The sequence below is a fragment of the Mercenaria mercenaria genome, chromosome 5, assembly GCF_021730395.1.
Source record: "Mercenaria mercenaria strain notata chromosome 5, MADL_Memer_1, whole genome shotgun sequence".
Lineage (NCBI taxonomy): Eukaryota > Metazoa > Mollusca > Bivalvia > Venerida > Veneridae > Mercenaria > Mercenaria mercenaria.
The window spans coordinates 35,292,029-35,364,117 of NC_069365.1; the positions used below are offsets into that span (position 1 = coordinate 35,292,029).

At 34.7% G+C, this 72,089-nt stretch overlaps 3 protein-coding genes across 5 annotated transcripts in view; all 3 read left to right on the forward strand.

Annotated features, from left to right (window-relative positions):
* The window catches only part of LOC123556786 (uncharacterized), a 9,496-nt gene extending 9,101 nt beyond the window's left edge, over positions 1-395 (forward strand). Inside the window, exon 3 of the mRNA XM_045347761.2 lies at positions 1-395. This exon is cut by the window's left edge and continues 2,500 nt beyond it. The gene's annotated coding sequence lies outside the window, so the exon portion shown is untranslated.
* A 5,286-nt stretch (positions 396-5,681) lies between these two features.
* LOC123556785 (uncharacterized) lies at positions 5,682-13,403 on the forward strand. The gene is made up of 3 exons (XM_045347760.2): positions 5,682-6,108; positions 8,756-8,875; positions 11,066-13,403. Exons 2-3 carry the CDS (start codon positions 8,850-8,852, stop codon positions 13,101-13,103), a joined length of 2,064 nt encoding a protein of 687 aa, XP_045203695.2. The 5' UTR covers positions 5,682-6,108; positions 8,756-8,849; the 3' UTR covers positions 13,104-13,403.
* A 49,425-nt stretch (positions 13,404-62,828) lies between these two features.
* The window catches only part of LOC123556784 (uncharacterized), a 19,652-nt gene continuing 10,391 nt past the window's right edge, over positions 62,829-72,089 (forward strand). The window contains exons 1-3 of one of the 3 annotated variants that reach the window (XM_045347759.2): positions 62,829-63,143; positions 70,318-70,515; positions 71,062-71,254. In XM_045347759.2, coding sequence (XP_045203694.2) covers positions 70,445-70,515; positions 71,062-71,254 — 264 coding nt within the window. In that variant the 5' untranslated portion in view covers positions 62,829-63,143; positions 70,318-70,444. Of the gene's footprint in view, positions 63,144-69,144; positions 69,266-70,317; positions 71,255-72,089 lie in introns of all 3 variants that reach the window. The other 2 variants (XM_053543171.1, XM_045347758.2) reach the window with 2 other exon arrangements.

The window sequence follows — 72,089 nt, forward strand, 5'->3', positions numbered from 1 at the left end:
TCCCATCTGCACCTACAACCAGTGAAAGAATCTTATATTATTTACGCCATCTGAATTGCATTTAATGTCTTTTGTTACTTCATTTCCATTACTTTTTCCAGCTGTGACACGTTTTTCTTTTCAATTACATTCCGTCGCAGAAATATGCCGCTTGTAGCCTTTATCAAAACTACATATTTTCTGCCGAAGCATCTGTGAAAAGAAGTTAAAAATATGCAGAAATAAAACAATTGCCTCCTGATATTAAACATGTGACCACGATAACTTTGATATTATCCATTGCATACATTTAGCTTAAATATCTATACTAATAGTGATATATAGTTAACATTATATGTGCACGATCATTGTAAATACATTCATTATAGTGAAATAAAACATATATATTCTCTGTCGATGATGTTATATATTTATGAGGTTAGTCATTGAATTTAATTGAATGGTTTAATTACATCACAGCCTTGTTGTTTGCGAACGGGGAGTCGAATATTCGAGCCCCAATGGGATCCGTTAAAATTGCCCCCACACCCCGCCTGGTGTTAGAGGTAAATGTGTACAAAACAAACGTATCTTATAAGTCAAATGGTTTGCCAAAAAGTGGTAACATTGTAACAAGAAATACTGAGCCCACCTGTAAAGTTTTTGCATCGTAAACTTCCAGTTTAGCTTGTGAGTTGTTGTACGTTTCCTCACCCATCAGAAACCCAGTCAAACCGAGTCTGCTATTACTTTGCTTTGAGGCGTTCTTTGATTCCAGAGGATCATCATAGCACAATTGTAGTCTTGCGCCCTAACAGTTTTAGCTGTTTTATGACTATATGCGTTGTTATAACTTCTTGTCTTGTGGGTTCATGATCTTTGTTCAGTATATTGTTGGAGTTTCGCTTTAACTGGCGCTAGACGGCGTGAGAAGTATAGTACTTTTCATTATCTGTTATGAACAGATTCGGTCAAACAGAGTATTCTAATTGTTTTTGGTTGCTTTCAAGAGATCGTCTTATAGAGTGTATTTATCAACAACCGCAAAAAAAAACAGCATTTTAGTATCATGTGGCGATCGTTAAATGTCCATAGTTACTTGAATTCCGTATGTTAATAATATATGTCATGTGTCTACGAATCGGATAGAAATATCCGTCCCGAGGGCACCTGCGCATTGGGCGGTAATGAGGCTTGCCGAATTACCGCCCATGCGCAGGTTGCCGAGGGACGGATATTTCCATCCGGTTCGTAAACACATGACTGATATTTTTCTTGCATATCGTCTACATGTTAGCATTTTATTCTGGCAGATTATTTTTCTTGCATACCGTATTTTACAAATAACAGGTAGAAATATTTTCTTTGTAGCACTCTTTCTTATAGTAGAGCGCGGGAAATTAACGTCCGTAAGCAGAAGTGACGTCATGATGTTTTGCGTTACGCACAATAACAAAGTTCCACTTAAGTTTTATCGTTTGTAGTGTAACGTTATGTTCTTATGGTAAACTAATGTATTTTGAATCGAGAAATACACTATAACAGTGTGTACATACCACGTGATTTGTGACGTCATTTTCGGGTATTACGGCAAGAAAATTTTAAAATAAACAAATCCGTCGATTCAAAACTTAAAAACACCGTAAGTATTTCATTTTTTCACCGATTTGAATAATTCTTTTACGAGGCTCAAGCCAAAATAGTGGGCTATAAACACAAGTCAATGTTTTTCTGAAATTCTAAGCAGTTTTTGCAAAGGTCCGTTACAACCCTGAAATTCGGCAAATTCTCGGAGGGTAATACGGCAAGAAAAACCCGTGTTTTACAAAATAATACAGGATTGCTTTCCTTTATATTTTTGTGTCTTTCATCGCTGTTTATTTCGGTTCCAAGAAGGCCAGCGAATCACTTTACTGGAAATAGAATGATAGGTTTCTCTGTGAAAACATGTCTTCGGAAAATGCTAATACGGCAAGAATAATATGACGGCAAGCAGATTCATGAATACACCTACTGTTCCGAACAGCAGCTGAGACTTGGTTCTTTAAAACTACTTACTTCTGTCAGCAGGTAAGTAAATAGGGCCTACATACTTAGTGCATGGTATGCTAAACTAGACGGAACCGTTTATAAACAGTTAAACCCTGTTTCATTTCTGAAGTGTTGACAAAACATTTTTCCGTATGCCTAAAATTTATTAGAAAGAATAATTCTGTGGTCTGTTTAATTATTGTTACCTTTTCATGCACTTTCAGTCCATGGGAAGGATGGGGGTTTTGCTGTACAAGCAGTTGTACTATGTGAGCGATAAAGGACTGTCATAGCTTTTTAAAGTCTCCCTGTTTAACACAACTTGAAAATACTTTTTACTAATAATATTGGCAAGTAAAGTGATTGTATAGGCATAGTCTTACATTCCATTTTACGACCATGATTCTGAAACGATATTTTGAACGATTGTAATATTGTTCATAAAAGATATTTATCGTTTGTCAAAAACAATTTGATACTATGACAATATACGTATAGAGGTCTGAACAATGCATGCAATACTGTACAATTTTGATATTAGATTATGCAAAATCTTAAGAAAATTCAAATTCATAATGTTACGTTTATCGAACAGGATAAACCTTCTTTTCTTTTCCTATTTTTACTTTTATGCACCCTTTTTAGGGCATAAAGTTTTAGCACTTTCTGATTTCATCATTATATGACTGGATATATGATTTTTAAGTTTTATGATAAGCCCAAGTTATCTTCAGTAATGATTCTGCGATCCTTACCATAACCAGGGTCATAATTTAGTAGTAGACAAATGTTTCATTACATGATCTGTATTTGGAAGATGTTACACCGATCCTTGATTCCGTCTGTGTTAAGTATGTTTTATTTACCAACAGATAGGTATGTAATACCGCACTGATGTGTGCTCTTTGGCTAATCACTAACGCTTTATTCAAAGGTCATGCAATAATTCTTTCTCTCACGTTTGGTGTGGTCTTTGTGAGATACACATGTATATTTTTGTTATTTATGAGTTCTGCTCAACCCGGGGCTAGCGGGCGTGGACGGTAGCATGCATTTCCACTACCGTCCATGAACAGGCTCAATCAAACCGAGCCTGCAACATGTTCGTTTTTGTCGTGTTTAGCGACCTGTGAAGTTTCCACTTTTTCTATTTTACTCAAACTCGAATTTATTATATTCTTCTAGTCGTTGGTTTACGCGTTGAAAGTGTCCAGATATTTGAGAAAATATTTTAACACATTACGTTTTGTATACAAATGTATTGTTTTTATTTTTAAAGGTGAATCTGCATTTTACACTCTAGTATGACATACAAGAAATACTGCATACACATGTATATTTTTGTTATTTATATATGGTGTACATTGATTAAACTGTGATTAATGGACGATACAGCAAATGCAAAGTCGAGATGAAAATGCTTTGCTCTTACAATAACTTTATATCATGTACATGTGTCAGTTTGCCCATCGTCAGTACAATTTTTGTTTGAGTAAAAGATAATTTTGAAATACAAATTTATCACAAAAAGATGCTGCACGGTCTTCGTTTATGAACGTTGATTACTAAGTTTCAATGTGTATAATATGTCGTTGCGTATATACAAAGCTAGCTTGGTGACCTTTTATTGATTTTGCATTTGTTGTATTGCCATTGCTTTGTTGGGTCTGACAATAGAACAATTTTAATAGATCTACTAAACGATCTTTAAGAAGCATTGAAAAAAGCCGTTCTTTCGTATCACATCATACCGAAATTAATCTTAAAAGCTGAAGAAATCTGCAAACAGGTATACATGAGGAAACGAATCTCAAACTCAATAATCCGCGAAACTGTTCTTAAAGGAACAGTAGGTGTATTCGTGAATCTGCTTGCCGTGATATCATTCTTGCTCTATTAGCATTTTTGGAAGACACATTTTTTGCAGAGAAACCTACCATTTTATTTCAAGTAAAGTGGTTCGCAGGCCTTCTTGGAACCGAAATAAACAGCGATGAAAGACACAGCAATGTAAAGGAAAGCAATCCTGCATTATTTTGTAAAACACGGGTTTTTCTTGCCGTATTACCCTCCAAGAATTTGCCGAATTTCAGGGTTGGAACGGACCTTTGCAAAAACTGCTTAGAATTTCAGAAAAACATTGACTTGTGTTTATAGCCCACTATTTTGGCTTGAGCCTCATAAAAGAATTATTCAAATCGGTGAAAAAATGAAATACTTACGGTGTTTTTAAGTTTTGAATCGACGGACTTGTTTATTAATTTTCTTGCCGTAATACCCGAAAATGACGTCACAAACCACGTGGTATGTACGAACTGTATAAAGAACGGAGAGAAACTATCGAGGTACCTTCTTTTTTCGTATTTTTACATAAACAAATATATTATCAGTGAAAATGAACAGAATAATATAATAACATCATCTATTCATACATAATATATTGATGAAAATCGGTATGTTATTTCTAACCTGAATATAAAATAAAAAGTTTCAGACTATAAAATTGAAATGAAAAGTGAAGAAAAAACATTTATTTGCGATGTGCAGGCTAGAACTTGAACAATTATAACGAAATAAATGCAAAATCTATGGTTTACTTATGATATTGCACAGTGAATGCACTGAATGCTTGTCCGCAAATCGAGTCCCGTGCTATTTTTAGACAGCAGACTTTATCATCCTTACATACGGGAGAGTGCTATTGTACATTTTTCAAGTCAGAACCTAGGTTCTCTGAAGAACTTGTGATCTTGAGTCATGGGCGTATGGGCGAGTTTAACTTTGGGGGGGGGGGGGGGGGGGCAAACCTTTTCGACCGACGGTTTGTGCGGTGGGGTGTGTGTGTGTGTGTGTGTGTGGGAGGGGGGTAAGCGGCAAGGTATCCTCGGTGCATTATTCGTGACAAAGCCTCAAAGCCTTGTACAGGGATTAATTGGGCCATAGGCCCCTCAAACCTTTATGTTTTAGCAATCATTGAGTAATTCTGATGATACACATACGACTAGGCACTGAACTGTCTTAATCAGTCATATTATGTATTGTTCTAGTTAAGTGTGCCATTTTTTTACATTCTTCTGTTGAAGCCCTGGACATACAATCAATTAGCACTGCATTTGTCTAATTGTGGTATAAAGTTGTGGAAATATCATTTCCCTTGAATGGACAATGAAAAACAAAAAAAAAAATACATAACGTTTACATGCGTAAACAGGCTTAATAGTTAGGCCTACATTGATTGATTGCGCTCAATGATATATTATTTTTATAAAATGTAAACAATTCTTGGCATGGCGCGTACAGATTTCAGTACTCACACTACGGAAAGAGACAAGTCAGAATACAAGGGAAGACCAAATGCAAATCAGAAATCAGGTTGAAAAGAATTATATGATGCTAAGTAAATGTTATATTAGACTGCAAGTTATATCTCTTTTCCACAATATTGGGGGAGTGTGGGGTGGGGGGGGGGGGGGGGGGGGCTAAGTAAATTAAATGTTATATTAGACTGCAAGTTATATCTCTTTTCCAAAATATTCGGGGGGCCAAATTATACTTTGCCCCCCCCCCCCCCCCTCCTAGATTTGCGGGGGCCTGGCCCCCGCTGCCCCCCCCCCCCCCACCTGCCGCCCCTGCTCCTACGCCTATGTGAGTGAGAACCTAGGTTCTCGTCGGCTGAGAACCTAGATTCTCATCTGAGAACATAGGTTCTTGGATTTATTGTGCAATTCGCGTACCATATAGGTTCCCGGCCGAGAACCTAAATTCTTGGATTAGGTTTATCTATTTGTGCAATTCGCGTGCCATATATGCTGGAAGAACACTCCAAGACTGTCTTTCAGCCTCAGCATATTTATAGGCCAGGTCATCGTTTAGAACATGCCTGTATAAGCAAATCATTCTACTCAGCCGAGTCTGGCTACGTCCCTGCATCAACAGCTTTTAACTAGATTTACTGTGTAAATGTATTTGATTTCCTTTTATACGACTGTTATCTCCCATTGTATCGGTTTGCCGAGCGAGTGTGTATTTCGGGAGCATAATAATTATGTTGGCATATGACGGGAAAACCCTGTGTATTGGAATATCCGCTGATACCATGTGAGTTTGTTTTAGTTGATATTTTTATTGATTCTGTCCACAATTTCTACTAATAAATGTCTTAAAGAATACAGTCTCACTTGATAATGTACTGTAAAATTAAGATCTGTAATTTAACGTTTAAAGCCTACAGGCATATTTCATACATTACATTGTATATGATCAGTTGTATTTTATATCAAAACGTGTATTTACATCCGGCGATAGTTACGCTGTACAGAGGCGGATCCAGGACTTTTATGGTGGGTGTGGAGGGGGTGGCGAAAGTGGAGGGGGTTCTAGGGGTATGGGGAATTCTTCTAAAATATCCAGAGCCCAACTGTTAAAGTCGGAAAATTTGAAATACTTAACTTCGTTTTTTATTAGCGTTAAATGCAATCAAGCACTGGAAGCAGACAATGTAGCATGTACTGTACATGTTGTAGGCAATTAGTTGTAGCAGTGTGTTTTTAACCTAATTTTACTACTCCTCACTTTTAACTGTTTTAAATATCACTTTCTCACTTTGAAATCTCAATGTCAATAGCCTACCTGATAAAATCTTTCACTTGCACTGACTGCGCGTGTCCGTCTGTATTACACAGGTGCTAGACACATAACCAAATATTTTACTTAGGCCTAATACATATATAGGTCTATTAAGTAAAATATTACATATCCAAAAGAGGAGTTACACAACATTAAATGGAAGATAGACAGCTTGGGTGTACGTTCTGCACAAGCAACATAACTCTATATCTTTTATTTCATTAAGAAAATCACCTTTGCAAGGTTCACGTGTTTCACAGAAACTAACCGACCAAATTCTATCAAACTTCATGAATGACTTTTAGCATCCTGAGGTGACCTCGCAGTACAAGTTGCAAAAGTCTAGCTTTTATTTTGTTAAAATTATATCGGCTCGGTAGTCTAATGATAGAGCATCCGCTTCGAGTGCTGGAGGTCGAGGGTTCGATCCTCGGTGGCGTCATGCCAAAGACGGGAAAAAGTATACCAAGTAGCTCCCGCCCTAAGCGCTCAGTAGTAAAAGGGAGGATAGCTTCCCTTTACTCATACCCTTACGACGATTGAGTCCGTCAGTAATGAGGTGCCGAGAGTGTTTAATGATATAAGATGTAGAACTTGCTTCACACTCGACCGAAAATGAATTAGTTAAACTAAATTTTTTGGTTGTGCAGAATTCTAAAAAAACTACTAGATCGAATGCTTTAAAACTTCCCATATGATATATTTTCGGCACCCTGACGTGACCTTACAAGACAAGCTCATGAACGAATGCTGTAATACAGTCATGACAGTATATGGTTTAGACTATTAGAAATATATGCTCGCCGGATTTTACTAGAGGTTAGGGGCACGCTGCCCTTTCTCGCTCCAGTGCCAACGTCTGCATCCAGATTCCATGTTTTATAGAAAATCGGTAATAATGACATAAATTACAATTAGCTTCAGATATAATACGAAAAATACTTTGGTAAACATGCATTTATACAATAGCAAAAAGGTAGGTCGATCGATCCTTATATGCTATTAAACATTAAAATCACCTGAAATTCAGATTTGAGCCCCCTAAAAAAATCCAAGATTATTTTGAAAGGATACTGTGTCACGTTACCATCGTGTATATATATTTAATTATATATGTACACTAGAAGGTGACAAGTGTGAATGACATTACGCAAAATATGTTAATCATTGTATCTATATATGCCGATAAGCTGTAATAATATGCTAATGAAAATACGCTACGTTAACTATGCCCATTTTTGGTATTTTATTATTTTTATGTTAATTTGACAGCTCTGAATTTGCATTTTTCGCTGTCGAGCATTTGACTCCTTTTCACACGCACTAAACATGCTAAAACGACAGTGAAATCTTCTTATAAAAAGGTCTATATTTTTGACATTAAAATATCACCACGGCAATGATATCAGTAGACTGGTCACAGTAATTCGAAACATAAATTCTTCCAGCTTTCCAATGATATATTTTTGTCATATCTTTCAAAAAGAGACATTTAGAGTAACAGTGTGCAAGATTCAGTACCTGTGCACATTCAGTAACTCGAGACCAATCCCCGCCTACTTTACTTTTGAATCCAAACTTTTTAATTTAACAGTTATCTCTTTTGAACGATTCTATTGAATTTCCAACACGATTCTTCAATACTGATATTAAACTTACAATTCTAGCGCCATCGTGCACAATCTGATCTCTGCTTTCGCTTTCTATGAATACATAGTTGCCAATACGGGCACATAACTTTCTGCTGTACTGCTCCTGTGAGTTGCCAATATGGGCACATAACTTTCTGCTGTATTGCTCCTGTGTGTCTACACTCATTTTAATTTCAGAAATGCTTTGCTTTGCTATATTTTCTTGCTTTAATAAGGCTATGTTTTCTTTTTATAGAGTTTGTTTGTTCTTCTAGCCTACCTTTTTATCTACCATTATATAACCGATTTTAGAAAAGTGGAAATTCTGTAAGCCACGTTGTCGGTCAGTACAGCAGGGGTTGACCGTTGAGTAAGTATAGTCAGTGGCATTCCGGGAACCCATGTGGACTGAGCCGGAGTCTTCGAAACATGTACACCGCTGTTAGCACATATTGAAGGTATTTAACAAAAACTTGTTTACTTTGCAGACACGGTCCACCTGGCTAAATGCGATAGTGGAAGCAATGGTCAAGTGCAGATTGCAGCGTAAATGTGATGACAAGATATGATAGATATGGATAGATGGATTATGCACACACAGTTAACCGGTAATTATTAATTTGATATGTATCATAAAGTTGGAATATGTGAAGATAACTTAGTCTTAAAATATAGTTTATCATGGTGAATCTTTCAGTCATAACGCTCAAATCCAAAAAAACTAATCATTTCTGAAATTCAGATACTATAGTAGATAACTTGCCTTTCGATCCTCGGGCGGGGCGTATGTTCTCCGTGACGATTTGATAAAAGACATTGTGTCTGAAATCATTCGTCCTCCACCTCTGATAATTCATGTGGGGAAGTTGGCAGTTACTTGCGGAGAACAGATTTGTACTGGTACAGAATCCAGGTTAACTGCCCGCCGTTACATGACTGAAATACTGTTGAAAAACGGCGTTAAACCCAAAACAAACAAACAAACAAACAAACAAACTTGACTTTAGCAAAGTTGTCGAGTACTAATGTGATTTAGAAGACTGGCAAATCCTTGCTAAGGGTGTTGAAGACGCACAGTGGATTGCTTGCTAAAGGTTGGGACCTGGGGAGAGACCAGCTAATACTGACTAATGGCTAGGCAAAAGATTCCTAAAAGCTTGTCTCGGATGGAGTGATGATACTAGCAAATAATTGTTAATGGTATGGGAGAGGATTCGTAAAAGTTTGTCTCGGGCTGGGGAGAGAACTGCATGGGAAAAGTTTGGTATGGTTGGGGAGATAATTCGTAAAGGTTCGTCGCGGGAAGGGGAAGAGAATAGTACATATCTGCTGCGGGCGATGGAGGCAATTAGTAAAGGTTCGTCTTGGGTGGGGAAAGAGGACTAGCAAATAATTTCTAAGTGGGGGATAATTCGTAAAGGTTCGCCTCGATAAGCAAAATGTTTCCGAAGGTGGGGATGTAGACAATTCGTAAATGTTCACCTCGGGTGGAGAGAGGACTAGCAAATGATTGCTAAGGGCGACGGAGGTATTGCGGTCATAATTTAGGTATAATTAGTCTACGAACACTTTGAAGCGATATGAATTTGTTTACGCTATGAATGTTATTTATGGAAAAATTACCTTTGAGGTATATGAAAAACGTTCAGTCCTTTTGAATGATTAAATGTTGCTGTCGTCTGACAGTTCTTGTCTTCAACTACATGTACTAAGGTACATAGATAGATGTAATATGTTGACCTGGTTCTGGCGAAGCTTGTGTTGAGTTTTTGTTTGACTCTTTCATAATTAATATGAAATATGGTGCAACTACTATGAAATTCATAGTGACTTTACGAAATCTGAAGTAGTAAAAAGCCCTAATTGGCGTAGTAGTTTGTGGAAAGCAGGTTTACTAGTTTCTTGTCACGACTGGCAAGTACAGTTTCCATCTAAATTACTACATTAACGTACAAGATATTTTTGGTGCTATACATCGCCGAAAGCCATTTGGAAATTATTGAACTCTTGATCAAATTTTCTCTCTTACAGTTCCACTTAACAATCTTGTTTTCAACATGATGGTACGTCTGTTTACGGGCTTGAATAAAAAAGGAAGTAGTTAGCTAGACAAAAAAGCAGGGAATACTGATATCTATTTCTTCTACATTGACTGTCATGTTGTTGCAGGAACCAGTTATTCTTGCAGACAAATGTTTAACTTATACAAAATAATCAAGCGCGAGCATTACATTCAAGACTGTTTAAGCAAATGCATTTTTATTCGTTATACAGTCGACATTGTATTAAGAGACCGCCCGAGGGACTGCTAAAAAGTGGTCTCTTAATGGAGTGGTCTCTTAATGAATTTCAGTCAGGTGAAGAGAAAAGATATTTTTAACTGTTAATATAACTGTATATATCATGAGCATACATATATGTATATAAATTTCACAAACTGAAAATTATAACTTGATTGTTCGTCAGTTCGACTGTTACAAACGTTAATTGCATCCAGGCAGGTGCAAAATGTACTCGCTAATTAAACAGGTGAAGAAATACCCGGCAGGAATTTGATACCAGGTTGCTTAATAGATACTTTTGTTAAATATTTTTCCTGTCGGGATTCCATTAAAGTGGTCGCTAGTCGTTTAATAAAAAGAGTCGTTTAATGGAATAAATTTATGTACTGAAAACGTTCGGGAGGGATTGTGACCGGTCGTTTAATACAAAAATCGCTTAATAGAGGTGATCTCAAGTACGATGTCGACTGTATTCATACTTTGCATAAGCGTTTATTATATCTCACTTGATTTCAGTTCGCGTCAAGGGGAGATGAACATCATGTCTGGGGTTAGACTGGCTCAGCTGTCACTTGGAAAATGCTGCAACGTAGTGTTTAGAATCTGGAGACGAGACAAAAGGGTGTTTGTAGTTTTAGCAGTCTTGGTAACATACCTTTTATATTACCTGTACGGTACTTTGACCATGCCGGTGAGATTTCTATTTGTTAACGAAAATATAAATAGACAGTGTATTATACCAGATCTTGATCCGTTTGACAAATCAATTATGCAGTATGTGTGGAGTCCAGACCCTATTCACTGCGACCCAGCTCCGGATTTAGTTTATGTGGATGAAAGTGGATTTGTGACTTATAATCAGTCGGCGTATAAATTTTATGGACACTCTAGTTATAAATGTAGTTACACACCTCTGCTTAGACCAAAGAATGATGATTATAGTGTACAGTTCGGTGAAGAAAAGGTTAGTGACATTCCTTTCCAAGTTCCCCATGATTTCTACCGGCTACGATGCTACACCTCTTCCGGTAATAAACTAGTTTACGATACATTACAAGAAAGTGTTTATGTTTCGAACGAGGTCAAGGACACAAAAGCAGACGAGAACGGGAAAAATTCAAAATACAGTGTTTTCATGTTTGGTATAGACTCGACTTCGAGATTATCTGCAATTCGCAAATTACCAAAGACGTACAAATACTTAATAGAAATTTTAGGTGCATACGTTTTCAAAGGCTACATGAAAGTAGGCGATAACACATTCCCCAATATAGTGCCAGTTTTAACAGGAAAACGGCCAGGGACTGTTGATCTTCCTAATCCGGGCGGCGGTCCATTTGACCTACAGCCATTTCCATTTATTTGGTATAACTTTTCCCGCGAACACTATGCAACCTTCTATGCCGAAGATTATCCAATTATAGCAACGTTCAACACTGAAGCTTCCGGCTTTAAAAGTCCACCAACGGACCACTACATGAGGCCTTGGATGTTGGGGCTTAGGAAGATAGGATTTGCATCAGAAGTTTTGAAATCGGTCTTACTACCTTTAGAGTATAAAAATGTGAACATGGGAAAGTCGTCGTCTTTGTGCTATGGCAACAAGCCTATTTTTACGCATTTGATTAATTATTACAAACGATTTGTTACTCAGTATAAAGAAAAGTTGAAGTTTTCGTTTTCATGGCTTGTTCAGATATGTCATGAATTTATAAATTACTTGGAACTTGGGGATAATGATTTTTTTGAGTTTTTCAAGTTTTTGAAAGAGAATGGTCATCTAGAAAATGCTTTTCTGATATTCTTCAGTGATCATGGATCACGTATAGACGATATTCGGAACACATTTGTTGGGAGAATAGAAGAAAGGATGCCACTGTTGTCTATAGTACCACCAGAAACGTTTGCAGCTAAACACCCGGAAGCGATCAAAAACCTTCGAGATAATACTGACAGACTTACTTCAAACTTCGATCTTCACGAACTGTTGAATGATATCGTAAACGCTGACTTTGAAGCATCAGTAGAATTCAAGTCAAATACTAAAAGAGGTATAAGTTTATTCCGTCCTATACCAGATACACGCTCATGCGCAGACGCCTCCATTCCTGAGCATTTCTGCGCATGTTACGGGTCGGAAAGCATTGCTGTAACGAATCCGGTGGTAGCTAAAGCTACGGAGTATGCTGTTTTATATTTAAACAATTTACTAAAGAAATATAAACATATTTGTGCAGAATTGTCTTTATATAAAATCCACGAAGCACGTTTAGTATCATTGGGACTGTCTGCAAAAGGCGAGGAAGAAAATCGGTGGACTATTTACAAGTTCTTTTCAAAGCCGGAAGCAGAGAAACATAAACGTTTCTTGGTTATTTTTGAAACATTGCCAGGTAACGCTATGTTTGAAGCCACTGTGGATTATCATGTAGAAACTGGTATGAAAATTACAGACGACATCAGCAGAACAAACAAGTATGGCAACACATCCAGCTGTGTTCCCGAGAAACCTCTTAGACGCTATTGCTACTGTAAATTTATGCTAAAACAGTGATCTTGTCGTCCCATGCAGTGTTTAATTGTTAAGCAACACTTTAAACAGTGCCGACTTTGTATTAGTTTATACACTATTTTTTTATGCACTGTTTAGCATTTAAACGCTTTGCATTAAAACCCGTATCAATTATGTACGATTATGAGAGACCGTATTTTCAACAATTTCATGGATAACTGCAGCTTCACAAAAGCTTAATTAGTTAATCAACTTCTTGATGGTTATATTGTATTCAAGTTTTGTATAGATGTTGACTATTTTCTTTAAACGATATCTGCAATAAACGATACAGCGGAAGTAGATGAAACTTGGATGATTCTCTGCATGCCAAATCCACTAGACTGCACAGGATCTGTTTGGCTTCTTAGAGGCTGCCAAAACTTAAAATAGAAAAATAGTTAAAATGACTTACCCATGAACCATCTGATGTATCTTGACCAAAGCTGGCCATGTACATTTCTGAAGCGTGTCCAGATGTTCCCTCTTACCTGCTGGAAAGGCTTATCAGAGCTAAAACCAGGCAGTTACAATCATCATTTTAACAACTTCTTAAACCTTGCATGTATCTTTACCAAACTTGATCTGGTGTTCGAATAGTTTCGCATAATTGCACTTACGGGGCTGCTAGAACTAAGATAAAGACACCTTTTAACTAGTTCTTATGAACTACTTGATGTTTGTTCAGAAGTATCTTTGTCTTAAGACGATTTTATGGTTTCTCTTGGCTCTATATTTAGGCAACCAGAGCTTAATATAGGTATCATAGGAGTATAGCACTCGATGATTGGCCACTTAGTTTTATGTGAAATTGTCTTGCATGGACGTTTCTTAAATTTGTATAAACAGTTCCGCTCGCTTGTTATGAAAGCTAGCTAGAGCTGGAAGTAAGAAAACCACAAGTTCTGATAATTTCCTTGATGAATGTTAAAATTCTTCCGCTTGCTGCCAGGACTATAACTAGAAATTGTTCTTGTGAACTGCTTTTTTATTTTCCTTTGATAAAAATGTGTAAAATTTAAATACAAAGGAAGTCTTCTGGTTGTATTTTTGTGTGCAGTTTGTTTTAGCTAACCTTCACCAGGGGTTCAGGCTGAACTATTGGTATAGGTCCGTCGTCCGTTGTCAACATCTTACTTCAATATCTTCTCTAAAACGTTACACCAAACTTGGTCTGTAGCATCCCGGCTAGGTCCCCTCTCAACTTAGTTCAAATAGGTCAAAAGGCCCTTTTTAGGGGCCGCTAGAGTTGAAAATAAGAAAACCTTTAAACGACTTCTTCTCATGAACTACTTCATGGATCTTAATCAAACTTGGTCTGTAGCATCATTATAATGTTCTTTGTCAAAGTTATTTTAACGGGGCCAGTTAGCCCTTGTAGAGGCCGCTAGAGGTAAAAATAGAAAAACATTCAAACGATTACTCATGAAACGCTTGATGGATCTTCATCAAACTGGTCTGTAGCGTCACTGTAACATTATCTCGCCAGTTTGTCCGAATGGTTACGCTTGTCCCCTTTCCGAGGCCACTAGAGCTAAAGATAGAAATACATATACCTTCATACAACTTATGAATCTTCATCAGATTTGATTTATAGTATCTCTGTAAGGTCCTCTCAGATTCCTACAAACGAGGGCACTTGGCCTTTTTATGTGCCCCTAGATGTAAAAATTATTATATTATATCAGATTTATATAGCGCTCTTTTCATGATAAACACGTTCAAACTTCAAAGCCGCGCTTTACATAAAGCAAACACAGCCACACAGAGCGTAAAATTCATCCTCTACTAGTACAGACACAGAGCGATCTGACCAGAGGGATAGAGTGTGATAAATCCTTTTTAGGTACAGGCCTGCTAAGGCCTTTATTCGAATAGACAGTCTGGTTCATTAACGTACGCGGTGTATAGCAACGATACACGCGAAGCCGTCTTTCCTGGGAAGAACCAGTACAGGCCTCTTAGTTAGGTGGGAGACACTCAAGAACATCTCAGAAATTTTTTCGAACCACGGACCTCTGGATTAACAGTCAAGGGTGTTACCACTAGACCACCGGCCCACCGAAAAAACCTAAACCTAAAAATAGAAAAACCTTTTAACGACTTCATCCCGTGAACTGCTTGATGGATCCTCATCAAACCTGTTCTGCATCAATATAACAACGTTTGTACGCAATATCAAGACATTTGTGTATAATATAAAGTTGTTTATACAGAACAAAACAACGTTTGTATCTAAAGTTTTTACATAATATAAAAAAGTATGTATATACTACTCCCGCACGATAATTCAAACGACAGCATGTTTATATTATTGTTTGATTGTTATGGTTGTCATGCATCGTTGAACTTAAAAAGGTTGTCAATGATAGAAGTTAAGGGCATGCTGTAAGTTATACAAAAAATATTTTCTGTATTGAAACGTTTTAATGAAGAAAAAATCATAATTATCAAACATGTTATCGTGCGGGATTTATACAATATAACAACACATGTACACAATATAAAGACACTTGTACACACTGTAAAAATGTTTATACACAGTGCACAATATACAGACATGTGTACATAATATTAAGATATTTATACACGAAATAACAACGATTGTCCACAATACGAGGGCATTTGTACATAATATGACAACTTTTTTACACAATATAACATTGCTTGTGCGCAATATAAATATAAATACATGATGGTAACACGGCGCAACAACACCGGAGGTAACATGGGGCAGTAAAGGCGTTCCATAGCAAAACATATATGTTCTTTTGTTTTAGTTAGGGGTTAGCTCCTACAGTCAGACTGTTAACACGCTATGAATATTGTTCCCTGTGAATTATTTTCTTTACCGTTCACAACCACTGACGGACGGACACTCACGCCAACAAGACCGGATTTATATAATTTCGCATTGTTATGGCGGGTTGAATACGTGCAAATTATGAAATATTATTGAAAGAGCAAAAACAGTATCGCTATTCAGTAACAACGTCTCTGGGTTAATTATAATCAAATTTTAATGTGTATATATAGTACGACTTGGTGACAAATGCGTTTATAGCGTGCTGGCGCATCCGTATTCATGTTGATTTGATTAGCCTTTAAATTGCAATAACATGTGCCTGGTTGTTGAATCATATACTTCGTTGTTAATTTTATAAATCTAACATTAAAATCGTTAAATGCTTTGATTAATTGTTGTAAATCGCTAACTCCCGCAGCCAGACATAAAAGAAATTCGGACACTAGATTTAAATTATCAAAATTTAAAAGTGGAAAACCACAGATCGTCCAGCCTGATGGAGGCGGAGGCATACAACAAAATATGGAGTGGAGTCATGGAGTGAGATTTTGGTGAGATTTTGGAGTCAAAATCATGTTTTATCCTTTCATATCAGACATATTCAGATTACATGATGAAGGTCATAAAGAAGGAAATTGGTGGAAGGAGAATGTTGTTCGAAAAAGCACAGCTAATGATGATGATGATTTTTGTAGCATTTTTTGATGATGATGTTATGAGAAGTGTGCTGATATTATCTTTGTCAACGTTTTTTTTATAATAGAATCTACTGATGATAAAAATGCAGCTGATGATGTTAATAGCACTGATGATGATAATGTTGTTATTTTTTTATTGGGAAATGGAGGGAAAAGAATGACATGTAGTTATGCCGCTTGAACATGGTGATTTCATTTTTTTTTTATTGCTACAGCTGATGATGATTATGATTTTGATGACAGGATGTTTTTGATGATGATGTTGATAGCGATGATGATATTTTCATTATAATGTTGTCAGTGAAATAAGAATGGCATGTATATGATAATGCTAATGAATTATATTGTTGTTATTGATGAAAATTATTGATGTTTGTGATGATGGAAGTGTAATTAAAACATTTGGTACTTCCATGAAATGTAATAACTGTAAATTAGGTTTTAATTTTTAAATCACCATCATCAGTAACATCAGCATCATAACATTTGGTCTTTTTACAAATATTGAACTGGAAAGCTCCTGATTGGAATTTTTAATTTTTCAAATTATTTTAATATCAGATTTGAATTTCTTAACCAAAAAACAGCATCATGCAAATTTGGAGGCATGAAAACTTTAACCTTGTTTATATTATACATCGAACACACTGGGCTTATCAGTGAAAGTCATAGCATTATTCCACTGCTTCATGCTTGGGTACTCCTTTATCACCGATCTAATTACCATGTCTTCTGATCAGAAAAATTCTTGAAAGATAACATACAATAATAAATAAAATTTGCTCTTGCTGTGGAAAAAGGACCATTAGAAGCCAAGGTTTTAAGGTCAATTGTTTTGACATTTCCCACAGGTTTCAGTTGTTACACCTGCAAATTGTTTCTTTAGTGTGTGCCATATAAAATCTATTCATTATGTAATCCTTTATGCTTTGAAACGTCGAAGTGTCACAGAAACTTGAATAACATCATTTTAATTAATGTCATCATCATTATCACCACCATCACTACCATTATCACAACCACAACAACAACCATCATCATCTACATTTTTATCACCACCACTACTATCATCATCATCACCACTGTCATCACAACTATGCAACAATCATCATCATTACAAACACTACCATCACCAGCAGCACCACCACCATCATCAAGATCATCATCACCACTATCATCATAAACATTATCATTTTCATCAACACTATCATGATCATCATCATCAAGAACAATAACACCACATAATCATCACTTTCATTACCAAAACAATCATCATTAACATCATCATCACTAACATCATCATCATAATTGTCATTATCATCGTTAGTTTTACTGATGTTTTTGCTGATAAACAAGATGAAAAACAGTTGTGGTCGGAAGATAACAGTTTGTTGATGTTATCGTTGTTGATGATGACTATAGGTGTTTGTATTGTTGTTAATGGTAATGGTGATGATTGAAATTAAGACAGTTCTTTTCTTTAAGAGTGTTGGATGATTTTGTCTGTCAAGGGTGATAAATTGGACTACCAGTCTCATGTTATATTAAGTTTGATTCTTCATACCAACAATCACCATTCTTATTATATTTTGAAACAGCAACAGCAACATACATTAATTATTACTGTATTTCGTCTTATGAAATTTCACCAATAATACCACTGCTTTTAATCTTAATAACTTTTCAAACTTTAAATGAAAAACCATATTCAATTTGACTCCAAAATCTCACTCCAAAATTAGTCTCCAAGGTCACTCCAAGATCTCACTCCATGGCTCCACTCCAAGACTCCACTCCATATTTTGTAGTATGCCGTTCATGGACGGTAGTGGGGGTGCAAGCTACCGTCCACGCCCTCTTGCCCCGAGTTGAGCAGAACTCAACATTTACACATGTTATAAGTACTAGGATATAATTTAGAGACATCCGCAGATGTATTCACGGCGGTGCACATGGAACCTTCAATGATGCACAAAGTGCAACTCCATGAAAGGTGGCGTATGGTCCCCAGATAATAGTTTTCACTTGCATTTAGCTTTTAACGGTTTTTAAATGTTTTGTTGAATTCATAAATAACAGGAAAAGTTCAACAACCACTATGAACATTTCTGAAAGTCTCAGAGAAATATAAACAAATGTTTTTGTTTTTTATTAAACTGAAACTGAAACTGATTAATTTGATTGAACGCCTATTTTTATACAATGATATATTCAATGGCGTTGTACATAATAATAATAATTATCATTATAGCACTATAAATAATGACAACAATAACAATAACAGCCTTATTGTAACAAACAGTCATGACCGCACCCCTCCCCTTGAGGTCATTTTACCCCTATTGCGGATACAAGTGCTTAGACGTAACGTCAAAAGTTGCAACCCATTAGTGTAACATAAAAACGACGTCAAAATCATGAAAAATCATTAGTTAACACATGATAAAAACGGGACGTCTAAATGCTATTATTTCATTTCAGGCATATTTTTGTTTTATGTTATATTATAAAAAACAATGCATACTTATATTAAAGTGTACATTTAAATGTAAAAACATTTTAACAGTACAATTAATACATTTTAAAACATCTGAATGTTAAAGAACATTTTTCTGTCTCGTAAGTTTTTGTGTTTCTTTATAACTGTGAGATTTCACCCACAATGTCAAGAATGGTTTCGTGTAAATAAACCGGTAACGAAATAGAGTGTTTGCAATAAATTTCTTTAATAACACACATTACTAAACTTGAAGTAGTGCGCATTTTTTTTTTCATTATCATCTTGTATGACAGAGATCCTGTTTTTGGATAGTAAAGACCGCGGTAATAATCTGAAATATACATATCAATTTTTCTGGTTCTCTTTGAAAATCCACTTTTTTAAACAAATGGCAGACCTATCTATCATTGTAGGGATATTCATTGGATTTTGCCGTTATTGAATTAATAGAAGACAGAATAAAACGTATCTTGACGTTAATTTCTTTTGACGTTAGTTTTTTAAAGTGTGACAATTTTAAGAACTCATTCATCCGTAAATAAAAATATCATCTTTGAAAGCATTTTCAAAATTAGACTTTCATTTTACAGAGAAAAGTAAGCGAAATTGATCAAACTTGTTAAAATACAAAAAAGAAAACAGTATTTTTTGTTATCGCAGTTTACAAAACATGGTTAATTTTTTATATGTTTAATAATTGAAAACGTGACAATTTTAAGAACTTGTATTCCTGTGACTACAAACAAAGAAAAGGCTAATTTTTAGCTTAGCGTTGCTTATACAGATACTGTGAAAACAGCGAAGTAAAATAATCTGAAAATAGTTAGATTTTATCAGATAATGATTTTTTCTCAGCATTTTATAGCTCAACATGTCTTAATTTTGTATTATTTTAAGTGAAAATTACATAACTCAACTGCCGCGGAAAACACATCCATCTTGTTTTTTAACGTATTCACAACCGTCAAAATTACTTCACAAACGTTATCACGTTCAGTGACAAAGCATGCAAAATTTCCCGCAATTTCAGTCACGTAAAAAAAGAATAATTTCCCTAAAAGTACTGTTAGTTTTAAAAAATTGTTACAAATTACATACAGTTTTTTGGCAATTGTTTCATGCAATTGGTGTTGTTTTTTCATATAACTTTGATTAAACAATAACTGTTTTAATACTTTACTACAGTCTAATTATTGCTGTATATTTTGATACTTTTTTCGAGAAAATAGGATGAATAGTCATTAAAAACTTTACATTTATTTATATCACTTCAAGGAATTTTAGCATGGGTCGCAACTTTTGACGTTACGTCATAAAGCATCACATGGTACGCCCAGACGAGCTGCATATAGAGGTTCAAACCCCCGGTTAATAAGAAATACTACACACTACACTACCCGTAGAGCCTTACCAACAAGTGCATTTAATTAAACAAACCTTGGAAATATAAATGTTGAAATGTAAAACCTTTTACAAAAATTTAAGAACTGGTACCTGCTGTTTTCGCATAATAAACAGTTATAAAATAAATTAAAACAATGCCGCGAAATCTCTGAAATACAGTGTCTTAAGATTTTTTTTTGAATGTGTCAAGTGATTTACTTTTGCGTAGTTCTAACGGCAGTTGATTCCAAAGTTTTGGACCAATAGTACAGAAACTTCTATCATTGAACGTTTTGCACTTGTTGTATGGAACAACATAACGACATTCAGAGTTTTCAGACGATCTCAAACCTTGTCTACTAGGAATATACTCTGTAAGCAATTCTGTTAAATACAGAGGTGATCTGCCAGACTGAGTGTGACAGCTATACATGAAAGAAAGTATCTTGAACTCAATTCTTGCTTTCGCCGGCAACCAATGTAAGTGATACAATGCTTGTTTAGACCTGTCAAATTTCCTCCTGTTAAGGACAAGTTTTGCGCACATGTTTTGAATACGTTGCATCTTACGCACCTCAGAGCTAGCTACACCATACAGTATGACATTGCAATAATCATATGCGAAATAACTAGAGTCAAAACTAAAATTTCAGTGGCCGCTTTTTGCTAAATATTTTCGGATGTTCTTAATTCGTAGGTAATTCAACATGACTGTACGACATTTGCGATTTACATGATCTTTAAAGTTCAGGGTTTCGTCAAGAAATGCACCGAGATATCTAATTGTGCTTTCACGTTTGACATCATCACCAGCAATGTTAATGGAATTTGTAAAACATTTGTTTACAAACATAATAAATTCAGTTTTGGAAGTTTGTTTCTATTAATCCAGTCATTGATTATAACTGCGCACCTTTCAAGGTCTCCGATGGCTTGTGATTCTACGGAAACAGATGTAGGACGAAAGCTTTTATTATCCCCCGCCGATGAAATCGGGTGGGGGGTATTGAAATGGCGTTGTCCGTCCGTCACGTCAGTGCGTCCGTCCGCAGCCATTTCTTAGTAACTAGCAGGTAGAATTTCATGAAACTTGAAATAAACATGAACCAACATACTGCGATGATGCCCGTCAAGTTTTTTTTTTTTTTTTTTTTTTTGATTGACCGATTTCCCTTAGAGTAATTGCCCTTGATTTAATGAAAAATGCCCAAAAATGTCCGTCCACAGCCATTTCTCAGTAATTAGCTGGTAGAATTTCATAAAACTTCAAATAAACATGAACCAACATACTGCGATGATGCCCGTCAAGTTTTTTTTTTTATTGGTCAATTTCCCTTGAGTTATTGCCCTTAATTTATTGAAAAAATCCACGTCTGCAGCCATTTCTCAGTAACAAGCTGGTAGAATTTTATCAAACTTGTAATAAATATGAACCAACATATTTCGATGATGCCTGCCATTCTTTTTTGTAATTGGTCAATTTATTTTAGAGTTCTTGCCCTATAACAAACCAACCAATTGGTAGAACTTCATTAAACTTCTTTCATTCTTTTCCATGAACATTTATGATAAACATGTGAAGTTGTGTACCCACACCTGGTCACCACCTTGCCTTGATTCCCCCCCCCCCCCCCGACACACACACACCCCGGAAAAAAATTTCATTCCTTTATATTATTTTTTTTCAAACCTTCCATGAATATTTATCAACATGCAAAGTTCCCCCACCACACTCCTCCACCCATTCATGCCCACCACCCCAACCATGCATCACCCCCCCCCCCCCCTCCCCCCATTTTTTATTTTTTAGCTCACCTGGGTGAGAGGGTGAACTTTTGTGATCGCCAGTCGTCTGTCGTCCGTCCACAATTTCTTGTTTTTTTGTACCCTCATCCGGTCACTCCCCCACCCTCCCCCACCCACCACCAACAACAACAAAAAAAGCATTCATTTTCTGTTAAATTGATTTTGTCTAATGAAATTGTTTGCTTTTTAGTAACATCCTTAACTTTTTGCCGGATATATTTTTTGCCATTCCTCACCACAAACACTTTCGGCGGGGGATACCAATTCATCGAATTTGCTTGTTTGCTATATGATAAACAGCAAAACTGTAGACTGATATGGAATTTGGAATGACATCAAAAAGAGTTCCAGCATAGGTGAGATACAGCTACGGACCAATGCAACTGCCCTGGGGCACACTGCATTCAAGATGGCGGTCTGATGAATAATCACTGTTGATATTAATCTTACAAGTACGAGCCCTTAAATAGGAGTCTACCCATTGAAGAGCTGTATCACAGATGCCATATTGTGCTTTTAGGACATCTAGAAGAATGTCGTGGTCGACAGTGTCAAAGGCCGCACTTAAGTCAATCGCAGTAAGGGACGTGACTTCCTTTTTCTCCATACCACTTAGAAGATCATTGACCAACCGATATTCACTTAGGGATTGACGTATTCTTGAGATTTTTGCCATGAAAAAGTCAGCAAATTTTTCGGCCAGTGAATTATTAGACTCTCCTTGAGGCAGTGGGTTTTCAGATTTGGTACCAGTTAGTTCAGATACCAATCCATACAGAGTCTTGGAATCACCTTTCGCGTTCTTATCTTTTCACTGAGTGTGTTTCTCTTTTGACGTTTGATTTCAAAATTGTATTCGTTTCTTAGTTGTTTATACGACTCAAACTGATCTGACCATAACAACATGTATTACCATAATCACTTGTATAACAAATATTGATATTTTATTAATATTGTTCACTGTAATATGCAGCAGCAGAGACGCTCGGGCTTCCTCAAACTACAACACGCACGTGCGTAAATCGAAAATAAAATGTTGAAATGCTTTAAATGTAGTTTTGCGAGTGTTAGGGTCCGTCTCAAAAGCTATTCTCATCAGCTTAATAAAATTGGTTTAAATCCGCTTACAACAGAGATTATGGATCCTTAGAGGAGTACATCATCCCACAGTTTTGATCGTCTTCCTTCTGTACATCATGGTTTAATTGCAAAAACGGATTTCAGAATGTATATCTTACAGTCCTCGACACATGAAAATTTACCAAAGTGACGACTTTAAAGAGGTTTGACCGTGTTTCGTCGGCAAATAATGTATCAGTTTCTAAAACTGAGTTTACAGTGTATCTCATATCGTCCCCGACGATCACCTAAGAGGTTCAGAGCTTGACGTTCGCGGTTAAGCCTGCTTTGGTCGTATGCCTACGACATAGTGAAAATCCGTCAGCAATTCATTATGTTCTTCCATTATTATATATTGAACAACCATCCTAGATATATCTACATGACTCAGTGTACCCTAAAGCTCTCCTGATTGTTGTGTAATACAGCAGTAGGCTAGGATTCGAGTCAATGGCACATAAAAATTGAGCAAAATTACGATATTAGTCAGACTTGACCGGATTTGTTGCCGACATATAATGCATGAGTTTCTATGACTGTTTACATAGTGTTTCTCAAACTGTCCCTAAGAATGAAATTCTGGCTTCAGACAACAGAATCACTGCATCAGTAGTATCTGAGCATCAAAACATGTTTAAATTTTTGAAAGTGGGCTCTCTTTAGACGTATATTAAAAATTTGTACATGGTAAAACGGATTCCAGCCCATTTCATGACACGTGGAAAATGGCTCTAGCACACCGATTCGTAACTGAGCACTGAAAATAGGTTCAACTTTCATGCATCTCATACCGTCCTCGTTGGTCACCTGTATGGACCAAATCTCGACTCGAGTCGCTTTTTAATAATAACGATATCATCTCCTCTCACGTATTTCTTTGTACTTTGTATCGCATAAGATTTATTTAATAAATTTTATGTTATGTTATTATTTGTACAAATTTTTAACACGTTTGTGTACTGTTCAACACTGATTTTTAGAGTGTCTATACCTAAAGCAATGCTTTGGAAACATGGTCTAGTACGACTTTAACTGAAAAAAAATGTCCATTTAATTACTAGTACTGCTGACATCACCTACTGGATCATTCAGCAATAACAGTAAAGAACCATCGAAGGACATGTTCTTAGGAATTAACGTAACTTTACCGAACTTGGACTTTAATTGGGCGAGTAATATGAGCCGCGCCATGAGAAAACCAACATAGTGGCTTTGCGACCAGCATGGATCCAGACCAGCCTGCGCATACGCGCAGTTTGGTCAGGATCAATGCTGTTCGCTTTCAAAGCCTATAGCAATTAGAGAAACCGTTAGCGAACAGCATGGATCCTGACCAGACTGCGCGGATGCGCAGGCTGGTCTGGATCCATGCTGGTCGCAAAGCCACTATGTTGGTTTTCCCATGGCACGGCTCAATTATAATGTTGTTGTTTCTTTTCAACATTAGAAAAAACATTCTAAGCATCAGCTTTATGCGATCGTAAAAATTTGAGTGAAGTCGATTCCAATTCACATAATCAGATATGTCTTGACAGACATCTTTGAGGAAACTTCGAGGGTTTTGTAATAAAAATGGGACTTTACAGTATACCTCAGTTAGTTCTTTATTCCGAAAGAAGTGATATTGAAACACTGTACTTGTCAAACTATTGTCAATAGAGTTAGATGATTATTTTCAAAATTTTGAAAACAAATTTACAAGTAAAGCGCTTGACAGAATAAATAAATCTGCAATACAAAGCTGAATGACGAGATATTTATAGTAAGAATGAAAATTCCTATTATAGATCTTATTTCCTTGTAAGCTTATTGTATTTTTCCTGGAATATCATGTTTACCATTTCTGATTACAAAGGCAGCAGATTGTAAAATGATCCGGCATTACTTGCTTCCAGTAAATTGTCTGTCGCTGGAGGACTGCTATAATCATAAACATGATGGTACTATATATCTCTGGTTTTAGTTAGACTGATTTTTTTTCTTTGATTCCTGATTAGATATTTGAGGAAATAATCCACTAAATGAACACATGACCTCATCTATTTTCAAGTGACTATTCAGTATTTATGGTCATTTAGTATTGAAGTTCTAGAAAATTCTGCTGTCAATATTTCAATCTCGAACTCACCTGACATAAAAAGATGTTTTTTGAACATTTTTTAAAAACGAACAATATATAAAAACAAATAATTTTGTGAAAAAAACGCAGATTCCTTTGATATTTTCTAGGTAATGAATGCCATGGAGAAGGGAAAACGGCTTGTCCGGACCTCGTGCATCTGTGATCGAAGAAGTGTGACGACGCCAACATTAATTCGCACCTATTAATGCCAACCAAATGAAAACCCTACATTTGTGTGCAGCGAAGAATCAGTCGGTTTTCAAGCATTACATCATAACTTTAATGAGATAGGAAGACAGTGTTTTTGGAGCTAACTGTCGTAAAATGTCAAACGTGTTATACCATTTTTGACACTTGAGCTATTGCATGCGATGTGATATTCACCAGAAGAAGGCAATATTGACAGAGGCGATAGCCGAGGTCAACATTACTCTCTTCTGATGAATATCACATAATATCCGGTCGCTCAAAGAGTCAATATATAGAGAAAGTTGGTTACTTATTCCTTATTCCTTATTCCTTTTTCGAATAAGGAATAAGTAACTAGGTACTTTTTGTTACTTATTCCTTATTCAAATGCGAATAAGAACAGACACATGAACACCAGATAAAGTCTAATCTCCTACAAAAACGTGTTGAACACATCTCATATCTATTTCGCCAAGCAATGATAAAGTCAAATAAGGAATAAGTAACAGGATTCATTTTGTTACTTATTCTTTATTCAAAACGCGAATAAGTAACACAAAAATTTTACAAAATAAAAATAAATTTCCCACGCTTTCACTATTCTCCAGCAGATTTAATTTTTCACTTTAAGACCTATTTAAACGTGTCTGAATACATGTCATTTTGTTTTTTGGAGAAATGAAAAAACCGAATAAGGAATAAGTAACGACGTTTTTTGTTACTTATTCCTTATTACAAACGCGTATAAGTAACAGGCAAATTAATACCACTATTTTTACAACATGACTTAATTACTCACTATAATACCTAAAAAATGTGTTCTGAACACATGCCATGTCTTTTTTGGCCCAGAAATATTATTAAGTCGAATAAGGAATAAGTAACTAGTTTCATTTTGTTACTATTCCTTATTCCTTATTCAAAGGGCGAATAAGTAACAGAGAAATAATACCCGATTAAGTCTCACCACGTTCACCATTTTTTCAGTATGATTTAGTAACATAACTTTTCAACCTACAAAACGTTGTTCCGACACATGACATTTTTCTTTCATCAGAAAATTGCAAAATTTCGAAAAATTTAGAACTGGAAAAAGTAAAAGATGGATAAACTTAAGATAACCCCCATTCTCGTTCATCTTTCCTTCAATTTGATTTTTATTAACTCACTATAACACCTAAAAAAACGTGTTCTGAACACATGTCATATCGTTTTCCCCGGGAGAGCTGATATACTTCAAATAAGGAATAAGTAACTGGATTCATTTTGTTAACTTATTCTTATCAAACGCGAATAAGTAACAGACAAATTTAACAGCAATAAGTGTCATCGCTTCACTATTCTTCAGCATGTTTTAATTATTCAGTTTAAGACCTACTAAACGTGTTCTGAATACATGTCGTATTGTTTTTCTCCGAAAATGAAAAATCTCGAATAAGGAAAGTAACTGGTTTCATTTTGTTACTTATTCCTTATTCCTTATTCAACGCGAATAAGAAAACAGAGAAATAACCACCAGATTAATCTCATCACGTTCACCATTTTTTTTTTCAATATGATTTAGTAACAATTTTTCAACCTACAAAACGTGTTCCGAACACTTTTTTCATTTCTTTCGGAAAATTGCAGTCGAAAGTCGAATAATTAGAACGGAAAAGTAAAAAGTGAATGAACTTAAGATAACACTCATCTCCTCATCATCCTTCAACTTGTTTTTATTACTCACTTAACACCTACGAAACGTTTCTGAAAATGTCATATCGTTTTCGCCGAGAAACTGACATACGTCGAATAAGGATATGAAACTGGATTCATTTGTTACTTATTTCTTATTCAAAACGCGAATAAGTAACAGACTAATGAATACCATATAAAGTCTCACCTCGTTCACCATTTCTTTACATGATTTAAATACTCACTTTTAAACCTACAAAACGTGTGCTGAACACATGTCATATCTTTTTCGCCGAGAAAATGATAAAAGTCGAATAGGAAATAAGTAACGGAATTCATTTGTTACTTGTTCCTTATTCAAACGCGAATAAGTAACAGAGAAAAAAACACCAGATTAAGTCTCATCACGTTCACCATTTTTCTCAATGTGATTTAGTAACACATTTTTCACCTACAAAACGTGTTCCGAACACTTGACATTTTTCTTTCATCAGAAAATTGCAGAAGTCGAATAATTAGAACTGGAAAAAGTAAAAGATGAATGAACTTAAGAAACACCTCATCTCGTTCATCATTTCTTCAACTTGATTTTATTATCATTTAATAAACCTACAAAACGTGTTCTAAACACATGTCACATCGTTTTCGCCGAGAACTGATATACGTCGAATAAGGAATAAGTAACTGGATTCATTTTCTTACTTATTCCTTATTCAAACGCGAAAAAAGTAACAGACGAATTAATACCATATAAAGTCTCACCTCCTTCACCATTCCTTCAACATGATTTAAATACTCACGTTAATCCTACAAAACGTGTTCTGAAACATGTCATATCTTTTTCGCCGGGGGAAATGATAAAAGTGAATAAGGAATAAGTAACTAAATTTTCATTTTGTTACTTATTCCTTATTCAAACGCAATAAGTAATAGAGAAATAAAACCAGATTAAGTCTCATCACGTTCACCCATTTTTTCAATATGTTTTAGCAACACACTTTTCAACCTACAAAACGTGTTCCGAACACTGACATTTTTCTTTCATCAGAAAATTGCCGAAGTCGAATGATTAGAACGGGAAAAAGTAAAAGAGGGTCAACTTAAGATAACCCTAATCTTTCATCTTTTCTTCAATTTAAAATTTATTACCACTTTAACACCTACAAAACGTGTTCGAACACATGTCATACGTTTTCGCAAAGAACTGATTATACTTCGAATAAGGAATAGAAAATGGATTCACTTTGTTATTTAAATTCCCTTATTCAAACGCGAAAAGTAACAGGCAAATTACATAAAAATAAGGGGCATCGCTTTCACTATTTCTTCAGCATGATTTAATTATTACTTAAGACTACTAAGCGTGTTCTGAAGTCGTGTCATATTGTTTTTCTCCGGGAAATGAGAAAACTCGAAAAAGGGAATAAGTAACTGGTTTCATTTTGTTATTATTCCTTATTCAAAAGCGAATAGGTAACAAAAAAAATTAAAAATAACTAATACACCTACTTAAATGTCTGAATATTCAATTTCTCTCACAATTCTGTTCAGAGGGTTAATGATGGCGTTAAATTATAAATAACATGGAATGCCAGAGAGTTACAGATACGATTTTACATTGGCTTTTAATAACCCTATAAAAATTTACTAGCCCCCTTCTTCACGGTGAGCTTTTGAAAATTGAAATGAACATAAAGGTCAGTTATATATGTTTATGGGTTTTCATTGCATGAGAAATAACAGATTGCTTCAAGTAAAAGATAAAAATTGATTGTAGTATTTAAAATCTTATTTTGAATTAAATGCTTGGGAAAAATTTAATGCACTTGGAATTTAAGTATAGCAAATAAAACCTATGAAAGTTACTTAATCTTAAATCACTTTTGAAAAGAAAAAATTTAGCATTTCATATACTGTGTTTTCATAAGAGATAGTTAAAGGCCCATGTAATAATTACAAGTAGATTTATTTAAACCAAAAAAGATATCTTTCGGGCAAAATTAGCGTTTATTTGTTCAGAAAAAAATCACAGTGTTACTTTTAAAATTGAAATTTATACAACAGAAATTAAGGACAGTATCTTTTTTAATGATATTACAAAAAAAGAAGAGTGAAAGTCTTACTTGTTACTTTTTTCGTCCGCGAATAAGTAACAGAAGAATTATCAAAAGAATGAATTCAAAAATCGATCACAGTTTAAAGTAGATATGAATTTTGTAAGCTAAACCAAGTCATATAAATTTGGATCTAAAATGTCTGAATATATTAAACCCGTAACGTTTACTTAAAACTTATTTGTGCACGAATAAGTAAAACAGCATTTGCACTAGATGCAGTGCCAAATCTTTTGATCAACATGATTGACTAACCCTCAACAAGTCCATAAAACCGATTTTGAACATGTTTTTAATTATATTGAAAACCCCCATGTTCTGTTACTTATTCGGCCGCGAATAAGTAACAGAAGAATACCACAAGATGAAGTCGCAAATCGAAAAATACTTATGTCGAGTGTGATTGAGTAAGCTGTTAACAAGTCATATAAATTTAAAATTTAGCTATGAACAAAGTCTGAAATTTTATTAAACCATACGTTACTTATTACTTATTTGTGCACAAATAAGTAAAACCCTGGGACTAGCACAAGATGCAGTGCCAAATCTTATGTTCAGCATGATTGACTAGCTCCAACAAATCCTATAAAACCGATTTTGAACATGTCTGAATTATATTGAACCCGCGCGTTACTTGTTACTTATTCGGCCGCGAATAAGTAACAGAAGAATTACCACAAGATGAAGTCGCAAATCGAACATACTTTTGTCGAGTGTGATTGAGTAAGCTATAACAAGTCCATATAAATTTGGTTCTGAACATGTCTGAATTATATTTAAACCCGTACGTTACTTATTACTTATTTGTGCACAATAAGTAAAAATGCACTAGCACTAGTGCAGTGCCAAATCTTAGTTCAGAATGAATGACTAGCTCTCCCCTAATTCCTATCAAACCGATTTTGAAATGTCTTAATTATATTGTACCGGCACGTTACTTGTTACTTATTCGGCCGCGAATAAGTAACAGAAGAATTATCAAAAAGATGAAGTCGCAAATCGAAAAATACTTATGTCGAGTGTGTTGGGAAACCTATATCAAGTCAATAAATTTGGTTTCTGAACATGTCTTAATTATATTAAACCCATACGTTCTTATTACTTATTTGTGCACAAATAAGTAAAAACATGCACTAGCACTAGATGCAGTGCCAAATTGGATGTTTACATTGATTGACTAGCTCTCAACAAGTCCTATAAAACCGATTTTGAACATGTCTGAATTAAAATTTAACCTGCACGTTACTTTTTACTTATTCGACCGCGAATAAGTAACAGAAGAAAATTTCCACAAGAGAAGTCGCAAATCGAACATACTTATGTGGTGTGATTGGGTAAAACTATTTCAAGTCAATAAATTTGGTTCTGAACATGTCTGAATTATTTAAACCCATACGTTATTATACTTATTACTTATTTGTGCACAAATAAGTAAAACCTGCACTAGCACTAGCTTCAGTGCCAAATCTTATGTTCAGCATGATTGACTGCTCTCAACAAAATCCTATAAAAACCCGGTTTTGAACATGTTTGAATTAATTGAACCCGCACGTTTTCTTGTTAACTTATTTGGCCGCGAATAAGTAAAAAGAAGAATTACCACAAGATGAAGTCGCAAATCGAACATACTTATGTCGAGTGGATTGAGTGAGCTATAACAAGTCATATAAATTTAGTTCTGAACATGTCTGAATTATATTCAACCCATACGTTACTTATTACTTGTTTGTGTACAAATAAGTAAAACATGCACTAACGCAGATGCAGTGCCCAAAACTTATGTCAGCATGATTGGTTAGATCTCAGCAAGTCCCATAAAACCCATTTTGAACATGTCTGAATTATATTTAACCCGCACGTTACTTGTTACTTATTCGGCCCCGAATAAGTAACAGAAGAATTACCACAAGATGAGTCGCAAATCGAACATACTTATGTCGAGTGTGATTGGGTAAGCTATAACAAGTCATAAAATTAAGCTCTGAACATGTCTGAATATATTAAACCCATACGTTTCTTTTTGCTTATTTGTACACAAATAAGTAAAACATGCACTAGCACTAGATGCGTGCCAAATCTTTTGTTCAGTAAAGATTGACTAGCTCTCAACAAGTCCTGTAAAACCGGTTTTTAACATGTCCCGAATTATATTGAAAACCCGCACGTTACCTTTTTACTTATTTGGGCCGCGAATAAGTAACGAAGAATACCCCAAGATGAAGTCGCAAATCGAACATACTTAGTCGAGTGTGATTGAGGGGAGCTATAACAAGTCATATAAATTTGGTTCTGAACATGTCTGAAATATATAACCCATAACGTTACTTATTACTTATTTGTGTACAAATAAGTAAAAACCTGCTTAACGCTAAGTGCAGTGCCAAATCTTATGTTCAGCGGATTGAATAACCCTGGGAAAAAGTCCTATAAAACCGATTTGAACAGTCCCGAATTATATTGAACCCGCAAGTTTCTAGTTACTTATTCGGTCGCGAATAAGTACAGAAGAATTAAAACCCAAAAAATGAAGTCGCAAATCGAACATACTTATGTCGGTGTTTATTGAGTAAGCTATAACAAGTCATATAAATTTGGTTCTGAACATGTCTGAATTATATAAACTCATACGTTAACTTATTACTTATTTGTGCACGATAAGTAAAACAGCACTAGCACTAGATGCAGTGCCAAAATCTTACGTTCAGCCCTGATTGACTAACTCCAAACAATTCTATAAAACCGATTTGAACATGTCTGATAATATTGAACCCGGACGTTACTTGTTACTTTTTCGGCCGTGAATAAGTAACAGAAGAATTTCCACAAGTGAAGTCGAAATCGAACATACGAATTAGAGAATGAAATTTAGTAAGCTAAGGAAAGTCCATAAAATTTGGTTCTGAACATGTTGAATTATAATTAAACCCCTACTTTACTTATTACATATTTGTGCACGAATAAGTAAAACATGCATTTGCACTAGATGCAGTCCCCCAAATTATGTTCAGCATGATTGACAGCTCCATCAAGTCCTAAAAACCAATTTGAACTGTCTGAATAATAATGAACCCGCACGTTATTTGTTACTTATTCGGCCGCGAATAAGTAACAGAAGAATTACCACAAGAGAAGTCGCAAATCGAACATACTTATGTCGAGTGGATTGAGTAAGAATAGCAAGTCAAATAAATTTGGGTTTTGAACATGTCTGAATTAATTAAACCCGTACTTTACTTATTACTTATTTGTGCACGAATAAGTTTAAAAAATGCATTGCACTAGATGCAGTGCCAAATCTTATCTTCAGCCGGATTTTAATTACCCTCAAAAAGTCCTATAAGACCGATTTGAACATGTCTGAATTATATTGAACCCCAAGTTCTAGTTACTTATTCGGCCGCGAATAAGTAAACGAAGAATACCACAAGAAGAAAGTCGCAAATCGAACTACTTATGTCGAGTGTGATTGGGTAAGCTATTTCAAATCATAAAAATTGGTTCTGAACATGTATGAATTATATTAAACCCATTACTTTAATTTTTATATTGTACACAAATAAGTAAAAAAATGCACTGCACTAGCTTCAGTGCCAAATCTTTGTTTCAGCATGTATGACTAGCTCTCAACAAGTCCTATAAAACCCGGTTTGAACATGTTTGAATTATATTGAAACCCGCACGTTACTTGTTACTTTTTTGGCCCCGAATAAGTAACAGAAGAATTACCACAAGATGAAGTCGCAAATCGAACATACTTATGTCGAGTGTGATTGAGTGGCTATAACAAGTCATAAAAAATTTAGTTCTGAACATGTTGAATTATATTCAACCCATAAAGTTACTATTACTTGTTTGTGTAAAAAATAAGTAAAACAAGCACTAACGCTAGATGCAGTGCAAATCTTATGTTCAGCATGAAATTTGGGTTTGATCGCAGCAAGTCCTATAAAAACGATTTGAACATGTTGAATTATATTGAACCCGCACGTACTTGTTACTATCGGCCCGCGAATAAGTAACCAGAAGAATTACCACAAGATGAAGTCGCAAATCGAACCAAAACTTATGTCGAGTGTGATTGAGTAAGCTATAGCAAGTCATATAAATTAAGCTCTGAACAATGTCTGAATTATATTTAAACCCATACGTTTCTTATTGCTTATTTGTAAAACAAATAAGTAAAACATGCACTAGCACTAGCTGCCAGTGCAAATCTATGTTCAGTATGATGACTAGCTCTCAACAAGTCCTGTAAAAAACCCGGGTTTTTAACAGTCTGAATTATATTGAACCCGCACGTTACTTTTTACTTATTCGGCCCCGAAATAAGTAACAGAAGAATTACCACAAGATGAAGTCGCAAAATCGAACATAATAGTCCCGGTGTGATTGAGTGAGCTATAACAAGTCATATAAATTTGGTTCTGAACATGTCTGAAATATATTAAACCCATACGTTACTTATTACTTATTTGTGTACAAATAAGTAAAACATGCTCTAACGCTAAGTGCAGTGCCAAATCTTATGTTCAGCCGGATTGAATAACCCTGAACAAGTCCTATAAAACCGATTTTGAACATGTCTGAATTATATTGAACCGCAAGTTTCTAGTACTTATTCGGTCGCGAAAAAGTAACAGAAGAAAATTACCAAAAGATTGAAGTCGCAAATCGACATACTTATGTCGAGTGTGATTGAGTAAGCTATAACAAAATCATATAATTTGGTTCTGAACATGTCTGAATTATATTAAACTCATACGTTACTTATTACTTAAATTTGTGCACGAATAAGTAAAAAAATGCACTAAACACTAGATGCAGTGCCCAAAACTTACGTTCAGCATGATTGACTATCTCCAAACAAATTTCCTTTTAAAAAACCGATTTTGAACATGTCTGAATAATAAATTGAACCCGGACGTTACTTGTTACTATTCGGCCGTGAATAATAAAAGAAAAACCACAAGATGTCGAAAATCGAACATACGAATGTAGAGAATGATTGAGTAAGCTATAGGAAGTCATATAAATTTGGTTCTGAACATGTCTGAATTATATTAAACCCATACTTTACTTATTACATAATTTTTGCACGAATAAGTAAAACATGCATTTGCACAGATGCAGCCCAAATCTTAGTTCAGCATGATTGTCTAGCTCCCATCAAGTCCTATAAAACCAATTTTTGAACAGTCTGAATAATATTTAACCGCACGTTTTCTTGTTACTTATTCGGCAGCGGAATAATAACAGAAGAATTACCACAAGATGAAGTCGCAAATCGAACATATTAGTCGAGTGTGATTGAGTAAGCTATAGCAAGTCAAATAAATTTGGTTCTGAACATGTCTGATTTTTAAATTTAAAACCCCTACTTTACTTATTACTTATTGTGCCGAATAAGTTAAACAGCATTTGCACTAGATGCAGTGCCAAATCTTATCTTCAGCCGGATTGAATTACCCTCAAGAAGTCCTATAAGACCGATTTTGAACATGTCTGAATTATACTAAACCCATACGTTACTTATTACTTATTTGTGCACGAATAAGTAAAACATGCACTAGCACTAGATGCAGTGCCAAATGTTATATTCAGCATGATTGACCAGCTTCAGCAAGTCCTATCAACCGGATTTTGAACATGTCTGAATAATATTGAACCCGCAATGTTACTTGTTACTTATTCGGCCGCGAATAATAACAGAAGAATACCACAAACGAAAATTTGCAAATCGAACATACTTATGTCGGTGTGATTGAGTAAGCTATAACATGTCATATAAATTTGGTTCTGGAACATGTCTGAATATATTAAACCCATACGTTACTTATTACTTATTTGTGCGCAATATGGTAAACATGCACTAGCTCTAGATACAGTGTCAAATCTTATGTTCAGCATGATTGACTAGCTCCCAACAAGTCCTATAAAACCGATTCTGAACATGTCTGAATTATATTGAACCCGCACGTTACTTGTTACTTATTCGGCCGCGAATAAGTAACAGAAGAATAACCACAAGATGAATTCGCAAATCGAACATTCTTATGTCGAGGGTGATTGAATAAGCTATAGCAAGTCATATAAATTTGGTTCTGAACATGTCTGAATTATATTAAACCCGTACTTTCCTTATTACTTATTTGTGCACGAATAAGAAAACATGCATTTGCACTAGATGCAGTCCCAAATCTTTTGTTCAGCATGATTGACTATCCCAGCAAGTCCTATAAAAAGGGTTTGAACAATGTTGAATAATTTTTGAAACCCGCACGTTACTTGTTACTTATTCGGCCGCGAATAAGTAACAGAAGTATTACCACAAGATGAAGTTTGCAAAAACGAAAAATGCTTAGTCGAGTGTGATTTGAGTAAGCTATAAAAGTCATATAAATTTGGTTCTGAACATGTCTGAATTATATTAAACCCATACGTTACTTATTACTTATTTGTGCACGATAAGTAAAACAGCACTAGCACTAGATGCAGGGCAAATCTTTTGTTCATCATGATTGACAAACTCCCAGCAATTTTTTATAAAACCGATTTTGAACATGTCTAATATATTGAAAACCCCCAAGTTTTGTTACTTATTCGGCCGCGAAAGTACAGAAGAATTACCACAAGATGAAGTCGCAAATCGAACAAAAATATGTCGAGTGGATTGACTAAGGGTTAACAAGTCATATAAATTTGTTTGAAGATGTTGAATTATTTAAACCCCATCGTTTCTTATACTTATTTTTGAACGAATAAGTAAAACATGCATTTGCACCCAGTTGGAGTCCCAAATATTATTCAGCATGATTGACAAACCCCAGGAAGTCCTATAAAACCAATTTTGAACATGTCTGAATAATTTGAACCCGCACGTACTTGTTACTTTTTCGGCCGCGAATAAGTAACAGAAGAATTACCACAAGTGAAGTCGCAAATCGAACCCTACTTATGTCGAGTGGATTTAGTAAGCCCATATCAAGTCATATAAATTTTAGTTCTGAACATGTCTGAATTATATCAAACCCATACTTACTTATTACTTTTGTGCACAAATAAGTAAAACATGCACTAGCAGTAGATGCGTGCCAAATCTTATGTTCAGCATGATTGACTAGCTCTCAGCAAGTCCTATTAAACCAATTTTGAACATATCTGAATAATATTGAACCGGAACGTTACTTGTTACTTATTCGGCCGCGAATAAGTAACAGAAGAATTACCACAAGATGACGTCGCAAATCGAACCTACTTATGTCGAGTGTGATTTACTGAGATATAACAAGTCATAAATTTGGTTATGAGATGTCTGAATTATATTAAAACCCAACGTGACTTGTTAACTTATTGTGCACCAATAAATAAAACATGCACTAACTCTAGATGCAGTGCCAAAACTTATGTCGCATGATTGACTAGCTCTCAACAAATCCTATAAAAAACCCATTTTGAACATGTCTGAATTTATTGAACCCGCACGTATCTTGTTACTTAATTCGGCCGGGATAAGTAACAGATGAATTACCACAAGATGAAGTCGCAAGTCGAACATACTTATGTAAAGTATGATTTAGTAAGCTATAACAAACCATATAAATTTGGTTCTGAACATGCCTGAATTATATCAAACCCGTACGTTACTTATTACTTATTTGTGCACGAATAAGTTAAACATTACTAGCACCAAATGCAGTGCTAATTCTTATGTTCAGCATGATTTTACTAAAACCCCTTCAAGTAACTATAGAACCGATTTTGAACATTCTGAATAATATTGAACCCCCACGTTACTTTTACTTATTTGTGCTCGAATAAGTAAAAACATGTACTAGAACCAGATAAATGGCCAAATCTGATGTCCAGTATGGTTTAGTAGCCTTTAGCAAGTCCTATAAAACCGATTTTGAAATGTCTGAATTATATCGAACCCGCCGACCCGTTACTATTTGGCCGCGAATAATACCGATGAAATACCACCGATGAAAATCGCAAATCGCACCTTATGATGATCATGATTAAGTAAGCTTAAAAATTCTAATTGGTTATGAACATGTCGAATAATATTAAAACCCGTACGTACTTATTATAAAATTGATTAACGAAATAAGTAAACATGCACTAGCACCAATTGCGTGCCAAACTTTTGTTCAGCATGATTCAGTAGCCTTTCACAAGTCCTATAAAACCAATTTTGAAACATGCCTGAATTATATTGAACCCGTACGTTACTTGTTTTTTTTCAAGTATCAGAATCTATAACTGCCAGAAGATGCCGCAATTCGTTTGTGCAGTGGGTGCGAATACCTGAAAGATTAAGCTTCCCCTGATGAAGCCGCAAATCGAGCACAAGTATGTGAAAACAAGAGCTGTCTCAATAGGATGACACATGCCCCGATGGCACTTTGAAGAATAGTTATGGTGATGTTAGAGTTTAGGACCTTTTGACCTACGGACCTGGGTCTTGGCGCGACACGTCGTCTTACTGTGGTACACATTCATGCCAAAGTATTTGAAAATCCATCCATGGATGACAAAGATATGGACCGTACACGCCCATCAATGCACTATCCTTTAACGTCTAAGTGTGACCTTAACCTTTGAGCTATGGACCTGGGTCTTGCACGCAACACGTCGTCTTACTGTGGTACACATTCATGCCAAGTTATTTGAAAATCCATCCATGGATGACAAAGATATGGACCGGACACGCCCATCAATGCACTATCCTTTAACGTCTAAGTGTGACCTTGACCTTTGAGCTACGGACCTGGGTCTTGCGCGCGACACGTCGTCTTACTGTGGTACACATTCATGCCAAGTTATTTGAAAATCCATCCATCGATGACAAAGATATGGACCGGACACGAAAATTGCGGACAGACTGACAGACCGACAGATTGACAGACCGACAGACTGACAGACCGACAGACGGACAGACGGTTCAAAAACTATATGCCTCCCTTCGGGGGCATAAAAAAAATCATCTATAAATAAGAGTTAAAAAAACTGTTTCTTAACATGTAATAATATCGTACTATTACTACTCAGGATGCGAAAGAAATGTAAAAAATAACATGGCTAATTCAGTAACATAATGTAAAACCGTTATTATAGTGTTACCATGCGTACATCTATCTAGGGTTGTCTTTGTGGTTGTGCACTTCCGTGCCCGGGTTGTAGTTCCATAGATGATCACAAGATTTTCAACTGGCTAGGTGCAAATGTTCATCAATCATCCTAGCCATCCCTGCCCGGTCTAAGATCAGGATAAAAAGAAGCGTTGCTACAAGTCGCAGAATACTGCCGGTGAAGTCATCGTGAGATTTTCAGATTCCTTGCCATAAATACTGCAAGACGAAACGTTACGCATCACACCCCAGAATCCTGCTTACATACTAAGCTCACTGAACGGTTGCTAACAGATGATCATGTCGAAGAATTAATATAGACTGAACATGTTATCCTCTATAAATATGGACTCTTAATATTATTTGATTATATGTAGATAACAGGGGTAATTAACCATTGCAGCGAGCGAACTTTCACAAATTTGAAATTCTGCATAAATATACATTGTCCATGGGCGGATCCAGCTGGGTGAGTGGGGTCCGTACCCACTAGAATTTTTAAAGTTAATGGTGAAAACTTCTAAATCTGCTCTCTCACAGTTGAACAAACTACAAAAGTCATATTATAACGCACTGCGGCTGCGGACACCGTGAATCCAGAATTTCAAATTTGTGACAGTTCGTACACAGACACTTGGGGTCAGCACCCTTCCCCATCACAAGTGTCTGTGAGGTCGCATAGGTCTAGAGCTACTACATTTATTTTTCATATTGCTTTTTTCTTGCATTTTGACGAAAAACAGAACAACACTTGAAAACAAAAATATCCGTTTTCTTACTTTATCCCAGATAGTTTTTAGTCCATTTGTTATGTACTTATCAGGGATTTATCTAAGGTTTAACAGCTAATTATCAACACCACTCTCCTATTAGCCAGTGAATTGCTACTGTAAATACTGCCTAGGGTTCAGCTTGCCTGGAACAGACCACGTGACACTTCGTTAATCTATGAGATATTAGTGCGCGATACTGGATTATGAGAAATCACCAGATTTCATTATAAAATTTAAATAAGAATGTTTTTTTTTAACATTAAAAGAAGTTCATTTTACCCATTGTAAGATCTTTATCAAATGATTTTAATTCTCCCTGTTTGACAGACAATACAAGTGGTGTTTATTTTTTCAAAAGGAGGTAACTTTTTACAATACAAGTGGCGTTTAGGCCATACCAAATTGATATGTCGTTCGTCGGAACTACCGCATCAATAATTTCATTCCCCCAAAAAAAAAAATAAAAATCACCCGCCCGCACGTACATAAAAATCTGCGAAAAAAAATTTTTTTCCCGATTACGCGGTCCGGAATAATAACGGCAAAGCAGGTTTTATCGCTGTTTTAATGCGTCAAAGTGATATTGATCGGATTTCATGCATCCGTAATAGGAGAGATCGTCGTGACGTCACGCGTTAACATCTGTTTATCTGGTGGTTGGCAAAACAAATGATTTTAACACCGTTTGCGTATTGAATCAGAATTTTTAATTTTTAATAACTTTTTTGCTCATTTATGGATTTTCAAAATTCAAAAAGATTTGAAATACTAACAATCTTCATATTTTTGTATCCAAATATCTTTTTACAATCAATAACCGTTTTAAATGACATATAATTTTAAAAGCGGCGTAGTGATTTTCACAACCTTTAGAAAAACAGTGTAAGTTAAGCGTTCATAATTAATCCATTTTATTTCGAAATAACAATTAAAAGTAATCAATAAATTGCTTGTTTTATAACCTTTCCATTGATCAAAAAATTATTTATGTAATTTGTGTTTTAAGAAAGTTTAGACCGTTAGAAAAACATCACTGTTTACAAAAAACATGGACGGTCGGCTTCTGCCCACCCGATCACTGTCTTATCAGTTCTAAAAATAGAATTTGTATACAAACACGATCTCTCCTATACATGTTACTGATGACCAAAACACAAAAAGTCAGGAATAATGGTGTTGTTCATCATTTGTTTTAAATCTGGAGTGTCTGTGCTAGTGCCACACATGACCTTCGATGTGTCGGTAGGTAATGAAGTAGGCACGTTCTACTTTTGTTCAATACAGTGAAAGGAACGAAGCACGACTTGTAAGACGTGCACGGGGATGCAGTTAAAAATATTTGGAAATATTGTTCAGATATAGCTTTCAAACCATTTGTTATCAGTTGTTTAGTTCAGTATGTTATATCTAGAGCCCAAAGCTGAGGCCGACTACTATCTTAAAAAAATGTTTGTTCACAGATCCTGACCGACCTATCACATTGTCTAGGCCAAATCTTTTTGAACGTAACTTCTTTAGTACAGCAGTCAGATATTCTATCGAAACGCATTTAGTCAATTTAAAAATTGTTTAGCTTTTCAAATAAGTAGTGTAGATATAAAATCTGTCCTGTTGTAACCCCAATTTTGCCTGTTTGTCTATAACTTGGCTGTGAATTGATAGAACGAAAAAAAAACTGGAAAAAACAGACCTCCCCAACTCTAAATTTCTAGTTCAGTCAAAGCAAACAAACACACTTTAAGGGTGGCCATATAACACTTTAAGGGTGGCCATATTGGGATCATCTTTGTCAGTCTTGTTATCATTTTGCCTGAAATGAATCTCCACCACAAAAACATAAGCTAGCCTGATCTGTTAAGAAATTATTCCAAAGGGATTCGAGCAATGTCGAAGCATCTGTATGACAACTCTGTTTGGTCTCACTGGTCAAGTGGTTTGTTACTTCCCTTCACCTCTATGGGTTTGGAGTTCCACTAGGGGCACAAAGTTGTTCATGTGCCGAAGCCATCTAACTGTGCTTCAGAAGAAATGTTATTCCACACATGTGCCTGTATTGTCTTAAATATTCCTCATGCGTGCCGTTAAATAGGCAGGCCTTCAGATTAATGTAGAAAAATCAAAATTAAAAATAAGACACTCATCCCTTAGAAATTATAACTAAAAAAAAAAGTGTTTCAGTGAGGTTTGGCAAGAATTTATTTGCAAAATCATTCATGTAGTCTTTAAAACATAATAGAAAAGCTATATACTGTGTTACCCACACTGTAAATGTTTGATTTCTGTGTTATTTCTAAAGAAATGTTAACTTCATGTATAATCATAACCGCCTCCTCAAGGGTCCAAGCTGGGAAAAAAATAAAAAAAGCCCGCTCGCTCCATGTAAAATCTACCCGCCTCTGAAAAAATCAAAATTGAGAAAAAAAAAAATAAAATAAAAATTTCGCTCGCCCGCTCCAATTTTTTTTTTAAATTTTCCGAAGAACTATTAATCAATTTGGTATGGCCTTATGTCTAAAAAGCAACTAACTTTGGTAGGATATCATTTCTAACCCTCTGCAATGGTTAGTTACCACTGTTATCTACATATAATCATAATGATATAACTGTCCATATTTATAGAGGATAACACGTTCATTCTATATCAATTATTCGACATGATCCTCTGTTAGTATATAGCTGATTCATGTAACTCTTAAGTTGCGAGGCACTGATCACAACGGGATTGTCCCTTTTGCTATTCTGATCTCGGTCCAATTATTACGCGGCACTGCTGCCACTAGCTATGCAGAATGAATTAGGCTACCTTGCCTAAAGATAAACATCAATGATAAGTGGCTAGAGCCGCAATCGAAACCTTGACCCTCCGATCCTATAGTCGAACCCTTAGATCCTACGGCCGAGATCGTTAACTTCTTTTCCACTTGTTTTTAATTGTCATCTTTACTACAATTTGGACAGAAAATTTTCTTTTTCTTTTTGCTCTGCTTGTCCCTAACAAACATAAACTGGCGGCACAGATACAAAAAAAATTTTAGGAACATTGTAAAAAGTTACTTTTTGAGAACACAATGTATAAAATTTTATTTCATGAAACCTTTGCCTATTTTGCACAAGAACATACCCATAAAATCGTACGATGATAAAAAAGAAAAAAGTTTTGAAATAAAAGGGGAATTTTTTCAGAAAACCGGAAAATATAAAATACTGTATCAAAAAAACAATATTTTTGCTGTATTTCTCATTAAAATTTCTAAAAAATTTGTAAAAACAATCCCCCAATTTAAAAGGGAAAAAAGTGAAAAACAACTGACAACAGGGGACTCTGTTTTTTAAGGCGCTTTATAAAATTCTTTTTTGGCGATATTTTTTGTCCTACGGGTTGGAATCCCAGCCCCCCCGACATACTTTGTTTTTTAATCAATTTTTTTTAAAACGCAAAATATAAATTTTGGGCGATGTTAGTAAGTGAAAAATTTTACATTTTTTTTTGCAAAAATTTTTATTGTTTTGTTTTTTTTTTTTTTCCATTCACTTTTTTTAACCCGGGAAAAGGGGTTTTTACGATGAACAAAACCCTTTAAGTTTAAAGTCACACTACACCTTTAAGCGTTAACGGACGTCCAACTTTATTGAAAAAAATTTTTCAACCGTTCGTGCCCGTTCGCATGCGTTTTTTTTTCCGTTTTTCTTTTGCAGGGGGCCTGCGCTTCTTGTCCGGATCGTTTTCCTCCGGGGGAAAAAGGTTTTGGGGCATGTTCATTTAGAACGTCCCCCCACCCAACAATGTTGTCCTTAGAGGGGGGAGGTAGCAATGCGCTGTTTGGGTTTTTTGTTCGTTTTCTTTGCTTTCCTATGCGTTTTGTTGTTATTTCGTGCTTTCCCCTTTTCCCTTATACTTGCCCGGTTCCACATCCGTTTTGTCCGAGGGAAAGAGATTCAGGCCCCGGGCAACTCCCGGGATGCAACGGATAAAAACGTATGTATTTTTAAAACGGACGAAAAACGACAAAAACTTTTTGTCATTTTCTCATGCTTTGGGTGCTTACTTTTTAAACGGGGTACAAATCCGTTACCATTACGGTGATTTCCTTTTAAAACTGAACTTTGGTTCGCCCCTTTTTTAGGGTGCTTTAATTTTTGGGGTTTTCACTGTGCTTTTTTATGCGCCCAAATGAAACCTATCCCCAGAGAAACCCGAGTGAGCGGGAGTTGCCGTTCGTCCCCGGAAAAACTTTCTGCCCCCCTTTTATTTCTATACGTTTGGCGCCCGTTAACGCTTTTGGGTTTGTTGTGTGACGGGACACATTGGGGAATTTTTCCTTTAGTTTTTTAACGCAAATCTTTTCCACCATGAACTGGGTGTGCCAGACCTCCTAGATTTTATAGTTTGTCGGGAACCTGACTTTTCTTTTCCACGGGGGGGATCCAACTTTTGGTTTTTTCCAAAGGGAAAAACCGTTTAAAAAAACAAAATGTTGTGCTTCCGGTAGACTTTATGTGCAACTTTTCGAGAAAAATACGAAAAATTTTTATTTGTGATTAAATATTGTAAAAAAGGGACATTGTTTTCCCAAAAACCCCGCGATCAGTGTTTGGGTATAAAATTACCTACATGAAAAGTCCCATTTCCTTACCTGTATTTGTAAAAATTGAGGGAGAAAAACGTATCCCCGTGAAGCGGTTTAACTGAAAAATAGCAAAAATTTTTTATAAACAGGGGGAAATTGTTGTTTTGTTCCCCCTTGCCCCTGCTTAATTTTGCCCTCGAAACCCTTTCCCGTTTGCTAAACCCATCCTGAAAAAAAAATTTGGCGAAAATTTGTAGAAATTTTTTTTTGGGGGGCGAAAAACCCAAAAGGAAATTCTTTAGTTGTATATGGGTTTCATATGGGGTGAAATTAGATTTTTTTGAACCCCACGATCGGGGTTTAAAATGGTACCTGGTAAAAAAACCGAACGGAAATACGTCCCAATATATGCAAATCGTCCAAAAATTATTTTCCCATTTGTATAAAAAGTGATAATTTATAAACGAGCACAATTTAAGTTATTTAGACGTTGTGAACATTTCCACTCAGAAGTAAAAGAAATTCTCCAAAACCCCAAAGGGGTTTAAATGTGGTGCTTAGGGTTTGTTAAACCTGGGGAATGTCGGTAAAAAGTATGTATGTTTCAACTTTAAACCCCATCGGATTTAGGAGAGATGCTTTGCCCTCCTTAGGGGAAATGTTCTACGGGAAACATATGAAAGTTTAAAGCGGGTGCTCGTTTTTTAATATGTTATGTTTTTAAATATACATCAAAATTTTTTTTTTTGGGAAATTTAATGTGAATATAACTTGGCACATATTTCCAGTTTTTTTTCTTTACCAGATACCAATTTAACTTAAGATCTCAGTGGGGAGTTCTAAAAAGTCAAAACGCACCACATATGTCCCCCTTCCAAAACAAAATATTCTCACTGGGTTTTTTCCCCCCAAAAATTTTTTTTCTAAAAAAGGGGACACCAAAATTTTTCTTTTTCTGGCGGGGGTTTTTGCTTTGGGGAAGCTTTCGAGGGCAAATTTTTAAGCAAGCTTTTAGGGAAATTTTACAACATATTTTCTTTTCTGTTGAAAAAAAAATTGAAATTTTTTCCAGTCATACCCCCTTCACGGGGGATAAGTTTTTCTCGGGCCCTTTTTCTAAAAAATACAGGAAAGGGGAAAATGCACTTACGTGTTTGTTAATGTATACTGGGTTGGGCACTGCATGGGGGTTTTTTTTTTTTTTTTTTTTGAAAAAACAAGGGTCATTTCCGAAAAATTCATTTCCACACGGGAAAGGGGACCCAACATATGAAACCCCAAAAAGGGGGGGCGGGGGGGTTTAAAATTCATATGTTTTTGTTTCCCGGAGGTACATATGTGGTAAAATTTTCCCGCAAAAAAAAAATTTTGGGGGGGTTTTTAAACCTGTGATTGAATTTTAGGGAAAAAGAAAATTGTTTTTCCCAAAAAAAATAAGTTTAAAAGGGAAATTGGATAAAGAAATGAATTTGGAAAAATTTCCCAAAATTTAAATCTCACTTTATTTCAAAAAATATATACTTTGCATATTAAAGGGCAACATTTTTGGGAAAAGGGCCCCAGTTTTAAGTTTACATTTTGGGGCTTTAGAACATTTCCTTTAAGGGGGGTAAACGCATCTCCCCTAAATGGGAAGGGGGTTTAGTGTAAAACTTTACATAAAAAAATTTCCCTCCCTTCCCCAAGGTCAATAAGAAAAAGCCCCACTTAACGCCTGTGGTTTTAGGAGAGATGCTTTGACTTTGAGGGGAAATGTTCTACAACGCCCTAATAAAAGCTTAAAGCGGGTGCTCATTTAAAAATTATCATTTTCATAAAAAAGTATAAAAATTTTTTGGGACTGATTTGACATATATTTGGGCACGTTTTTCCCTGTTCTTTTTTTTATTCAGGTCCCATTTAACTCAAAAAATGTGGATTAAAAAAAAAATCTAATGCACCACATATGTACCCCAACTTTTCAACAAAAGTTTTCCCCATTGGGTTTTTTCGCCCAAAAATAATTTCAAAGCAAAGTGATCGCCAAATATTTTTTCTTAAGGATGAGTTTTTAGATAGGGAAGTTTGCGAGGGCAAAAAAGCAGGGCGGGGAACCCAAAACAACAATTTCCCCCTTTTTGAAAAAAAAATTTTGGGCTTTTTTTTCAGTTATCCCGCTTCACCGGTGGAAAACGTTTTTCTCCTTTCATTTTCCCCAAAAAAAGGGAATGGTAAATCACTTACATGCAAAGGAAAAGGAATACTGGGTTGCACTGAAATCGCGTTTTTTTGCCCAAAACAAGTCATTTTCACAAAATTTCATTTCCAAATAAAATTTCACGTATTTTTCGGCGAAAATGTTTACCACATATGTACAACCGGAAGCACAACATATGATTTTAAGGGGTTGCCCTTTTGGGGAAATTCCCATATTTTGGGGAATTCCCCCCCCGTGATTCCCGGGTCTGGGAAAATTTTTTAATTTATCTGCAATGCGTTCAATAAATTTTTTTTATAAAAATACCCAAAAACCAAATTTTAAAAAAATACCCAAAAAATTTGATTTTCTGTTATTTATTCCGGGGAACCCACGGGGTCAGTGTCGAATTTTTTCCAATTTTTGCACCCCCTTGTCCCCAAAGTGTTAGTTTTTTTATTTATTTTTCTATCTTGTAGATATATTGAAAGCAAGACTAGAAAAATTTTCCCAAAATTTCTGTTTCTTTTTTTCGGGTCATTACGATTGTGGATGGTTTTCTCGACAAGATAGCACCCCAAACCCCAGGGGTAGGGTGAACTAAAAATACAAATTGCCATTTTTTTAACCATGGAATGGCTTTTTAGTGTTACCATGAGTATTTTTGGTTTGGGTCTGTGTGGTTGTGAATTTCCGTTTGGGGGCTTTATTTTCCATAGAGGGATCCCCAAGATTTTCAGGGTTTGGGGTGAAAAATGTTCATAAATTTCATCCTAGCCATCCCTGTCCTGTCATAGATCAGGAAAAAAAGAAGCGTTGCAACAAGTCGAAAATTTAAATTCCCCCGTAGAATTTCAACTTTAATTTTCAGATTCCTTCCCAAATAAATACTGCAAGGGGAAACGTTACCGAAACCCCCCGTTTCTGTTTTACTTTACAAAAGGTCACTGTTCTTAAATTATAAAAAGGGTTTTAAAATTTGTTAAAAATTTTTAAGGCATGTTTTTTTTTTACATTTTTTTTCCGATCCGAGTAGTAATAGTCCCGAAAATTTTAAACATGTTAAAAAAACAGATTTTTTAAACTCTTATTATAGATAAATTTTTTTTTTACATACCTGTTTTCGATTTGGGGTTTCTTTTAGGGGAATTTAATTTTTCCCAGTTATTCGAAAACCAACTAACATACGTTTTTGCGACATTTTCCGGCAGTAAATTTTCCCCGTTACTTACCCGGGGATGAAAAAATAACAAGTAACGTACGGGTTTAATATAATTAGAAATTTTAAAAGTCGGGTTTTTTTTCCCTTTTCCCAAAGGCTAGTAAATTTAATTTGCTGAATATAAGTTTTGGAATGCATCGGGTGCTAGTACACGTTTTACTTATTCGTTCACAAATAAGTAAAAAGGAAACGTAGGGTTTTAATAAATTTCAACATGTTCAAAACCCAAAATTTTTTATGATTTGCTATAGCTTCCAAAAATTAAATTACCCCAAACATTTTGGGGTTTTTCCGATTTGCGTTTTCATTTTGGTATAATTTTTCTTTTTACTTTCGCGGCCAAATTAATTAACAAGTAACGTGCGGGTTTTTTTTAAAATTCAAAACCATTTTAAAAAATCGGGTTTTATAGGCCCTGTGGGGGTTTAAGTCAATCATGCAAACAAAATTTTTTGGCACTGCATCTAGGCAAGTGAAATTTTTTTATTTATTCGTGCAAAAAAAAGAAATAATTTAACGAAACGGGTTTAATATAATTCAGACATTTCAAAACCCAAATTTTTATATGTTTTTGATATAGTTTTACTCAATTTTACTGTACATAATTATGTTGATTTTGCGTTTTTAATTTTTGGGGTAAAATTCTGTTACTTATTCGGGCCCGGAATAAGGAAAAAGGGAACGTGGGGGTTCAATATAATACAAAACATTTTTAAAAATGGGTTTTTATGGGAAATTTTGTTTGGGAAAAACTGTAAATCAGCTGAAATAAATTTGGCACTGCATCTATTGTTTTAGTCCCATGTTTTCCTTATTCGTTCAAAAAATTAGAAATAAGAAATTTTGGGTCTAATAAAATTCAGACATGTTCAAAACCCAAAATTTTTATGACTTGTTTATAGTTACTCAATCCACTCGACAACGTATTTTTGTTTTTGCGATTTTTCTTGTGGTTTTTCTTCTGTTATTTTTATTTCGCGGCCGAATAAGTAAAAATAACGTGGGGGGTTAAATTATTATTCAGCCCATTTTCAAAATCGGTTAAATAGGACTTGCTGGGGCTAATCAATCTTGCTGAACTTAAAAATTTGGGCACGCATCAAATCCCTAGGGCATTTTTTTCTTATTGTCCCAAAAATTTTGAAATTTAAAAACTTTTGGGGTTTAATATAATTCGGGACATGTTCAAATAAATTTAATGACTTGATAACTTATAAATTCACACTGACATAAGAAAGTTCATTTGCGATTTTCTTTTTGGGGTTTAATTTTTCTGTCATTTATTCGGGGAAATTAAAGTAACAAGTAACGTGCGGGTTCAAAAATTTTTCAAAACATGTTCAAAATGGGTTTTTTAAGGACTTCTTGGGACTATTTCAATCATGCTGAACATAAGTTTGGGGGACGGAATTTTAGTGAAAATGCTTTTTTTACTTATTCGTTCACAAAAAAAATAATAAGTAAGCACGGGTTTTTTAATTTTAAAAATTCAGAATCTTCAGAACCAAATTTTATAAAATTTTATGCTTCCCTAAATCACACTCGACATTTTTTTATGTTCGATTTGCGCCCTTCTCTTGTGGTAATTCTTCTGTTACTTATTCGGGGCCGAATAAGTAACAAGAAATTTGTGGGTTCAATATAATTCAAAACATTTAAAAATCGGTTTTTAAGAAATTGATGGGGGGCTAGTCAATCAGGGGCTGAACTAAGTTTTTTGCACTGCGTCTAGTGCTAGTGCATTTTTTTCCCTTTTTCCCCGTTCAAAATAAGTAATAAGTAACTTTGGGGTTTTAATATAATTCAAAACATGTTCAAAACCCAAAATTTTAAATATGACTTTTTTTATAGCTTCCCTCAATCCCTCGGCATAAGCTTGTTCGATTTGCGATTTTCATTTTGGGGGGTAATTCTTCTTTTTTTTATTCGCGGCCCAAAAATAAGTAACAATAACGTGCGGTTTAAAAATATTTTTTCAGACATTTTCCCAAAATGGGTTTTATGGGATTTGGGGGGGGAAAGCAAGTCAACCCATGTTTAAAACATAAGTTTTGGGGAAGGGCATCTTTTGCAAATGCTTTTTTTCTTATTCTCCCAAAAAATAATTTAATAAGGAAAGTACGGGTTTAATAAAAATTCAAAAAGTTCAGAACCAAATTTTTATGACTTCCCTTTAGCTTTTCAATCACCTCGACTTAAGTATTTTTCGATTTGCGAATTCATCTTGTGGAAAATTCTTCTTGTTCCCTTATTCGCGGCCGAAAAAAGTAACAAGTAACGTGCGGGTTCAATATTATTCAGATATTCAAAAAGGGTTTTATGGACTTTTGGGAGTAGTCAATCATGCTGAACATAAATTTGGAAACTGCATCTAAGTTTGTGAAATTGTTTCCCAATATTCGTGCAAAAATTTAAGTAATAAGAAAACGTAGGGGTTTTTTAATAAAAATTCAGAATTTTCCCAGAACCCAAATTTATAGGGGACTTGTTTTAGTTTACTCAATCCACCGACAAAAAGTATGTTCGATTTGGGGAATTCATTTGGTGGTAGTTTTTCTGTTACTTATTCGGGGCCCAAATTTAAGTAAAAAAAAACGTGCTGGTTCAAAATTTTTCAGAATTTTTAAAAAACGGTTTATGGGAAACTTGCTGAGAGCTGGTCAATCTGCTGAATAAAAACTTTTTGGCACGGGTCTAGGTTTGTGCTTTTTTACTTATTCGTGAAAAAAAATTTGTAATAAGTAACTAGGGGTTTTTTAGTATAATTCAGACGGGTTCAGAACCAAATTTATTTGACTTGTTATTTTTTTTATAGCTTACTCAATCAAAATCAAACATCAGAAATTTTCCGATTTGCGGACTTCTTTCCTGTGGTAATTCTTCTGTTACTTTTTCGCGGCCAAATTTAGTAATTTGAAACTTGGGGGTTCTATTTTTCGGGACAAGTTAAAAACCCGGTTTTATGGGGACTTTTTTGGGGGTTTTATTTAACCCCGGCTAAGTTTAAGATGTGGACGGCATTTTAGGGGCAAATGCATTTTTTTAACTTATTCGTGCACAAAAAAAGTTTTTAAGGTAAAGTAGGGTTTTTTAATAAAAATTCAGACATTTCAAAACCCAAAATTTATATGACTTTTAAATATTTTCCCTTCAATCACACTCGACAAGGTATTTTGATTTGGGGACTTCATCTTGTGGTTTTTCTTCTTTTAAACTTATTCGCGGCCAAATAAAAAAACAAGTAACTTTGGGGGTTTTCCAATTTTATTCAGACATGATAAAAATCGGTTTTATAGGATTTTTTGGGGAGCAAGCAATCATGCTAAACTTTAAGGGTTTTTTGGGACTGCACTAAAAGGCAAAGGGCATGTTTTACTTATTCGGGCAAAAAAAGGTTTTTAAGTAAAGTAGGGGGGGTTTAAATTATAATTCAGACATGTTCAAAAAACCCTTAAATTTAAAATTGGGACTTGCGGGGGGGCCAACTTAAAATTTTTTACTTTACATTTGAATGTTAATTTGCGACTTCATTTTTGGGGGATTAAATTTTCCCTGTTACTTTTCGGGAAAAATTTTCCCCAAAAGAAATAACAAAGTAAACTGCTTTTTAAATTATTATTCAGCCCATGTTCAAATCTTTTTATAGGAATTTATTGGGAGCTAGTAAACCCTTGCTAAACAAAAATTTTGGGGAACTGATTTTAAGTGCTAGTGCAGTTTTTTTTATTCGTGCAAAAAAAATCTTAAGTAACTTTTGAGTTTAACACAATTCAAACTTTTTCAAAACCCAAATTTATATAAACTTTTTATAGCTTACTCAATCACACTCGACATAAGTTTTTTCGATTTGCGACTTCACCCTTGGGGTTTAATTCTTCTTTTACTTATTCACGGCCAAATAAGTAACAAAGAAACTTTTCGGGGTTTAAATTTAAATTCAAAACCTTTGTTCAAAATTTTTTTTTACGGGAATTGTTGAGAGCTAGTCAATCATGGGGAACATAAGATTTGGGCACTGCATCTGGGTCTATGCTATTAACTTTTTCCCGTGAAACAAAAAGAAATTTAATTTAACGTAGGGGTTTTTAATATAATTCAGACTTGTTCAGAACCAAATTTATTGACTTGATATAGCTTACTCAATCCCCACCGACAAAAGGGAAATGTTCGATTTGCGATTCATATTGGGGAAAATTTTTTCTTTTATTTTTTTTCGGGGGCCGAAAAAGGAACCCAGAAATTGCGGATTCAATATAATTCAAAAAATGTTAAAATTTCGGTCTTATAGGACTTGGGGAGGGTTTTTTCCCAATCGGTTTTGAGGATAAGTTTTGGGCCACTGCCCCTAGTGAAATGAAATGTTATACTTTTTTCGTCCCAAAAATAATAAAAATTAAAGTACGGGTTTAATAAAATTCAGACATTTTCGGGAACCAATTTTTTTTAAATTCCCTATAGTTTAAACTAAACCCAAAAACTCGAATAAGTATTTTTCGATTTGCGACTTCTTTTGGGGATAATTCTTTTTGTTATTTATTCGGGGCCCTTTTAAGTAACAAGTAACGGGGGTTTCCCAATAAAATTCAGACATTTCAAAATTGGTTTTATAGGTTTTAGAGGGGAAAGCTGTCAATCATGCTGAACATAAGATTTGGCACTGATCTAGTGCAAAGGGCATGTTTTATTTAAATTCTTTGCACAAATATATAAAAAAAAAAGGGTCGGGTTTAATATAATTCAGACATGTTCAGGAACCAAATTTATATGACTTGCTATAGTTACTCAGTCATACTCTACAAAAGTATTTTTCGATTTTTCGATTTCCCATCTTGTGGTAATTCTTCTGTTACTTATTCGGGGGCCGAATAAGTAACAAGTAACGTGGGGTTCAAAAATTATTCAGCCATGTTCAAAATGGGGTTTTTATAGGAATTGTTGGGGCATAAACCCACTGAACATAAGTTTTGGGCACTGAAATCTTTGGCTAGTGCATTTTTTAAACTTTTTCGTGCAAAAAATAATAACGTAGGGGTTTTTAATTTTAATTTTCAGCCCATGTTAGAACCAAATTTATTTGACTTGTTAAGCTTCTCAATCACATTCCGACATAAGTATTTTCCCGATTTTGCGACTTCATTTTTTTTGGAAAATTTTTTCTTTACTTATTTTCGGGGCCCCAAAAAAGTAACTAAAACTTGGGGTTCAATTTTAATTCGGAAAATTTTAAAAATTTGGGTTTTTTAGGACTTGTTGGGGTTTTTTCCCAACCCCTGTTTTGAAATAAAATTTGGGCCACGGCATCTAGGGGAAAATTCCCTTGTTTTACTTTTTGGGGGCAAAAATTTTAATTTAATAAGAAAATTTTTGGGGTTTTAAAATTTTTTCGGACTTTGTTCAGAACCACTTTTATAGGACTTGCTATAGCTTACTCAATCCCCACCGACATAAGAAAGTTTTGTTTTGCAAACTTCATTCTGTGGTAATTCTTCTTTACTTTTTTCGCGGCCAAATTAAGAAACCCAAGTAACGGGGCGGGTTCAATATTATTCGGGACTTATTAAAAATTGGGTTTGTTTGGACTTTTTGGGAGAAGTAAAACATGCTGAACAAAAAGTTTTGGGACTGCATCTATGCAAATCCCATGTTTTACTTACCGTGAAAAAAAAATAAGTAATAAGAAAAGTGGGGGTTTAATAAATTCAGTTTTATAGAACTAAATTTTTATAAACTTTTTTATAGTTTACTCCAATAAACACTCGACATACGTTTTTTCGTTTTGGGGAACTTCATCTTGTGGTAATTCTTCTGTTCTTATTCCCCCGGCCCCCCGAATAAGTAACAAGAAAATTTTGGGGGTTAAAATAAAATTCAGAAATGTTCAAAATCTTTTTTTTATAGGATTTTTGATGGGGGTTAGTAAATCCGGCTGAACTTTTAAGTTTTTGGCCCACAAACATTGGTGGTAGTATATGTTTTACTTATTTGTGCACAAATAAATAATAAAAACGTACGGGTTAAATTCAAATTTCCCAACATGTTCAAAGTCTTTTTAAAATGACTTGTTATAGCTAAACTGAATCATACACAACTAAGTGTTTTTGGGTTTAGGGTTTAAATTGGGTGGAAAAATTCATCTTTTTTACTTTTTCGCGGCCGAAAAAAGTAACAAGAAAACGTGGGGGTTAAATTAAATTCAGACATTTTTAAAAACTGTTTTTATAGGCCCTTGTTGAGGGTTATTTTTTTCATGTGAACAAAAATTTTTTGGGAATTTCGCCCTGGTGCTAGTAAAATGTTTTACTTATTCGTGCACAAATAATAAAAAGGAAACTTTCTTTTTTTGAATAAATTAAAAGACTTTTTTCACCCCCAAAAAATTTATATGATTGTTATAGCTATCAAATTTCTATCAACATAAGTTGTTCGTTTTACGGATTCTTGTGGTGGTATTTCATTTGTTACTTTTTCGGGGCCCCGAATAAATAACAAGTAACGCGCGGGTTCAATTTTAATTTCGGGACAGGGTTCAAAATCGTTTTTTATGGGGAACTAGTTCGGGGGCTTTAAATGATATGATCATAAAAATTTTGGACTCCCTTTGGGTGTTTGGGTACAAATTTATATACTTTTTTATAGGTTATATAAAAACTTAATCATGGTAACATAAAGGGGGTTCATGTCTACCAATTTGTCAAGGGGAAAGGGTTTCTGAAATCAACCCGGGGGTTAAACGCTAAGGGGAAAAAAATCTGTAACTGTTAAAAATCCCAAAAAATCTCCATGGCCTGGGGTGTGGGAGGGAAAACCCACAACCTCTCATTTAAATTGGGTGCGTTTACCTTATCTTTTAAACCCTTTTTTATAAACATTTTTCTAATCAAAGGCAAAAAAAGGTCCAATATTTTATAGACGTCTGAATTTTTGGGGAAAGTTTTTTTTTTTTTTTTTTCCGGGGGGAAATTTTTAAAAAATTTTTTACTTCTTTGTTATTTTTTAACAGATGGTTTTTTATATATTTTTTGTATTTAAACCCAAATTTTAAATTTTTGAAAAAAAAATTTTAAACTAGACAATTTATTTTCGGGGGAGGGTTTTTTTTAAATTTAAAACTTTTACAATAAATTTTAATAAAATTAGGGATTTTTCCTACCTGTTTTAAACCCGAGGGTTTTTTAGTTTTATAATTCCATTCCCCTCCCGGGCTGTCCAAGCTTTTTTACAATGGTTTAGGCTTTTGTTATTACCGGGGATTGCTTATGTTTTTACCCGGGGACAAAAACATAATCAATTCCCTAATTCTTTTTATTTGGGCTTAAACTTTGTTAGGTGACTTAAAACCGCCCGCCAGAAAAGTTCGAAAAATTTATTTCAAAAGTGTACAAAAAAAGGATAATGCAATTGCTTTAACTTGTTTTTATGAAAACGTTTATATTATATTAAAAAACATCAGGTGGGTAATGCATGACCTTTTGTTTTTGCCTTGTTATGCAAATTATGAAACTATATCCTGAAATTGATTTTTCCCCTTTCCCTTTCCCTTTAAATTTACTTTTCTTTTCAAATGGTATGGGAAAGAGTTGAAGTCGGATGGGGTTTCCCCATTGAGGCAGTCTCTTTTCAATTTTCTAAAAAATGATTTTCTTTTTTAAAGGGCCAATAACACTTAGAAGAAATTAAAACATTATTTTTTTATTAAAATTTTTTAAAATTAAAAATATGTTTTATTTTACCTAAAAAATTTACCATATCCCTTTTTTGGAAAATTTTTTCTTGTTTTTTTACATTTAAAAAGGAAGACTTTTTTTAAAAAACCCTTAAAAGATACTGTTTCCCATATTTTTTGTAAAAATTTCAAGTTAAAAAAATAACACTGTGATTATTTTTTGAGCAAATAAAAAGTTTAATTTTTGGTTTCCCAAAGTATATTTTTTTGGTTTAAAAAAATGCTACTTGGGAATTTTTACATTCGAAGTTTTTTGGGCCTTTTTAAAATCTCTTTGGAAAATCTCCGTATATGAAATGCTAATTTTTTCTTTTCAAAGTGAAAAGATTAAGTAAAATTTCAAAGGGTTTATTTGCTATACTTAAATTCCAAGGGGCAAATTTAAAATTTTCCCAAAACATTCAAATTTAAATTTAAAAATTTTATAATAAATCAGTTGTATCTTTTTCTTTTGAAAAACAATTTTGTTTTTCTCATGCCCCAAAGAAACCCCTAAACATATTTAAACGAACCCTTTTGTTCATTTCAATTTCAAAAGTCCCGTGGAGAAGGGTGCTAAGTAATTTTTATAGGGCTATTTAAAAACCAATCTAAAGTCGCTATCGTAAAATCCCCTGGCAAATTTCCCTGTTTTTTTAATTTTTAAAGCCAATCATTTTCCTCTGAACAGAAAATTTTGAGAAAATTGAAAAATTCAGACATTTTTAAATAGGGTATATTTGTTTTGTTAATTTCTTTTGTTTTTCCTATTGCTTTTGAATAAGGAAAAAATAACAAAATGAAAACCAAATTTCTTATTCCTTTTCGAGTATTTTCATTTCTCGGGGAAAAAAATAAAGACATACTTCAAAACCTTTAGTAGGGCTTAAAGTGAATAATTAAAAACATGCTGAAGAAATAGTGAAAGCGAAAGGCCAAAATTTATTTTGTTGTAAATTTGTTGTTTCTTATTCGGGGTTTGAATAAGGAATAAGTAAAAAAAATGAAAAACCGTTTTCTTATTCCCCTTTTTTGAAATTTATCGTCCCGGCGGGGGGGGAAAAGGTTTTGACAAAGTGTTCAAAAACGTTTTGTAGGTGTTTATTTAGTAATAGAATTAAGTTGAAGAAATGATGAAAAGACCCGAGATTTTTATATGGTATTCATTGTCTGTTTTAATTATTTGACTTCTGCAATTTTTGAAAGAAAGAAAAATGCATGGGGTTCGGAACAAATTTTGTAGGTTGAAAAGTGTGTTACTAAAACATATTTAAAGAAAGTGTGGGCGAGATGAGATTAATCTGGTATTTTTTCTCTGTTACTTATTCGCGTTTGAATAAGGAATAAGGAACAAAATAACAAAATTAAAATTTAGTTTACTTTTTCCTTATTCGACTTTTTCATTTCACCGAAAACATATGAATGTGTTCACAAAACGTTTTTTTTAGGTTTTTAAAAGTGAGATTTAAATCATGTTGAAGAAATGGGGAACGAGGGGAGACTTTTTATGGTATTCATTAGTCTGTTATTATTCGCTTTTTGAATAAGGAATAAAATAACAAAATGAATCCCCGTTAAATTAAATTTCCTTTTTTAAAAGTTTATCGGGTTTTCGGCCAAAAAAAAATTTTGACATTGTTTTAGAACACGTTTTTGTAGGGGTTTTAGTGAGTAATAAAATCAAATTGAAAAAAATGAGAACAGATGAGGGGCTATTTTAAGTTCATTCATCTTTTTCTTTTTTTCCGTTCTTTAAATTTTTTCGAAATTCTGCAATTTCTTTATGAAAAAAAATGTCAAGTGTTTGGAACACGTTTTGTTTGGGTTTGGGAAAAAGTGTTACTAAAATCATGTTTAAAAAAAAAGGGAACGTGATGAGAATTAACTGGTGTTTTTTTCTCTGTTTCTTATTCGCGTTTGAATAAGGGAAAAAGGGAAACCCAAAAAAATTCATTTTCCCTTAAATTTCCCTTTTTTGACTTTTTCATTTCTCGGGGAAAAAAAATATGACAAATTTTTCACAACACGTTTTGTAGGTTTTTTAAAATGAGTTTTAAATTTATGTTGAAGGGGGTGGGTTTAACGCGCTGAACTTTATATGGAAAAATTAGTCTGTTACTTTTTGCGTTTTTTAAAAAGGGAAAAAGGAACCCAAAATTTAATCCATTACTTATTTTATTTGAAATTTACAGTTCTCCGGGGAAAACGTATGACTGTGTTTTTTAAACACGTTTTTTTAGGGGTTAAAGTGAGTAATAAAAATTTTAAGTTGAAGAAAAGATGAAAGTATGAGGTGTTTTCTTTAAATTCATTCATCTTTTTCTTTTTCCAGTTCTAATTATTCGACTGCTGCAATTTTTTGATGAAATAAAAATGTTTAAGTGTTCGGAACCGTTTTTTAGGTTGAAAAATGTGTTACTAAATCATGTTGGGGAAAAAAAAGGGGTTTAACTGATTCGACTTAATTGGGTTTATTTCTCTGTTACTTATTTGCGTTTGGGAAAAAGGAATAAGGGAAAAAGTAACAAAAAAGAAACTATTTTTCTTATTTCCCTTTTTCGATTATAATATTTCTTGGGGAAGAAAGACTGGGAAAGGGGTTCAAAACCGTTTTGTAAAGTCCCTTTCAGTGGAAATAATTAATTTTTTGTTGAAGAAATAGTGAACACGATGAGACTTCATTTTTTTGTTAATTTTTTGTTACTTTTTCGCGTTTTTTAAAAAGGAATAAGTAAAAAAATGAAACCAGTTCCTTTTTCCTTTTTTCGGTTTTTCATTTCTGCGAAAAAAAATAAGACATGTGTTTTTCAACACGTTTTTTTCTCTAATAGGGGGGTAATTAAATTATTGAAAAAATGGGAACAGGTGGGGGTTTATAAAGGTATTTAAATTTTTTCCCGTTACTTAAATTTGCGTTTTGAATAAGGGAAAAAGTAACAAAATAACCCCGTTACTTAATTTTAGAATATGACATGTTTCAGAACACTTTTTGTAGGTCTTAAAGTGAAAAATTAAATCAAATTTTGGGGGAAATAGTGAACCGATGACACTTTTTTTTTTGTAAAAAATTTTTCTGTTTTTATTCGCGTTTGAATAAAAAATAAGTAACAAAATTTAATCCTTTTCTTATTCCTTATTTTAACTTTTTTCATTGCTTGGTAAATAGATATGGGTTGTTCAGGGAAAACGTTTTTGTTTGGAGATTAGACTTTTTCTGGTGGGTTTAAAGTGTCTGTTAATTATTCGCAATTTTAATAAGGAATAAATAACAAAAGTACCTTGTTATTTATTCCCTTAATCGAAAAAGGAAAAAGGAAAAAAGGATAAATAAAACCAAAATTTCTCGTCCTCAATAATTTTAATTTGTTTAATCAGAAAATACAATACTTTTTAAAGGAGATCTATCCTCGAGGAATTTTTCAGTTTCTTCACCATAATCTTTGATAAGATTTTAAGGGGGAGTAAACAGTTTTTTTGCCAAATGGCCAAAAAATTTTCTAAAGCCGAATTTTTTAAACTAACTTTGAAATTTCGATTGTTTAAAAATAAATGTCGAGCAAAGTTTGTCGAAACTTCGGGTTAAAAATTTTATATTCCGACTTAGTATTTTTCTTAACTATCCGCTAAAATTTTAAGTTGGCCGTTTTTCCAAAGGCCAACAAAAAGTTACTGTGTTATTTTATTTACTCTTTAAAAATATCTACCCCTTTAAAACCCCTACCCAAAAAATCACTCAACCCCATTTAAAACATATTTTACTCATAAATCACTACCCATAAATCACTACCCATAAATCACTACCCCTAAATCCTTTTTCATAAACATACCCCCTAAATCACTTCCTATAAATAAACAAATAGGAAAATTGGGAAAATATACCCAAAAATAAATAAATCTCAGTTCAAAATTTTTAAAAAAAGTTTTAAAATTACCTCTTTCAGTTTCTAAGCAGTCACAAATTGCCGGGGAAAAAAAGAAAAATCAAAATTGCATGCAAGGGAAAGAATCGGGGGTTTTTCGAAGGAGTGGGAAAGATTTATTTAAAGACAATTTCATAATTTCTTGGACGACTGCAGTGTATTGCATTTTAATTGTTTTCGTCAATACCGACGGTTTTCGTTATAAATCCCATTAGATTTAAAAATGCTCGTTAAGGGAAAGCTTTGCAAACGAAAAAATATCTTTTTCATAATTTGGATTGGGCCCCCCGAGGGGTTTTTACAAACAGAGCATTTATAAAAGGCCCGTTGTTTGTCCCTTTTTCACCAAAAATTTCGTGATACTAACTTGAACTCTCAAATTTTCTGTAGAAAAGAATTTTGAAAATATTTTTGCTAAGTTTCGAGGATATTGCCTGGAAATTTCGACGTTGTAACACAAATTTCGGGTTACTTATTTATAGTGTATGCAGATGTTTATATTGTGGTATCCGGGGTACCTGTTTTAATGAAAAAGGAAAACCCAATTTTTACCCTCGAATCGAGTAAGAAATGGGAAAAAAAGTAAAGGGTCTAAAAGTAAAAAAAAGACCCTTTTTAAAAATTTTCTGTACGAAAAATTCTTTTTTTTGGTACTTAAAAAATTGCCAAAAAAAGACTTTTAGCGCCCCAAAAGTGCTCACATCAATTCGGAAAACTCGTTAATTGCCATTGGGTTTCTGTTTAAAACAAAGCATTTTTTTATCTCAAATTTTTCTCCGGGGAAAAACCTGTACGTAGGCCTAAAAAGGAGGTACCAAGGCTGCATGCTCACAATGCTCCGAAAAAATTTATAAAAAAGTACCAAATCTGGTCAAAAACCCTTTAAGTCACCCTTATAATTCACCAATAGATTTTATTTCAGCATTTTTTATGTATTTAAAATTTATTTTAAAGCCCACGGGGATTAGTTTTCCCGGAAGAACGACAAAAAGGAACTGACAAAAAACTAATTTTCACATCACCCCTTGGGGTCTATGCTGCAGAAACGCGTAGGCCGGATTGATTTTTTTGGCCCAATTTTTTTATTAAACTAAATTAAGAACTAAAACATTTTTGCGTAAAATTTTCCTACCGCCTAAACAGTAGTGAAAGTCATACAAAATTAAAAGCCACTCTATTTATAAGAAGAAAAATAAAAGGGAGGTTGGTTTTTTTTCTTTCCCCAAATCCCATTTCCTTTTGGTAAACTTTCTAGAACTTGGCCATTAAAAAAATTGTTTAAAAAAAAATATCAAAGTACAGAATCTTTCACAACCTTTTTAGGTGCAGATTTGGATTATCGGCCCTTTAAAGATGAATGTTTTGCGGCAACAAAAAAGTAACGGTTATTCCAAAAATCGGTGGGGAAAAAGCGGGAAAAATCCGACTCTCAAATCAGTTCTCTTGCAAAAGTGAAAAATTTTACAAGGGAGAAAAACTTAATGCGTAATTTTGTTAATAAATCGTTTTAAAGGTAAAGTAGAAAATTTTGGAAAAAACTTTGATATGTGGGGGTCCCCCCCCCTTTCCCCCCGGCCCCCCCCCCCCTTTCAATTTTAGATTTTAGATTAGAAAGGCCCGTAGGTAAAAATTTTTCAGATATATGCGCAGAAACTTTTAAACCTTTATATGCATTTTCCGCTAAAATTAGGATCTAACCCCGGCCTACTGGATGAAATCCCAAATAGAAAAACCAGGCACACAACTTCTTATGCTTTTAAAACAATCCCTTTAAAGTTTTTTTGACTCAGGTTTAAGTACATTTGAGATATTTGGACTTTTTTTTATTAGTCAAGGGGCCCTATAACTTGGTTTTTCGCGCAAAAATGAAACAAGTCAAAGATTTTTCCCGCGGCCAGAAGTTATACAGACCCCGGGAAAAAATTATGGATGTTTGTGGGACCACCCGGGCCCAAAAAAAAATAACTTAATGGGGGGAAAAACGTGGGTTTCTTTTTTTTTTAATTTAAAAATAACGCTTAAATGTAGAAAAAATTACTCCCTTTTTAAAAAGATTTTCAAGTAGATCTATGAATATATTTTTCTTAATTCTGAAAAATTTTTTTGTTTTAGCAAAAATAAAATTTTTTGGGCCCAAAAAGGGCACATTTCCCCCGACTAATTTACTACTTCACAGAGCGAATTTCAAATTTTGATTCAGGGCCCCCACAAAGGACCCTTTGTTGAATACTAAGTATAGAGCAAAACAACACAGGACCATAATCCAGGAAAAAATTTTAAAAACCCTTTTTGCACAAAATAGGTATCAATACTGTTTATTGCTGAAATTTGAAAAAAAATTATTATGAGATAATGAATGAGGAATTTTGGGCACAAAAACATTGGGTCTATATATCATTAGAGGCCCCGGGTATATTGCAGGAAAAACCCCCCGTTCCATAAATTTCGATTTAAACCAAAAACGCATATCGGGTTTTAAAAAATCCGTTGAAAAAACAACCCAAATTCCCCCTGTGCTAAAACTAAATTGTTTTCATTCCCAAAATACCCGTGGGCCCCAGGTAATTATAAAGAAAAAATCTCAGAACACAAATTTACATGCTCACAGTTTGACCTCTTGCGATATATCAAATTACATGAACAGTGTGTGTTATCTCTAGAAGCAGAGTGTGACTAGATTACATGCGTACAGGTTGTATAAAAGTAAACGCATGTAGTCTAGTAATTAGTCACACTCAGGTTATGAGCTTTATTTTCTTAAAGACAGATTGTGTCCTTTCCTTCAATACCATGGCACACCTGTCCACAAATGTGACAGTACCAGATGGATGATGGATTAGCCCACAGAGCGATCTATAGATAGATACACAAATGTTTTATTAATTTTAAGTAACCCTGTTACCCCGTTTTACCATACAGTGAAAAAAAGAGAGTAAATTTTATTGACGAAGCAAGCAACTGCACGTCTATACTATCGTTTTAATTGACCAAAAATTAATGAACCCTGTTATTACACATCTTCCCATCATCCTTTCGCTTGGTATTTTGGCCATTGTGTGGTCTTAAGCCCTAGGGTAGGTTGACAAAGCACCTGATACTACATGGACATACCTTTCTTGCACGACTGACCTACGTATCGGTTTGATGATCTAATTAAAGATTTTATCATGATGACACATAATATTGAATCCTCCATTCAAACTCATTCGGTAAGCCATTTTTTCACGTATGTGTAGATTATAATTTTATGAAAGGAAACAAATACGTCTTCATAATGTTATATAATATATAAAAATGTATTTTCTGTGGGAATTACTTTTAACTTAAAGCCGATATTACGGTTCTGTTTATGTCTGTTCTGATATTTTGTTTAATTCGCTATTTAACTTCTAGGTCTTTTTGCTGTTACGGAACGTCCGTCAAATATTTGTTTTGAAAATAATAAACTGTAAATTATTGTTAATATTGTGATAGTGTTCATGTTTTTAGTTCATATATTTTTTATTCGCATATCCTTACTTTTATTGGTCACTTTTCTTGTATTGTAAATCCTGATAGTCAATACGTCTAGCATAATGAAAGTACTTGACATTTGATCTAAGTTCTCCGTATGAAGCGGGAAAAAATTTTCTCTTTAGACATAGGGACAATTTTCATGGAAATTGTAACTTATTTCGTTTATCAGTTTTTCAGAATAAATACGGTCTGAGAAAAAAAAATTGTTACATTTCAGCCTAATCGTTTTGACAAGCTAAACTCGTCTGTTTCATTTTTGATTGTCAGGCCTGTACGCGATATAATATAATATTTTAACGATAAAGTAACTACGCGAGCAGAGTTTACGAGAGTGTGTACAAATTATAAAGTGCGCGTGTAATTACTATTCTGCCTTGGTGGGAGGAGGAAGTTAAACCGCCGTTATGATATAAAGTATTGGTTCACCATTAATTTTATTCTGGATTTTTATTGTGACTTTGTATAAGGATGTACTGGACACCGTACCTGCGTGTTATTTAGTTTAAAACCGGCCTGTGTATCCATCGGATGGAAGTTGGAAAACTCGGTTAATGTTTTAAAGGTTAAACATGTAGACTTGCTCCAGAATACTTTGTGTGGAATGGAATCAGTCTAAAAACGTAGGTGAGTGTAAACAGTGATTTGAAAATTTTAAGTTTATATTCAATCCGTTTTTGCTTTGTGAAAAACATAAGCTTAGGCGGAAAACACAAATATTATAAAATGTACATACATCAGTGGCGTAGCTAGGGCAAAATAATGTGTACGCAAAACGGTTTGAGCACCGAAGGTGCGAACGTTCTGTGGGGGTGGGGGGGGGGGGGGGTCCGGGGGCATGCCCCCCCCCTCCCGAAAATTTTTTAAAATGAGGCTGGCCAATGGTGCATTTTGAAGTGATTTTAAACCGATTATTATGAGTCAGATTTATGTAATATTGACTCATACATCTTCATTAAATTTCAAGTTTAGTCAAAATCAATTTGCAATTTTATTGATTTATAGTGTACAGTACTATCATGTACTCAATGTTAACGTATAGTTTTGAGGAAAGCGTTAAACCCCATTCAAGATGCATACTCTACTCATTTTCATTGAATATGAAATCCCATTTCCTATCTTTTTTCTGGGAAAATATGTCAAGTACTTTCTTTGAACATAGTTGTTGATTTTCTCTGTAAATGTTCAGGAGCCCTAAACCTGAAAGCCTGTTAGTTGTCATAGTGCTCCTGAGGTAAGTCTTCACCCGACGCATGGTGCTAAATGATCGTTCAGCTGTAGCAGTTGACACTGGCATGCAAGCAAACACGTTCAGAATTGTATAAACGTTGCGATAAAGGTCCATCATACATGTATAGCATTACGAGCTGTGCTTATAAAGCTATGCACATGCACATTTCAACTGACTGTACTGGCCATGGCTAATCATAATCATAGCATATGAATATCTCTATCTTTCTCTGCAGGGAAAACATAATTTTTCATTAATGTCCTACGTCAGTACTATCACAGAAAGCAAAAAAATAAAAAAACGTTTATCGTAATTAATCAGATTGAACATGTCCTGACCGTGTTTTGATGTGATGGAAAACAGGTGAAATACGTAACTATTTCTGTTATCAGATAAACAAGTCCACTGAAATATTTGTTATACAGTATTTCCCTTTATATATATATATATGTATATAATGCGTAACTCTCTAAATTTATATGCTGTCTTTACAGATCGTCTGCTGTTAAATGACACTATGAATATTTCATGATTAACAGCGTTCATTTTGACAAAGAGGAAATACAATCATTATATCAAGCAGGATGTTTAGATTATATTGATCAAGTGGTGCATTGTTATACACGGCCGTAGCTGTATGTCGAGTTCACCACAAATATCTTTGAGAGGTGTTCACTTGAAAATTTACTGACAGTGCAGACCATGATCAGTGCAGGCTGATCTTGGTCTGCACTGGTCGCAAAGGCAGAATCACTTGCCGCCAGCAGGCTAAAAGTTAAACATATTAAATCTTTTAAAACATAGTCGTGTCTACACAACTACCACCGAGACAACGTCGTATATATTTTTTCATACTATTAGTACTTCATTTGTGATGTAAATTATGTTTTTGACGTGACCGCCATTTTTTCAAATGTAACTTTACAGTATAATCTGTCAAAAATTATGACAATAATCATTGTAAATTTCAGATGTTTGGATGTTAAATCGGCTGTAGTTGCATTTGTTAATTTCTCCTTATTGTTGTCACATAACCATGGCCTTAAGATAAATATTTGTAAGAAAATGGTATTCAAAATTAAAATTCTCACATTCATTTTTCTCTCAATCCCTCATAAAAGCTGGCGACTGCAGTATGGGAAACTCTAGCGTAGGGAAACTCGTGCTTTAGACAAACACACACACACAAAAACAACAGCCGTATATATTGCAAAACGTAAGATTGGTCACAAGTGGAAAGAAATGTGTGAAGAGTATGTTCAGTCTGTGTGAAAAGTTAGATCCTATTTTTCACAGTTCTGTATAATATGATCGTATGCCTCACATTTGTGTAAAAAATATTTCTATTATTGAAAATGACTTCTAGACTAGACCACACTGAAATATAATAAATTGCGTTCATAATGCGTTACGAAATAGTAGAGTTATTATTCTATGCAGGACACGCACATGTAAAATGATAGGTTATGCAATGACACCTCTGCAGCCCCTACTTAATGTAAACAGAAGTGAACCAGAGCGTATTAATATATAATCGTTTGTGTCGAAACCATACCAATATCTAGATTGACCTTTTTTATCACTTTTTTTTAAGACAACTACTAAAAGTGAAACACAGACATCATATCATATGAAAATGTCGGAAGGTTCTTACAGCATTATCCAAACAAAAATGTGGTTTAAACATCTATTACAGTAAAACTTTCATGTATAAACTAAATGTATGTGAATGGATATTATACAACCAAATGTAAACATGCATTTTAATTGTTGTCACGCAGGAAATATGTTCCTCTATCATGTCATAAAGGACAGTGCCATAATTACAATTATATCAGAAAATAAAAAAATAAAAATTGGCAAATTCTGAATAATCATTAAAATCTTGTTGAGGTTTCCATATATATTGTCACGTAGCTTTGACAGATAGTTGCCCTGCAGTTTGGAATTTGAGACCATCTTTCGCGTATTTCAGCCAATGAAAGATGATTTGAGTGTCCATCGTTCATTATCCAGTCTTTATTCATGTTCCTGTTGCACCGACCCAAAGTCAAGGTCACAAATTAAAGTCAGACGTTTTAGCCTCGAGTTTCTGCCCGGTCCGTATCAAGGATATTTATGAAACTAACAGGACATGTTTGTTTCAACAAGTCCACGTGTAAGATAAACTATTTCCTATTTTCAAAAAGCGTTTATGTCACAGATTTCATGTCCGGTCAATATCTTCTAAACCCATTGAAGGATATTTATGAAAGTTAGGCCGAATGTTCATTTGATTAGGACATTTTAGCTTTTTAGTTACACAAGCCCAATGTCACTGACACATATGTTATATGAGTGCAAAACTTTGAGAATGCATCAAATTTTATACAAGCAGCATCTAAATTTTAGACTTACAAAGTCTGTTGAGATCAAATAATCTGTAATAATGTTAATTTGAGTTTTTCTTTCTTCATACTGGCACTGATTATTTTCTCAGAAAACCATTTTCTCGCTAGACTCATCTCGTCGGAGATAAGAGATATTGTTTTTTTTTCTTCAAGAAAGTGCTATTAAAGAGGATTTTATAGTAGAGATATTTGTTTTAAAGGACTCTAACGACTGATGCCAGTCTATATAAATTTGTATGTAGCCTACTTATTTCATTCTGATGTGCTGTTTTAGCTAATTTTAGCTCTGGCGATGCTTTACCCACTGTCCAACTCACTTTGAGGCAAATCACAACAACTGTTGCTTTTGAAGTACATAATTCCTTAGAATACTCATGAAATATATCTTTGTCAAAGCATATAGACACTCCTTTGCTATTTTCACTGGGGATGCAATCTCAGTTTTAGAGCTCATGCGATTAGTTACCGTGAATTTATTTCAAACAACTGTTGAAAAAGAATATCTACAAAATTGTTTGTTCTAGAGTTTTGTCAGTACTGACATGTTGTCCAACTTTCACGTACGAATTACAGGTTGAGGGAAAATTGCTTCAGTCAGTCAAACGTGTTCCTCATCCGGGGTTCAGAACTATGGTTTTGATGTGTTATTCATTACCACATGAGATAGCCTAGACCTAGTCTGTGTTCAGACCTTATGTTTTGTTCATAGGAGAGAACTCTTGAGACTATTCAAATTTTGTATAATTATGTCCCTTTTCTTCTCAAAACATTATAGATACTGATGAAGTCAGAATTATTTACAGATTTTTTTTCTAAAAAAAAAAAGATTATCTAGTCGGTAGCCAGACTAGCCTAGACCCAGTTGTTTGAAACTTTAACAAGCGATTGAGCTAATGGTCGATTAAGTTTTAACAGTTAACAGCAATAGGAGCTTGGTGTGATATTTCAGAAAGTAAATGAGCCGTGCCATGAGAAAACCAACATAGTGGGTTTGTAAACAGCATGGATCCAGACCAGCCTGCGCATCCGCGCAGTCTGGTCAGGATCCATGCTGTTCGCTAACAGTTTCTCCAGTTACAAAAGGCTTTAAAAGCTAACAGCATGGATCCTGACCAGACTGCGCGGATGCGCAGGCTGGTCTGGATCCATGCTGGTCGCAAACCCACTATGTTGGTTTTCTCATGGCGCGGCTCCAATGTGACAGAAGATATATGACCGCGACTTTTCTCTTCATTTTATGTCAGTTTTAGGATAATTCTAAAAAATGTGGCAAGGATTTGTACTCTGATATAGAGTAGGATTGTGGCAGCTCTTTGAAAATTGTCCATGATTTTACAGAATGTATGGGGAATCATATTTAGGTGTAAATCATTTAACCAGTAAATTTATTACAACGGCAACGTTAAAAATGTGTGTAATATTCCTTATGAAATGTTAAATAATTCCAAATAATGTCTTAAAATCAGCTTGAAATGTGCAGATCTTTTTAACCATGGGCAGATATCTCGAAAGCAAGAACATGGACCTTTACATTTTATTTCACTATATTGTAGGCCATGTTTATGTTTAACTGTGAGAAGTTTCATTAAAATTTACAATGTGAAAAACGAAAATCTGTTCGCGAAAATGTTATCAAAATTGTGATTTTCCCACCAGTTTAGATCTACTCAAAATGAAAGCTTGCGCAGGGGCAGCTCCGGGGGGGGGGGGGGGGGGTCTAGATGGGGGAAGGTACGGGTGTCCCCCTCTTGCTGGTTTTTGTTTCTCGGGGTCTACGGAGAGCAAATTTTAGCGTTTTAGAGTAAAAAAAAAATAAGAATCTGAATCCCATTAAAAATGTAATCATCACTTTGAAAATTAGAAATCCATTATTATTTTACAAATTCCCATGATATGAAAACGGGCGTAGTGGAGGTACGGATAACCGTTATATATAGGGGTGTACCGTTCTAGACAAGTTCATTTATCCTTGAATTGAATTTATGATGCAAGTTATTTTTGGATTCCCGGTGCCGCAGCACGTTATAATATGAGTTTTATATTGTTTGTTCATTTGTGAGAGTGTAGAATCTAGAGACTTCATTTTATAATATTGTTGAATTGATTTTACAACAGTATATACACAGCAAGTATTGTTTGGATTCTCAGTGCCCGCAGCAGCAGTACGTTATAATATGATTTTTGTAGATCTACTGTTTGTTCAACAGTGAGAGTGCAGCTTTAAAAGTTTCCACCATTAATTTTGATAATTCTAGTGGGGAGGAGGGGGGGGGGGGGGGGGGGGGTCCTGACGCCCCGCTGGAGCCGCCCATGTTGCGTGTGGTCATATATATTTTATTTGCCGAAATACAGATATTCTAAAGTTTTGAAAACTCATAGTCATATCAAATTTTACATTGTAGACAACTTTTTGATCCGAACGTGCAGAACTACTTTAATTATGTTAATAAACCATTAATCTTTTGGTAGAAGAGATGACGTCATTGTAAAAGACCTATTTTGAGCGTGACGTCATGTAATTCGTATTGTTTACTCCGGACAGTACTGTATATGCACTACATCAATGTAAAAGGTAAGATTTTTTCGAGAGAGTGGTAAACGCGCAATCCAATGCCTAATTTGACGACATCTGACGCTTCTAATGATAAACCAGCTGTAAAACAGTCGAGAATATCACATTTATGTAGAAAAATCTACTTCAAATCCTGCATATGGGACATAGATCTAATTGACAAAAATAAATCATTGGGAATGAGGTCGCGCCGCTCGTATCTCAGCAAACTATTTCGATATTTTACTCAAAATATCTTGATTTCAAAGAAGTGGCGCTGATTATTAAACTAAACGTTTTTTGTTCTGACGCATGTAGCACAAAACATCAGGCAACCTTGATCATCAGACTTTAGTTTTACACCCCATTCTCTCTTTTTAAAGATTGATAATTACTATTTCGTCGACCGATTCCTGTTTTGTTGTACAGATATTAGAACTCTGTAACGTTTTCCAGGAACTCCGTAACAGTTATAAGAAGAAAACATGACAGGTTATCAGAAGAACTCCGTCATTCGTGTAACACTTCCTCCCCCGTGTGCATTAGAGCACTCGGGCATGATGAAATTTTGATGCAGGTCTGTTTTAGCGTTGACTTTATTGTTAAATTTATAATTAGCAAATAGATTGTCGTACACATCCGTAACTCCATGAATCAGTTGGACTTAAGTTATAAACAATAAAAGGTTTCGTCGATATTTCAGCATTAGTATGTATCAAGAGATTCTCGCGCACACGATTGTGACGATCACGCGTCCCAAAGCAAATCGTACTTTGTCCAAATCAATAGATATGCAGTATAAATGATGACAAGTATCTTCTTACAGGAACAAATGCATGAATATAGAATATGACCAACACAGAAAGTCTTATTATCTACGGCCCTAGAACTCATGATTCGTCATATTTGGAAAGAAATTACCTCAACGTAATCAAACAATTTGACGATCTCAAAGAAATGCATATTTTATGAAGCTGATCGACGTAATGTTTACACCTTTTATGGCATGTTGTGTATAGATTGTAGCCCTCGCCATGATGGGCGTCAGCACCAATCTATCCCCAGGGATTCGGTAAATGTTATGACGCATTAATTTTCCATCAGTATTAAACGTAGCATTTCCTAATATCTTAAGATGAGACTGGATACATTTGCTAGAGTATTTCAAGGTTCTGCAGAAATAAACCTCTCTTGTGTCCGCAATTCATTCTGTACAAATAGTGATATAATACCAGCGAACAATTATTAAATCTGCGGCTGTATTTAAATAATGAAGCTCCATTCATGGTATCGGCTTTTTACTGGCGTGAATGTCTAAAACTGCAAATGCGGGTAAAGTAAAAACGGATATCGAAGCTAATGCTCAGACTGTTGACTTGTTTATTACAGACCGCGAGTACATAGCGACAAAGAATGCCATTTTACAGAAATGTCAGGCTACGCCAGACATTTAGATTTTTAATGATGCCATTAATCTTCCTAATAATTGTATGATAAATCAATGAATAATTGTATGATAAATTGATTTTATGGAATGAGCTTACACGAACATGAAAGAAATACCACTTGAACCAAACAGTGTCATTATTACCTGAGTTAATCTAGAGATTTTTGGTTTTATATTTCCAGAGCTTCATGGTGGACGAAACACGGGACACCCACGCTATGAAGAAAGGAATTTGATAACTTAATTTCCAGTGTAACGGTGGAATAATATGAATGCCTAAATAGAGAAAAGGAATACTTTTGTTGCCAAATGATTAACAATTGGACAGAAGAGCCAAGTTATGATGATATACTAGTCGCAAAAAAGGAGAAAGAAAACAGGTGATAAGATATAACAATGATGCTGGTAGCATTCAGTATTTAAGGATCGGACATGGTTAAGTGGCAGAGTGGTCCAATGACCTTTCTTAAAATGGGTGTAAATAGATTCCGCCGGAAATGTAGGTTTTTGATATGGATAATGTTTATATTTCTCGTGCCTTACTTGTACATACAGCTCACATTTCCGGTGCGATACATATTTAAACATTCTAACATAAATGGTGCATGTATTATTCCGCGGCCGGATCCATTCGATCCTTCTATTCTGAAGTTTGTCTGGGATCCTAAACCATTAGTCTGTGATTCTACTCCGTCCATATTATACACAGATAACACGAGAACCGTGCAATTTAACCAAAGTGCTCTTAAACTTTTGCACGTGTCAGAGTCACGTGTTCTTTGCCAATACAGGCAACTAATACGTTCTAGCGACGATGTAAGCATAACGTTTACAGAATACGTTGACTTTACACCGCCTTTACAAATGGAGACTGATTTTTTTCACATAACATGTCGTGAAATTGAAAAAGGTATGATATTTGATAGATTAATGAGCGGTGTGAACGCAGCATCAGTCAAAAGGACACTGGATGTTAAAGACGAGTCTCCAGACCAGTTAAGTGTTCTTATGTTCGGGTTGGACTCGGTATCAAGGTCCGCAGCAATAAGAAAGATGCCGAAGACATTGCAGTATTTAACACAAGATCTCAGTACCTACGATTTCAAAGGTTACATGAAGGTATGTACCCTAAACTTATCTTCTGGGCCAGGTAATCGGGTCTACTTATAGCATTTACTTAACTTCATGATATGTTGTAAGGTGTGCAGTTGCTGTGATGTGATAGACAATTGACTTTATATCGGGGACAGTTAATATGTTGTAAGGGACATTTCACTTAATGTTAGGGACAGTTGAGTTGATGTAAGGGACAGTATATTTGATGTTAGGGACAGTTGAGTTGATGTAAGGGACAGTATATTTTATGTAAGGGACAGTTGACTTGATGTAAGGACAGTATATTTGATGTAAGGGACAGTTGGCTTGATGTTAGGGGCATTTGACTTAATGTTAGGGACACTAGACTTGATTTAAGGGACAGTTGACTTGATGTAAGGGAAAGTTTTCTTGATGTAAGGGACAGTTACTTTGATGTAAGGGACATTTGCCTTAATATAAGGGACAGCTGACTTGATGTAAGGGGGAGTCTTGATGTAAGGGACAGTTATTTTGATGTAAGGGACATTTGGCTTAATGTTAGGAACAGTTGACTTGATGTAAGGGGCGGTCTTGATGTAAGGTACAGTTAATTTGATATAAGGTACAACTGACTTGGTATATGATACAGCTGGTTTGATGTAAGGGACACTTGATTTGATGTTAGAGACCGTTGACTTGATATAAGGGACAATTGACGATGTAAGGGATAGGTATTTTGATGTAAGGGACAGTTGACTTGTAAGATCGAATTTCATGCTAGCTGGAAATACAAACATGAAAAAAACATTTCGATGTGCGAGCATTGCCGATAAAGAAAAATATCTTTACTCACCTAAAACGGCTAAAATAGTTTCTT

What these genes read in the sequence shown, in the direction of transcription:
- LOC123556785 (XM_045347760.2), top strand. Translation starts at nt 8,850, where the DNA reads ATGGATTATGCACACACAGTTAACCG. An exon ending in TATGCACACACAGTTAACCG is followed by an intron (nt 8,876 to 11,065) that starts GTAATTATTAAT and finishes ACTTGATTTCAG; the next exon opens with TTCGCGTCAAGGGGAGATGA.